This window comes from Chenopodium quinoa, unplaced genomic scaffold, assembly GCF_001683475.1.
Source record: "Chenopodium quinoa cultivar QQ74 unplaced genomic scaffold, ASM168347v1, whole genome shotgun sequence".
In the NCBI taxonomy this organism is placed as follows: domain Eukaryota; kingdom Viridiplantae; phylum Streptophyta; class Magnoliopsida; order Caryophyllales; family Amaranthaceae; genus Chenopodium; species Chenopodium quinoa.
The window spans coordinates 924871-996959 of NW_018743863.1; the positions used below are offsets into that span (position 1 = coordinate 924871).

The 72089-nt window shown below is 36.1% G+C and overlaps 2 protein-coding genes across 3 annotated transcripts; both read left to right on the forward strand.

The window, feature by feature from the left end:
- The first annotated feature begins 18825 nt into the window (after positions 1 to 18825).
- Positions 18826 to 55805, forward strand: LOC110686505 (methyltransferase-like protein 25). Of its 2 annotated transcripts, XM_021863126.1 has the most exons (13): positions 18827 to 19056; positions 19141 to 19236; positions 19616 to 19699; positions 24475 to 24549; positions 25955 to 26035; positions 26105 to 26244; positions 27857 to 28117; positions 46627 to 46801; positions 47735 to 47818; positions 50040 to 50157; positions 52082 to 52281; positions 54735 to 54927; positions 55352 to 55805. In XM_021863126.1, exons 1-12 carry the CDS (start codon positions 18931 to 18933, stop codon positions 54918 to 54920), a joined length of 1626 nt encoding a protein of 541 aa, XP_021718818.1. In that variant the 5' UTR covers positions 18827 to 18930; the 3' UTR covers positions 54921 to 54927; positions 55352 to 55805. The 2 variants fall into 2 exon arrangements, with proteins under 2 accessions (XP_021718819.1, XP_021718818.1); XM_021863127.1 differs by lacking the exons at positions 54735 to 54927; positions 55352 to 55805 and having other exon boundaries at positions 18826 to 19056; positions 50040 to 50257; positions 52082 to 52158.
- A 6242-nt stretch (positions 55806 to 62047) lies between these two features.
- LOC110686527 lies at positions 62048 to 63349 on the forward strand. The gene is made up of 3 exons (XM_021863147.1): positions 62048 to 62085; positions 62267 to 62478; positions 62691 to 63349. The coding sequence occupies exons 1-3, from the start codon at positions 62048 to 62050 to the stop codon at positions 63347 to 63349; spliced, it is 909 nt and encodes a 302-aa protein (XP_021718839.1).
- Positions 63350 to 72089: the final 8740 nt, after the last annotated feature.

Here is a 72089-nt window from a genome sequence, read left to right on the forward strand (position 1 = left end):
TGAATCGGCTTGGCAAGATATCAAAACGTCTAGATTAGATCGAGCGATGTTTGCTTGAGCCAAGAGTGATCATATCAAAGTTATAAAATTGAAATTTCATAATGAGCTCCACAAAGAATATAGTATGTCTTAACGGAGACCTCGACGCCATTCAGAAATGACTCGAATGATGATGGATCACATCCCTTCCTATAAAGTTCTTAAAGATTTGCACAAATGACTAGTGTTACACTAAACAAAAATTGTCGAAGCTAAGAAAGGACACCATATTCAGTTATGGATAGAAATAGTTTCGGGCGTCTTTTCAAGTATATGTTTAGGGCTCTTAGCTCAATGGGAGTTCATTGGCTCATGGGAGCTAAGTGGCTTAATAAGGGCTAAGGTAGCTCGAGAAGGAGCTAATTGTTTGTTTCACAACGAACTTTTACCTTAAGACAATATACATGTCTCTTTGTAAGTATTCAAGTGAGACTATGGGCATCACTTCCGCAACCTAATTGAGAACATAGTATTTTTTGCTCTAAGTGGTGTCTTTCTGCACATTTCCAAAACGACAAATGGGAGGAAAATGAACTCGATAACCATCGAGATTAGCAACAAACTTAAACTGAAAATCTCCGAAGACTTTAGAAGAGCTTCATGAGAATAATTGATCAATAATACACAAAGGACTTCACAAGTGCCTTAAATGAGAATTCAATCCTCACAAAACTTTAGAAGTGGTGGAGTAAGATCAATATAATCAAAGGGCTTTAAAAGCACCTTGAAACTCAGTGTTTGATGCAATTACCCCATATAGGTATAAAATTCACCAAAGTCTTGGATTGAATCCTATAAATTTCTATTAATTTAGAAATAAACTTAAGACTTACAAGCATACTATTTACCATTGGATGGTGAGGGAGTAGTGTCTTGTAAATTAGCTACGACAAATCCAAATTCCAAATAATGGTTAGAGGCCATCAAATCCGAAATAGACTCCATGTTTGTAAATCATGTTTGGAACTTGATTCATTTGCTTGAAGGGTGAAAGATCCATCAAATCGCAAATAAGTTTTCAAGGAAAAACTGACAAATGTGGAAATGCATAAGAATACATAGCTAGATTGGTTGAAAAGGATACAATTAATTCACGACGTTGATTTTAATAAAAACCTATTCACCAATCGGAACACTTAAGTCTTTTCATGATTATTCTAGCAAAATTACGCATATGAAATATGGCAAAATAGATAACGAAACCGCCTTCCTAAAATTGGATTTTGGAGGAGGCTATGGAAATAGTCTAAGGGTTTTGTAATTCTAAATAATGCTGGATTTTAAAGCAAGCTTAAGAAATCCATTATGGGAATAAGTGAAGCATTATATGTAGGAATTGGAACATGTATTCTCATAAAGTTAATAAAAGGTTTGTCTTATGGAGAATCATAGAAATTCTTATGAACAAGAAGTTTAGTGGGAGCAAGAGTCAATCTTGTATGGTCCGACAAGATGTTTACGAACACTATTGTGAAATAACTAACAAATGCTAAATTCTTAGATTTGAAAGGATTTTCGACAATGGACCAAGCGAAAGGTGATACTTAGTACATAGTGGGAATTAAGATCTATTGGATAGACTTAATGAAATGTTTAAACGAGTAGATGAATTTACCGTGTTAAACATGAAGGACTTTGAAAGGCTTTTGACCCATATGTATAAAGCTAAGTAAATGTTTGAACTAAGTATAAGTTGGGCAAATACTAAGTCAAACAAGAAAGACTCTAGTAGAGACTTTCAACCGTATCACATAGCAAACATTTTAGCAAGACTCGGTGAAATTGGATGCACTAAAAGGTCACATGAATGGAACAATATTGGGAATATTTCTGCAATAGAAACCATCATGTATGCTATGATATGGAATCGTCACTCAACTTACATGCTTAGAGCATGAGAAGTATAAAATACCAATCAATTTAAATCTAAGTGATGAATCGTTAGATATGATCAAGAAAATCCAAAGTACTTTGATAAGTAAAAGAGGATAAGTTCTTGACGCATGGAAACAAAAGTAATTTGAAAATTGATGTTGCAAGCACATCCTTAGCAAGGATTAGATCCTTAATAAGGAAGTTGTTTATAAGCACGAGCTAGAATGTGTCGTGGCTTGAGAGTGGTAACATGGACGCGCATCCATGTATAATGTGCGGAAATTTAAGGTAAATATCCATAATCACAAGTGATTAGGGTCTCCCAAATCATTATGAGTCGTTTGAAATGAAATCCTAGCAAAGCACCATCAGAAAGTCTACTGAAATATATGTTGAGAATATTGTTGCCTGAAAGGCAATGATAAGAAAGTTGTTCAATGGAAAGTTCGTTGTCGAACGTTGATGATTGTAGGTTGTCAAGTTGAAAGATCTCAAGTCAAGAAAATGAGTAGGAGCCATCACTTGGACAATAAATCCTAAATCACATATGATCCATAACATTCTCAAAATTTTATCATCTTATTATGAAAGTGTTCAATAATGAAGATGCTAAGATTTGCAAAGTAATAATAACTAAACCTATGCAATAAGTGAACGACAACATTCACAATTGCATGAAAGAAATCAAGCATATTAAGTATGGGTGTGAATTCTATAAATGTTTTTGTGAAGAGTGTTACTCTTGAAACATTTGGGGAAAACCATTTATTATTAGATGAAACGTTGAAAAAGTTTCATAGTAGAATAATAATTTTTACAAATAAATTCCACAAACTATTTAATTGTGGTTTAGAATTAAATAATGAGTCCATTCGATTTCTAAGAATATTTAAAACAGGGTATCAATACAATGTCTTGGATAAAAAAACACCTGTTAAGTGAACATTGAATATTTCAATCGAAAATTATCCCTAATCAAGGTCATTTAAATGATGGACGATTAATGACCACTTGAGATTAGTGTTTAGTATGATTTATAGCACCGTTTCTGTAACACCCCAATAATTCTCTCTAAAAGAAAACTTGTTATAACCTGTAATAACCTGTAAAACCTGTAAGAGAATTATTGGAGTGCTACAGCCACGTGTTCAAACGTTAAGGCTAGTTTCAGAAATTAGCAGCGGAAAACTAACTTAGTTTTAAAAAGGAATATAAGTTTCAAAACTAAAAGTCAAAACTCAATTTAGTCTTACAAGTTGGAACCATAACGGCCCTTATTCAAAATCCAGTATAATAGGAAGTAAATGGAATTAGAACCAAATTAAAATTCAATCTATGATATAAAATAAGCTAAGTGATTAACCAACGCTCCACTCAAATCCCATCACCCTGATGCAAATCAGTTTATGCAAAAACCTGTGATTAATCTGCTCCCCAATATTACAAGTGCAAGAATTGGATCATTACAGGGTCGTTGAAGGCGAAGGCCATGACCAAGAGAAACACACAAAAGCACGCAATCAGCAAAGCTGAGTACATACAAGCTACGAATATAATAAAGAGCCTTAGCATGATACTAACAAGCATTTCATACATTCACAATATAATCATCGACTCGAACACATGAATTAATAGTTACTTATTACTAAGTTTTCTCTAGATAGCATTGATCACTTCATTAATTTAATTTGGATTAAGCAATAGTCCGGGTTGTCCCCCTGTGCTCCATTCCGGAACATTAAATAAGAAAACCCTATGCCTCATTTCGAAAGACATTAATAAACATCCAATGGCAGACGGGCGCGACTCCGTGGCCATAGCTAGTATGAGATCTCATCTAACTCATTATAATTTTTAAAAGAATTTAAACAAGAGACTCGTAGATCATACGGCCTCTGAAAAGTACACGGCTAATACCCCTTGAACCCCAACCCATGTTTGTCATTACTCTAGATGTGCACAAATCCAGAGTTTTATTGCTCATCCTTCTTGCACTTTACGTGATTTACCAGTTTAGATTAGGTGATGACACGCATGCAATCAACTAACCAATCATACATCAATCATACAAATCATTCAAGTTTCCAATTCAATTCTTAATTTATTAGTGACAAATGATGAGTGACATTTATGTTACCCTTAGGGGTAGTGTATTGGTCTCTTTTCTCCTGTTTTTCTTAGGGTTTCTACCTCTTTTCTCCTCTTATGGCTTCCTTTTCTTTTATGGATGAAAAGTATGCTTATTTGCGCTTGTTTTGATAATCTTTATGCATAATTTCATCATCCCCATGCTCTCGTGATCCTTGCTATCTTTTGCAGGTTCCATGACGGTCCTAAGCACGGTAGGAGGCCCCTTGGCAAAGTATGGAGGCATGGACAAAGACAAGAGGAGCAAAAGGGAAGAAGAGGAAGCAAGAAGAGGAAGTTCAAGAGGAGGTTTGGCCGAACCTCTAAGAGGTTCGGTCGAACCTAGGTGTGGTCAAACTTTTGAAAAGTTCGACCGAACCTCCAAGGCAGTTTCAACCAAGTTTTCAGCATGTTTACAGGAGGGGTCGAACCAGGAAAGTTCGACCAAACAAGGATCAGGGAGGTTCGACCGAACCTACCCTGAGTTCGGCCGAACCTACCCTGAGTCCGACCGAACCTATCCAGAGTTCGGTCGGACCTTTTCCCGTTTCAGCTGACTTTTTGCGGAGCTTCCTAAGCAATTTTGTAAGGGGTATAAATAGTTTTTTTTGCTCATTAAAGAAAAAAAGATTTTTCAGTTTAGAATAGTTTTTAGGTTAGTTTTAGGTTTTTAGAGAGAGAAACTCTCAAATTTTGGAGAGAGAAAGTGAGGAGCACAATGGTTTTCATGGATTTTGGATAATCAAAGGAGGAATTTGATGATTTGAAGATCTCCATTTTATATCAATGAGCATTTCTTACTCTCTTCTCTCTTTATGCTTTATTAATTGCTTTGTTAATCATGTTTGAGTAGATTTCCTTCTACTAGGTGTTGAGTGAAGCTTTGTTATGGTTAATTGAGTTATTTGAGATAAATTTGATGATAATTGTGTGATTAAATTGATTGAATTGATGATGGCATGTTGTTTGTTTTAGATTGGATTGATCTCCCAAGATAGCAAACTTAATTGCATGTTAGTTCTAGTTTGACAAGGGATTGTGAATTAGAATTTATATATTTGATTTCATTTTGGGTAAATTTCTTCTATGCACCTAGTCAATGAGGGATCTAGGCTAGGAATTTGAGAGATTGCTCTTGATGGTAATTAATTCCCATTTTAATTCTTTCTTTGCATGATTGATTATCAAATCGATTCCCATTAACTTGTTAATTGTTCAAAGTGGATCTTTTCCCCTAGTAGACTTTATCATACCCTGTTCTTTATATGTGTTTTAGTGTAGTTGTAGTGTCCTTTATCCGTAAATCGACTTCGGCATAGCTTAGGCATTAGATTAAGAACAATCTAGCATTACCGTTCCTTGTGGTTCGACTCCGAACTTACCACTAGACTTGTTTAGGGGTTAGTTTTAGGATTTATAAATTTATTTGATTGAGTGTGGAATGTGCGACCGTTCTAACGCCCGTCAAAATTTAGGGTTTCTACCTCTTTTCTCCTCTTCTTGCTTCCTCTTCTTCCCTTTTGCTCCTCTTGTCTTTGTCCATGCCTCCATACTTTGCCAAGGGGCCTCCTACCGTGCTTAGGACCGTTATGGAACCTGCAAAAGATAGCAAGGATCACGAGAGCATGGGGATGATGAAATTATGCATAAAGATTATCAAAACAAGCGCAAATAAGCATACTTTTCATCCATAAAAGAAAAGGAAGCCATAAGAGGAGAAAAGAGGTAGAAACCCTAAGAAAAACAGGAGAAAAGAGACCAATACACTACCCCTAAGGGTAACATAAATGTCACTCATCAACAAACAACATTTATTATTGAATCCTTTAACTACCTCGGTGTATAAACACCTCAAGTGCATAAGGCACCTCAAATCCACAATCCTGTCTTATCGGACTTTAACTCTTTCTTTACTCATTCCATTTCAATACAGATGAATAAGTAATTAAAATAATTCATTCCATATATATATACTTGTAGCTTGCTTCTAAGCTCTCTTTGCAAAATATTGCATAAATATAATAATGCTCAATAGGAAACATCAATGCAATTTCTCATACATGAATTAAAGCAATCATCACATTTATCAACAATCAACTTATTACCAAACAATTTCAACCAATCCACAAGTCTCCTAACATGATTCTAGGTCTTTCCAAGTCCTTAAACATGCTTCTAAAGTCAAGGTTCTTCGTATACTTGTACGTACCTTGAGTACGCAAATTGATTGGCCACTTTAAGGCTAGAAGTCACCCTCTACGAAGTACTCTCCTAGACAGAACAACAATAGCTCAATTAATACCCAAGCAACATATATTACAGCAATACTAAACTATTTTAAAATCCTTTAAATCATTGAAATAATGTTCTTAAATTATTCCCAATAGCCAAAGTTAATAATTTAGTACTTGAACTATGAGTTTATATGCTAAAAATCATATAAGTATAGCTTATAGTATAAAATTTCAGCACTTTAAAGTAAAATTATAAATCTGAAAATTTAGTTTAAAATTATAAAACAACCGCATAAACGTTTTCATTTGATATAATCGTTATATAGCACGTTAGTATGCTGAAAACTCGAAAATCCATCATAAAACCATGATTCAAAGCTATTTAAACTAAGATTAAAATCTGAAAAATTTAATTTAATAGTAAAGTGTATGAATACAACAATCTAAACTTGAAATATATAATTATAATTTAATTAGTTTCATAAAAACTCAATTAAATCTTCGATAAAAATAAAAAAACTGCACAAAAACCATACTTAGAAGCTGAATTTGGCCACGAGAGAAAATCATGCTCAAATTAAATAACTTTAGCAACACGTTATTAAACCCTAAAATCATGAAAATCAACATTTAAACCTTCAATTTTCGCATAAACCAAATCTGAAATTTTATTTCATAAATCAAGTGAAGTATACTCATAAATTTGCAATCTTTCATAACTCATAAACATAATCAAACTATAATAATTATTAAACATTGAAAAATTCATGTAAAGATTGAAACTTTAAAGAGGATTAAACAAGAAAGAGAGAAAGATAAAAGAGAAGGGGAAGGAAACCGGTTGGGCGGCGGCAGGGCTGAGGGCAGCGGCGAGGGTCGCCGGTGGCACTGCGGTGGTGGGTTCCGGCTGAGGCAGCAGTAGCGCAACAGAGGAAGCAGAATTTTTTATTTTTTTTTTTATTATGCTTGTGAGTCGTGAAAGGAGAATGAGGGAGGTAGTGAAGGAGTAATAAGGGGAAGCAGGAAATGCAATATGTGAGGGTTTTGAGAAGGGGAAATAAGGAGCAAGTTTCCTTAAAAAAATGTGAATGAGGGAAATATGGAGTCAATTACTTAATTAAAATGGAATTATGGGTTTTAAAAAGATTCTTGTTTTTATTTTTTGAAATCTTCCCAAAAATATTTTGTATAAATAAAAAAAATCATTGTATAAATATAAAATTATTAAAATAGTCGTATAATAAAAATATATATAATTATTATATACTAAGAAAATACGGGGGATTACAGTTTCTTGTGCTACAAGGACATGATTGTCATAAATCATTTGCACAGGTATTTGTTTAGAACTATTCTGGATTGACTTATGAGAATACTTTAAGAGATTTAAAATCGTCATAAGTATATTTCTCATTATAGCTATCGAAACCTTTTTCCTATACCATGAGTATTGTAAGTTCTCTTGTTTGAGTACTGGTCCGTTTTGATGTTGTCAAACGTATGCCGTAAATGGGGATTATAACGGCAACACTCGGGCGGCTAGGTCCTCTTAGTAAGGGAAGCTAACAATGCAAGACTGGGAATGTCCCCCGATTAACAATACAGACCATGTCTTTGTTGTTTACAAGGCCTCTCGAAAAGCGAGACTGTGAAAATGCATGGTCGTGCTCAGATGGATTTTGGGAATCATCTGCTTATTAACAGTCGAACTCGGGAATCAAGAAACACTTCTGGAAGTAATAAAGATGACGAATAATCTTACCTTATAATTCATGAAGAGACATTAAGTGACATAGGAAATGGGCTATACACTAATTGCACACTTTTCCGGAACAACAAGTGGGAGATTGAAAGGAATGGTGTCCTTACAACAAGTGTGTTATTCTGATATAGGGTTCGGAATCATTAGAAAGCTAATTCTTCAGTGAGGTTAAGAGATCGGAATGCCTAGGTGGAGGACGCTTCCGATCAGTATTATTAATGTATAATATAGCTCAATCTTGACTGAACCCTTCGGGTCACACCCCAATCGAGTCATTAGAGTATTACGAACAAAGATGTTGGATATCGAGCTTAGAGCATCGAAACCGGGCGTCGCAAATCAAGTCGAATTTAGAATTCGATGAGACGAGAAATCAAGCAAGCGACAAGTTTGAGCTAGGTCGTAGCCTCGCATTGGCCTAGCCATGCAAGTGCTAGGCTAGGTTAAGCTACCATGCGCATTGCAAGGCATGCCGCATGCCTAACATGCTTTACGTGCTAGACCGAGCATGCTAGCAAGGCTGGTGCAAATGGCTGCAAGCATGCTGGCAACTAGCGCATGCTAGCGTGCTAGTGTGCTAGGCCACGCACCCAACCGCAAGCAATGCAGCGCATAACACTCGCACAGCAGCACGCTATGCATGCTTGTGCTATGGGCTATGAGTGCTAGGCATCGCATAGCACTCGCAGCCCGCAATGCATAAGCAGCAGCAACTAGCAGCCCACAATGCATGCGTGGCGTGCTTGCTGCGTGTGTGCATAGGTAGACTGGCCAGCAAGCCCAGCCTTGGTGCTAGGCGCCAACTAGGCAGGCTGCCAAGCAAGCCCAGCCTTGATGCTAGGCGTCAGGTGGGCAGCCTTGGCAGCCAAGGCAAGCTGCAAGCCATCCATGCTCAAGGGGACAGCTCACAGTTTTTTGGGGACTGATGCTTGGTGGTTTTGCTTGGGGAGAAACGAGATTTTGGTCCCCCCCCCCCTTGGTGGTTCTCACCTACCCATGCTCTCCAAATTCCACTTGGAGCTTGTTGATTGCTTTGCATTTTAATTTGTTTGTTATTAAATTAGTGGAAAAATGCAATTCTCCCACATTGATGGGAGAAGGGAGATCAAGTCTTGTTTCCCTATAAGTTTTGGGTTTGGGAAAAATCACTTGAGTTGAACTCAATCAGGCATCTCCCTATAGGTAGAAAACCTTTAAGTTCGTAATGCTCTAGTCTTTTCTTGGTCTAGCCCCGATTAACCTTCGGGGTAGAGGTCGTTCAGGTCGGGTCTCGAGGGTGGACTCCGTCGGAGGCTCTCACGCTTGCGGAGCTAAGGCTTTGAAGTTCGAGCTCTATAGGAGCGAAGCACGCGTCAAGGGTAAGAATGTCATTTCCTTTTCTCTTTCTTTTGTTGTTTAATTATGTGGTTGCATGTTTAGTTGCTTTAATTAGTGGGCGGGTCTTGGGCGAGTTTCTCTTCCGCGTAGTGTTGGACGCTACGAAACCCAACCCCACCCCAATTGTTTCCCACCCCGAAACGCACAGCCCAGCCTTAAGTCGTTCATTCTCAAATCAATTCAACCCCACGACATTTAACCTAAACTTTTTTTTGTAAAAGAAAATCAAATGAAAACTTGTATTGCAAAGCTTACTACTACTTTGATTTTGTATGTATATTTATTGTATTATTAATTAAAAAATTAGAATTTCATATTCACCAATTATTTATAAAAATTTCCAATTTTCTGCCATTATTTCTCCTAATTTATGGTTCATGCATTTTCAGTCGACTAATTCATAGTGATTAGTGAAGAATAGGGTGAAAAGATTTGGTTTTTATTTTTGATTTTTTCCCACAAATTTTAAAATACATCTCTTAGGTTATGTTGAACTCAAAAACCCTCCTCAAATATTCAATTTGGCTGGGTTAATGGTGTCCATGGATGGCTTGGGGTTTGTGGTGGGGTGGTAAGTGGGTGGATAGTTTTTTTTTTAGCGGTGTAGGCCGTAGGGGTTTAGGTGAGGGTGGAGCTTCGTGGTGGTGTTTGTGGATCATGGTGAAGTGAAGTGGTAATGGTTATAGAGAGGAGAGAGAAAGAAGAAAGATGGGTGGAGTTTCATGTTAGCTAGGAAGGAGGAGAAGAAAATATGAGAAAAAAAAATTACTTGATATTCTAGTAACCGGTCACATAGGCTCGGTAGGAGAAAATATATATAAATTAAGTAGGCATTTTTCGAGAGCATTCGGCGCGCCACATAAGCAAAGGTATTATTTCGACCAATTAAAAATTAGATTTGTATTTTATTTTAGAATTAATAAATTCACTCGCCACCTAAGAAAAAGTGACGAATGAGATTTAAGAATTTTTCCACGTAGTTAAAACAACGAATAGTGATTTATTCGGATTTAATTTATTTAAAAAACTAAATATTATTTTTAAAAAATCATCTTAGATATAGGATTTATATATCTAAGATAAATCTTGATAGTGTTTATGATAAGAAATAAATTATTCCTTAATAATAAATAAATTAAAATTTGTGATGCATACCATATAAATTGACGCATCCTAAAACACTAACAAAATTTCGTATCAATATAAAACCAAATCAAGCAAATTTTGTGTCAATTTTAGTCATCAATGGCTAAGTAATTCTTAGCTTAATTTTTAAAATCCATGTTTAAATGTATATTTGTGATTATTGCTTACATTGTGTTTAATTGGAATACTTAACGATTATGTGTTGATGTTTTGTTTACTAAATTTTGTTTTTACACGCAAATCTGATTTAATCAGATAATTAGATTCGAGCAATAATGATTGAAAAATCAAAGTACGAGTTTCTCGCCTGATGGTCCTATTGGATGAGAAGGTATTATATCTTTATAAATTGTTTACATTTATTAAAAAAAATTTATAAACCTTTGTAGTTTATATTAATTAATTTTATGATTAGAACAAATTTTTTGTGATTTAGGTAGCTTAATCAAGTCATCAAATAACTTAATTTTGATTACGTTCATACCTCAATTAAAGCCAACTTTGTACAATTCGTCCAAAATTAATTGAAAGAAAAGTTTACTCAATTAAATACTTTTCATTCGTTACAAATAAGAAGCAATATTGCACGCATTGTCAGTGACAACAAAATAATGATTCAATTTTCCAAAATACTATTGTTCAGGCGATTAGGGACGATGAAAAAATTCCAATGCATAGATTTGATTTTGTACAATTACAAGTTTTAGATCAATTTCACAACAATTTTTCACTTCCTGGTAAATATATTGATTTATTTTATAAGACTATAACAGTTAATTTTATATAGTTTTTTTTTTTTTTTTGCTAACATGTTTTATTTATCCACTTTTATTAGATGGAAGAGATATGGGTGTGAACGAAATAGGTGATTCTATTGAAACAGAAGATAAATAGTATACATGTTTTTATATTGTTTATTATTTCTATTTTTTTAAAAACAACTAATAATGAATTAGGATTTAAATTATTCAAAAAATGAAAAAAAAAATTATCTTTTCACATTAAAGATTTTAACCTAATATGTAATCGATAAAATATCATATTTACATTTTTTTTTAGATATCATATTTACGATTTATTTATATTATTAAATTCAGTTGTCATATAACTAACAATAACGAATAAAATACAAAACAACAATAAATGAAATCGCATAATAAACTACATTAAAAAAATTATACTTTTGTAATAGGAAATAACACTTTAATAAAATTATTATGTGTTTTTTTCGTCTAAAATTATTAAATAGTTAAATAAATCAAATAATTATATATATAAACTTAGAGTCTATAGGAAAATATCTTTTCTTGAGATTTATGTATGAAAAAAACACCATGCATCGCCACCTAGATAAAAGTAACGAATTAGATTTTATATATCTAAAATTTTAATGCCACGTAGATTATAATCCACAAAATTAAATTATTTCAATGAAAAAAATAAAGTAAAAATATAGGAAAAGATAAATTTATTAATTCAATACTACGAGTATAAGAAATCCAAACACTTTAAAATTAAATACAAACTAAAAAATAGATGATCTTTTGATATTAGGATTTAAATTAAAAAAAATATAAATTATATAATTATTATACAAACACTTTAAAATTAAATATTTGAAAAAGGAAAATATGTTCATTTTGTTTTTAAGAAGATGTTCAATCAATTTTTTTTTATTTAAAGAAAAAACATTTTAAAAGAAATATAAATTATTAATAATTAACTAATATTCTTCAATTTTTTAAGAAAAAATCAATATTCTTCCAAAAAAAAAAACCAATATCGTTCAATTTTTATCTTATCTAGCAACCCATTTCATGATTAGATAAATTTTTTTATAAGAGATTTATTTGCTACTCCACAAATATATAAGATAGGATGATATTAAAGATTTGTATACATCCTCTCAAAAATATAATTTTGATTTTTTTTCCATTGTAAATAGACAGTGTATGTGTATATATATATATATATATATATATATATAAATATATATATATATATATATATATACAAAAAACACAAACATGTGAATATTATTTATCTACACTTTTTCATGGTGTGAATTTTTTTCAGGTCTAATTTGTTGATTAACAAAAAAAATTAGAAATAATGTAAGTATATCAAGGCTTTCTGATGGTAAACAAAATAAATTGATTGTTATTCATCATTTTATAAGATGTATGTTTTTTTTTTATTTTACCTATAATCCCCCGTATTTTTAAATATTTTATAAATGAAATTTTATTTTATTTATAATATTTATTTGTATTTTTCCATAATTTAATTTTCAAATTATTAATTTGGGTCAAAAATTATTTTAGGCTAAATTATTTTATGTACCTATATCCTACAATCCATTACTATAAGAACAAAGCCTAACCCGTTTGTTTATTTAATTGGCCCATTATTTTCATGAGGCCCAATTCTACCCTACAATTCTCTCCTATAAATACCCCATGAATCCCCAAATTTTCCCCCACACAAAAAGGTTAGTCTTATTTTCTTCCTCCATCTTGTTTTCTCTTCTTTTGTTAATTCAACCCAAGTTTAAATCTTTATCAATTTTTGTTATTTAATTTTTATTATTATAGTTTGATTATGTATATGAATTATAAAAGATTATAAATTTATAAGTTTTATTATGTTTAAATTATGCATCAAAATTTCAGATTTATTTAATTAAGAAATTAGGGTTTAAAACTTGATTTTCATGGTTTTAGGGCTTAAAAACGTGTTGCTAAAGTTATTCAATTTAAGCATGATTATATTGTGATTCTACTATGATTATGATGATGTTTAATTCAAAAGCAAGTTTTCAGTTTTTCGTAATCAATTTATGATTTACGTTCTTCATTTCTATTAATTACATTTTAATCACATTCAAATTCTAACTCGCCAATTTTTTCAAAAAAATAGTGTTTTTCGTGTGTAAACGACGTTTTAATCAAAATTCACTACCTTTGGTAGTATGCACCACCCTCTCGTGGCCAAATTCAGCCTCTAAATATGGTTTTCGGGCAGTTTTTTATTTTTAACGAAGGTTTAATGTTTAAAATAAATTTTCAGATTTTTATAAAGCTTTAAACCTGCTGTAATTTTATGAATAAGTATCTATTTTAATGTTTTTATGTAGGAAATTTTAAGAATAATATATAAGCTTTTGATTCTAGCAAAAAAGAAGGTTTTAAAGTGTTGTTTAATTGAATTTTGAAGGTTTAATTGAGTTTTTATGAAACTAGTTGAATTCTAATTATATATTTTAAGTTTAGATTGTTGTATTCATACATTCTACTATTAAATTAAATTTATAGATTTTTAATCTTGGTTTTAAAGGTTTTAAATCATGGTTTTATGATGGATTTTTAGGTTTTTTAACATACTAACCTACTATATAATGATAATTTTAAGTAGAGATGTTTATGAGGTTGTTTTATAGTCCTAAACTAAATTTCCAGATTATAATCCTTACTTTAAAGTTGCTGAAATTTTATGTTATAAGCTATATTTTCATGATTTTAACATATAAACTTATACTTGAACTATTGAATTATTAACTTTGACTATTGTGAGTAATTTAAAAGCATTATTTCAATGGTTTAAGGGGTTTTAAAGTAAGTTAATATTGCTGTAAATTATATTGCTTGGGTTTTGATTGAACCATTATTGTTTGGTTTAGGAGAGGGCTTTGTAGAAGGCAATTTCTAGTTTCTAAAGTGGCCAACCAACTCGTGTACTCAAGGTACGTACAAGGATACGAAAACCTTGACTTTAGAAGCATGTTTAAGGACTTGGAAAACCTTAGAATCATGTTAGGAAACTTGTAGATTGGTTGGAATTGTATGGTAGTAAGTTTGATTGGTGATTAATGTGGTGATTGGTTTTGTTTCATGTATGAGAATTGCTTATTAATTTATCTTGTAAGTATTATTTATGCATTAACATGCAAGATGAGCTTAGAGGCAAAGGTACGTGAATATGTGGAATGAATTATTGTATTACTCGTTCATGATTAATGAAATGGAATGAGTAAAGGGAGATTTATAGTCTTATAAGGCGAGGTTGAGGATTGAGGTGCCTTATGCACTTAAGGTGTTTATACACCGAGGTAGTTAAAGGATTCAATACTAAATATTGTTTGTCACTAATAAATCAAGAATTGAATTGGAAATTTGAATTGTTTGAATGATAGATGTATGGTTGATTGTATTATTTTGCATTAGAGTCATCACCAAGTTTAAACTGGTAAATCACGTAAAGTGCAAGAAGGATGAGCAATAAAACTCTGGATTTGTGCACATCTAGAGTAATGACAAATAGGGGTTGGGGTACACGGGGTATTAGCTGTGTACTTTTCAGAGGTCGTCTGATCTATGAGTCTCTTGTTTTCAAATACTTTTAAAATTATAATGAGTTAGATGAGATCTCATACTAGCTATGGCCACGGAGTCGCACCCGTCTGCCATTGGATGTTTATTAATGTTTTCGAAAGGAGGCATAGGGTTTTCTTTTATTAATGTTCCGAAATGGAGCATAGGGGGACAACCTGGTCTATTGCTTAATCCAATCAATGAATGAAATGAATTATTTATTATTAATTAGTGAAGTCTTAGTAATGTTAACAATTGAGTCATGTGTTCTAGTCAATGATTATATTGTGTGTGTGCAGATTGATTTTTAGTAACATGCTAGGGTTCTTTGCTATATTTCGTAGCTTGTATGTACTCAGCGTTGCTGATTGAGTGCTCTTGTGTGTCTTTTCGTGGTCATGACCTTCGCCTATCAATGACCCTATAATGATCCAATTTTTACACTTGTAATATTGAGGAGCAGACTAATCACAGGTCTTACCTAATCAGAACTTGCATCAAGGTGATGGGATTTTGAGTGGAGTGTTGGTTAATCTCATAGTTTATTACATTTCATAAGTTTGGATTAAATTAAACTTTGGTTTGATTTATTTACTACTTTTATTGGGTTTTGAATAAGGGCCTTAATGGTTCCAACTTGTAAGACTAAATTTGGTTTTGATTTTTGGTTTTGAAATTTATTGATAGCTGAGTTAGTTTTTTTCGCTGCTAAATTCTAAACTAGCCTTAACGTTTGAGCACGTGGCGGTAGCACGTCAGTGATTCTCTTGCAAATTGTTAAAGGTATTTACAGGTTTTTAAAGAGAGAATTATTGGGGTGTTACATTACCTAATCTAATTATGTTACTTATCGTATTAAATTTTATGTATTATAGTTTCTGGTATAATATCTATATTATTATTTTAAAAATCATTGTAGTAGTGTATACATATAACTCTATTATTAAGGACATATGATAATGAAATTTCATTATAAAGATTTAATTTTATTCAATTAGATTAATTTTAGTAATGCAACACTCTTGGTAGTATATATATATTTTTCATTTAACTATTTAAAAATTTATAAAGTCATTTCTTTTACTATTTCTCCCATCGTCTTTATTTTAACCCTGTAGTTTTGGGTTTATTTTAACCCCTAATCCTTGCATGTAGGGGCATTAAATTAATCCAACTATCTTTAAATCTCTTGTACCTTTTATGCCATAAATTCTTTTATCAATGCATGTATCAAGCAAAGTAAAATGATTCTTATAAAACTCATATTCGTTCCTCTTGCCCAATTATATGAATCTTTATACTAAAAATTCTCAATTTAATATTCTAAAATAAGATTCACTAAACCAAATAACTTAAATTAATAAATGACTGATAATGATAATAATGAAAAATCCGAAAACATAAAAATATCCAAAAACATAAAATTGTCCAAAAACAAATGTCCCATAAAGCATAAAATCATAGTACTACGATAAAAATCTATAATATATGCAAGCTAATTTATAGAGTTTATTCGCCAATGGATCATAATTTATTCAATTATTTTCTTCAGGATTAGGAAAGAAATCAACTGTTTCAAGGTGAGTTGTATCACCGTAATCAAAATCACCTTCGCCATCCTCATACACCAAATTTGTTTCCACTTTCTTTCCTTTCTGTTTGATTGATTGTCGAGGAAAAAGATTCCAAATTCGGATATTGATAAAACAACTCTTAGTGATAGAGGTCTACTAGATGTTTTGGTGTGCGACACACACGAGACCAATGGCCTTTTCCTCCATAAAGGTAGCATATATTTTTATTTTTATCATTCTCATTCTTATTTCCATCTTTATTGTCCCACTTTTGTTGAGAGTATGAATTCCTAAAATGACCACCTCGACCACGATCATTTCCACGTCCGCGGCTGCGACCACGACCTCGACCACGACCACGACCACGACTGCTGGCGTGATCTCTAGCCTTTTTCTCTTTCCCACTATGGGATGTCGCATTCGCTTCAGGGAATGGAGTAGAGCCAGTTGGGCGTGATTCATGATTTTTCATTAATAGTTCATTATTTTGTTCAGCCACAAGAAGACAAGATATCAATTCAGAATATTTTGTAAAACCCTTTTCACGGTATTGTGTCTGCAGGACAACATTGTTTGCATGAAAAGTAGAGTATGTTTTTTTTCTAACATTTTTGCATCCGTGATTTTCTCTCCACATAATTTCAATTGTGATGTAATTCTAAACATCACTATGCAATACTTTAGAGGTGTAACCATCACCCGGAATTGATCTGCCGAAACACAGTGCATTACTTATGCAATGAGTTACATATATATATATATATATATATATATATATATATATATATACACCAAGCTTCAAATGAGACGACTAATTTCAAGTAATTAATTATAACAAGATTTGCAATAGTATATCTGCCAACTAGGGCCATATATAGACATATAGACGATATATTAGTATATAGCACAAATTGTATGATTTTCGAAACTAACTATAAACTTTATATTATTTTTTTATTTTTAGAAAGGAGAAATGCAAATTACAGTAGTAGAATGCAAATTCAATCATTTTACGAAGTATTATTTTGATTCCACTACGAAAACTGCTTCTTGATACACACCCACATGTGCATATCAAGGTTATCAATTTGGAGTTTCCCCAAAAATATATTCATTAGATTTCAATATTCATTTAAGCTAACAAATAATTCATCTAAATATAATACTATTCTCTTATCAAACAAATTACTAATCACACACCTATTTCTGCTTGGGAAGAGTGAAGTCTAGAAAAAAAACAACAGACCAAACGCCACCCACTAGAGAGAAATACTCTAAAAGAGGTTTTAGAGAGAGAACGACTCTGTAAAAGGGAGTTTTTCATGGAAGTAGAGATTGAGAAAATTTATGTCTGCAAAGTCAGATTTGGTAGTGTTTGGGGCTCCTTCATTGAAGCTCTGTTATCAATTTTACTCACTCTTACCAAATATTCTCAATTGTATTTATTCTATATATTCGAAAGCTTCTGCAAAGTCAGATTTGGTAAGTAATACTCGAATTTCATTAGTTTCATTGATTATCAAATTTTATTTCTAATTTCTGCATTATTTTTCCTGAATTACAGCAAATCCAGAAACTAAGATCTTGATTTCTGGCTACTAAAGTATCTAATTCGACTTAATCAATCAATATGAATTCAATACATTATAATTTATTATCAAGAATTCAAGATATAAATCTACAAACAAATTAACAAAACAAATAGTATGTAAAATATAAGAAATTAAGAGGTAAAAATTCAGTAATGCACCTATAAAGCCACGGAATATTTTATGGGTGGATGATGGAGCAGTGGAGCACCGAGCACGGGAGGCCGGAGCCGTGAACGACAGCAGCAGACAGCTTACGGGCTTGAGTCCTCTCCGACGTATGGCTGACCGACGGTGGCAGCAGGGATCGGTGGTATCGGTGGTATCGGTAGAGGAGTTTGGGAAATATTTATTTTTTATTTATTTATTTATTTTTCTGGTTGATGTTCGTGAAATCAATTTATGATGCTTCAATTGATATTGAAATCAATCTAGAGCAATGGTGCTGATAACGTGTTATAAAATAAGGAGAAAATATGAGAGATGGAGAAAGAATAGATCAGTTTATTATTCCATAGAGTGGGGATATATATACATACAATATAATTAGGGTTTGCTTAGATAACAATAAATCCTAGATCTATAATATTCCGGATTGATACAAGGAGGATAATGGATATCCACAAATATTTCATGATATGATATTATATGTCTTAATATCCTACATCATCAAAAGTAATTATATGCCTAACTGCCTATATTTAACGTGCCAAAATGTTTATTCTTAAATTTTATGAATAGTATAAACATCGCCCGAACACCAAGGTAATTATCATACCGTCGAGGACTACTCTTCCGCCTAATTACTCGTGTTCCAAAATTTGAGTCTACTGAATAATGGAATTCAAAAGCAACTACTCGTGCAACACTGCTTCTGAAACCCTTGAGTGGATTAACGCCATTGTTAAATTCCTCAAACCTTACAAATTCTTCTTCCAAGCTAATGTCGTCAATTTCCTCAAGGTTCCAACTTCTCTGAATTCTGCATTTCAATTTCAGTTTCACTGTCATCTTGGTTTTATTGACGCTTTTTCTCTTTTATCCCAGGATCGATTGTGGGAAGCAGTTGATGAAGATTGGATTGATTGCTTGAAGCATGAACATGTTGAGCATCTTCTTCAGATTCCTTCTGGAATTGTGCAGGTTTAATTCTAAAACTCATGATTGTAATTCCTGCACTAATCATCAATAGAATAGTAAAATACATTAATTTTTCACAGTATCTGTTATTTGATGAATAGGCTTATGTGTTTTTGAGGTAACTGTCAATTAATGGCCTCTATTGTATATTTGTTTATAGTTCATAGGATTTAATGCATAGTGTTTTTAATTTATTTGAATATCTGTTTCAAATTATGAGGATTTAAAATTATACAAGTATATTGATATGTTATTAGGAGAATAATAACATATTTGTTATTAGTGTGATTAATGAGAAATGGGTGAGCAATACTATATTGATGTTGGTTTCCATGAGAAAACTTGAGGTGTGAATTTAACAGAAATTCATGAAATATTGTAGGACCATTGGCCTGCTTCGCTCAAGGAATATGTACTCACTGCCAAATTGCTTGCATTTCCACGAGAACGAGCAAAGCTTGAAAAGGTATAAAGCTCATAAATCCTTTTTTTTTGAATGGATGGTTAATCATCAAATATTATTTTTGTTATTTTCTACTAATGATGTTGTGAATGTGTATAAGAAAAGCTGTATTGTACCAGAAAAACAATTGTATGAGATTTTGGAATTGCATTTTGTTAGATGTTGACGGAGTTATTGTCCAACACCACTGTTATCTTGGAGTTGTATTAGCCAATTTAAGCCCATTAGTGTATAAAATTTTGGCTGGATTCAAGATTTTTAGACCTTATCTTATGCAAGCAAGCTACAACCTATTAAAGTTATTCTTCTTATTCTTCTCGATTCGTAGACAATCTAGTTTCAAGATGTTGATGATGCCAAAAAGATTATGAAGAATCATGAAATGTTGTTGGATCTTTGTCTTTGACATATTGTTCTTACATAAGGTGAATCAATCAATCAATCAAAGCCTTAATCCCATAAGTGGGGTCGGCTATATGAAACAAAAGTGATTATTCCGTGTAGTTATCGATAAAAATCTTCCTCCTCCATCCCTAACGATCAAATGCGTCATTCTCATGCAAATTCATATACTTCATATCCTTCCTAATTGTTTCCAACCAAGTCATTTTTGGTCTCTCTCCCCCTCGTTTAACCCTTCCACGGTCCCACTCTTCCACTCTTTCACTCTTCGTACCGGTGCACCCTCGGGTCTCCGTCTTACATGCCCAAACCAACGCAGACAAATTAACGCTGCAAAGCCTGCCACACTCACTTTCTTGCAAATAACCATATTTCTGATTCTATCTCTTAGACTGTTCCCGCACATCCACCTTAACATGCGCATTTCCGTAGCCTCCATCTTTATAATGTGCTCTTTGTTGCTGGTGAGTTAAATGTCATAAAAATGCATGTTTCGAATATTTTTGCCATTTCAAAGCTTTTGTGAGTTCAATCAATTAAGGAGAATACCCTGTTTAATAAGAAAAAGTTTGTGGGCTTACACTTTTTTGGATACTCTTTTCTGGATGGTTGGGAAGATTTGAGCTTTACGAAATACGTTGATCAATTTGAAGAATGATGCTCAAGTGCTCAACCCTCAAAGCTTGTAATTTTTCTGTTTAACAGTTTTACAAGTTGTTGAGTGGCTGTCACCAGAAATTGGGGTTGTGAAGGGAATTAGTTGCAGGGCTTGCAACAATGTGGCAACTTCCAACTGTCTTTCTATTACTTGGTTGATGCTCTATCATAGAATGCTAGCATTTGCCAATATGGAATGTACCATGTGATGTGCTTTACGGTCTGGCAATGCTAACAGTGACAGGCTTCAGCATTCGTTATACTGTGATTATAGTGCAGCTTCAGCCCTGCCGAGGTTGCTGGATTGCAATAGACCTGTTTTTGACATGGAAGATGAAGCTCATACTGCAGTGAACAAAAAAATCAATCACATTTTTACTGTATTATTTTTGCTGAAGTAGTCTATAGTATTTGGTCATAGAGAAATAGTATGAAATATGCTATCACGGTAAATCCTGGGAACTGCTCAATATTTGAGAAATGTTTTGCTACTGGAATCTTAAAACTGTTTTCTGTGGCTGCTTTTGTTTGGCTGGGTTTATTTTTGGGCAAGTCTAAAGGTTTTGTTGGATTCTCAGCCACCCTTTTTTTTTTTTTTTTTTTTTTTTTTTTTTTTGTCTCTTTTAGTGTGCTGTTTAAGCTGGTTTGTTAGTCAGTTTTGAAATCAACTGGATCTTTGCTGTGGTTTGTGCAAATTCTGTTGTGTTTTATGGGTTATCCTACAATGCAGAATTGTGTTTTTCTGTGCTGCGGGTTTCTCTGAATGGTCTCATGCAATTGAAAAGCTCTTACTTTTCAAACCTTTCCAGAAAATGGGTGGAGGTTAGATTACTGATGTCATCACTGAGATCAATTTTTGGTCAGACTGGTTTACCAGTTGCAGTCTGCTGTGCTGTTCTGCTGCAGTTCATGAGCTGATAGTATTATTAATAGGCATTAAATTGATTCTATTTTTTTGTGCTCCTTGTGTAAACTCTCAATTTATCAAAAACCTTTATGGTATTAAAGCCAGTAATTTTAATTGTCAAAAAAAAAAAAAAAAAAAATCAGCTGTAAGATGTGGGATAACAGCAAATCATTAATTAATCTTATCCATAATAAACTGAACTAGTATTGTTAGGTGACTAGGTTTTTTTTCAAGTTGCTTGGGAATGGTTTCCTACCCATTCTAGACCTTTTTACATAAATAAACTCACAGTTTATAATGTAGCAGGATCATGACCTGTAATAAAGGCTTAATACTTATAATTTGTTCTTGTTTGGCTAGACAATATTTAATTTACAGCCGTTGTTTTTCGTTTTTGAAATAAGGTAAAATTTTATTAATCACCAAAAACGAGGAACACAATACAACAGCCCCGATAATAACAGGGCACAAAAAAACCATCTTACAATCCCTTAGAACAAAACAAAAACAACAGCACAGCCTAGCACCAAGACAAACAAAACGAAACTGAGATCATGCAATGAGGCACTTGATCCAATCTCTATTCTTCCTGCTTGTTTTCTGAGGCATAATGTGGGTCAATCTCTGGTAAATATCACATAAGAGATTCTTTACCACCCTCTGAGGACTCTGTAAGCAAGGATCCTAAATAGCCTTGTTCCTCTGCTGCTAAATAACATAAAGAATTTCAGTGAAGCAACTCTGAGCTACCTTCCTCTTAAATCTGCCTGAAATACTCAGAAGCTTAGTGTTAGAGTCATCCAAAGAGCTTGGACACTGAATACCCAAAATAGAGCTCAAAGCAATGCAACAAGCTTGACTACTATACTGATAGTCAAAGAACAAATGATCCACAGTTTCATCATGCAGATTGCATAAAGGGCAAGCAACATGCCAAACTGAGCTAGTCTAGTTTTCACCTTGATTCTCCTCCACAGAATCATCCACCCTACAAAACTATGCTTCGGGATATTAAATCTGTTCCAAATCCAGTCACACCAAGGAACATCAGGCATGTCAGGTTTCAACCATTTATATATTATACCCAGCAACAGTATACCCTTTCTCATTTGCAAGCCATCTTTGCCCAGTATAGCCTACTTTGAATCTCTCCTTCAGCTGCCAAATTTGCTTCCAATTCTAGCTAGCTAAATTAACACAAGGAACTCTCTTCCAATTCCTATTCTTCATATACAAATGATTAATCCATCTAATTTACAACCATTGTTAGTATTAAATCTTATTGTTTTTAGGGATTTGATCCTTTCATTCATCTTCTTAGGCTATGTTCACTTCACTTTGTTTTAGTAACTTGTTCCTTTTTCTGATTAAAATTGGACCGTAACAAATCATACCTGAAACTATTCTTTGCATATTCTTATTGGAAAATATTTGGAATTTCATATTAATATATTCAATGAATATTAGATATTTCAAAAATACACATTAGCACAAATCTATTAAGACCCCACTTGACAATGTATTTTTCTACTAGAGTACAATTTGGTCAAGGTTCAGTAAAACAAGAAAACTTTAGATTAGATAAGTTGAGATCAGATCTTAATATATCTAGAGAAGAATAACATATTCCAAGTGAAGAGAACATGTACTTAGTGAATTTGATTAAAGATACTTAACTTCCTAGTGATATAAACTAGATTATGTTAAAATTAAATTCAATTTGCAAAATAATCTTCAACATTTCCGACAAATGCTTAATGAACCTATAATTGTTTGTGGGAGATCAACATATTATTTTAGTAGAAAAAAATGGATAGAAAGGGATGGAAGGGAAAAGAAGGGGAGCAAATCCCTTTGTTTGGATAAGAATTTGTAGGAAGGAGGGGGGGGGGGGGGGAGGGGAGGGACCTCTTCAACTAGCATTGAGGGAAATGGAGCTCCATCTCCTCCCTCCCTTTCTTTCAATCTTTCCCCTCCCCTTCTTTTCTCTTCCATGTTGTTATCCAAATATAGTGTAAATTGCCAACAAACACCCTATTTATCTTCTTTTTAATTTGCAACTTTATAAAGCTTCACCGGCTAATAAGAATGATAACATATTTGGATAACTAATCAACATATTTGTAGCATGTATTATGCTCTCATTTTCTATTTTATGTTTAATTTAAAGATAGTATTTATTTCCAATAATTCTGTTTGCGCAGTACGGAGTATTATACTATTATTTCTGCTTAAGCTGGACCAAATATCAGTAATAATGGAATTTGCTGGCCATCTGGATCTTGCCTTCCTAGAGCTTCTGTCAGTTATACGTTTGCTTGTTATATTTTTTTGTTTCAGTCTACAAATCCCCTACTTAACAAACAATAGTCATAAGCTAGTTTCTCAATCGCTGAGATGGCTGCTAGTTGAATGCTCGGTGTTTCATGCTTAGCATAGGTTTCATCTGCATAATAGATCTACTGGACATACTAGCTTGCAAGATGAACAATAAGACAGACCTGAATGTGAAATGGGTAGATTATAAACTCATTCCACCCACCCATTGAGAATCAGGCTGCAATTTCGTTATAGTATCGGTATACTAACTGTCTGCCTTTGATTGTCACATACTCACATTGTTAAATCAAAGTACACTATCCCAGTAACCATTGTTTTTTACTTGGGGGAGTCTATATTTAGTTAACTTTCTACTTTCTTGCATGCTAGGAATATGTTATGTATATGGTTAAAATTAGAAAGTGGGCACTGGATGAGCTTTCTCCATATAACTTGTATAACATATGCTATTGTTTTATAAATGGTCTTGCAGGAATTACCTGGAATAAGCATGACATCATTAAATTGTGTCCTTTCACAAGGCATGAATCCCAAGAAAAAGCATGAAGTAAGTATTCCCCTTTCATCTTTTCGCCATGCACCTTCTTTACTCACAATATTTTATGTTTTTATGGATTTACAACCCATGTTAGATACATAAAGTCGATTAAAAACTGTTTGATTAACAAATAAGATAGGGTGTAGTTTATATTAAAAGCTTAACATATTCCAGGTTTGCTTGGTTGTTAGGGTTGGATCTGAATATATTTAAACCTTAACACTGCTTAAATGGATGTGCGTTGTTTATTGTGTCGTGAATGTAATTATGGTGGTTGTTGTCGATTGATGTTTCTCAAGAAGTTTTTGTGTACACCAAGTTAGAACTTTATGGTTGTGATTGTTAAATTCTATAATCCGATCATTGATCGTAAACATGAACCTTATTTATTAATTATACTTATTCCACCTCTGTTCTGATTTCTAAATGATTGTAGCACCACGTGTTTTGGCTTGTTTCTACTAACAAATATTCTTAGCACTTTCAAATTACTCCATTTTTGGCAAACTCCTACTACCTTACCCCTCTTATGCCACAATATTTACACCTTTCTACTCACTATCCACCTTTTTTTCCTAAACCCACTCACTTTCTTACACCTCTCTTACTTTACCACCTATTTCTTACACCCACCCACTCGCCTAATTTCTTTATAATTGTGCAAGTAGTAAATGCTAAGATCAATTAGAGAATGCTAAGATCAATTAGAAAATGCTAAGATCAATTAAAGACAGGGGTACTATTTTTGTTGTCTTTTCCTGTTTCTCTCATTAATTTATGAACAACCAGTTACACACTCTGATTCTAGTTGTGCACTTTGAACTTGTTTATGCTTTGAAATATCCTCTGAAGACACTAAAATGGAGGGTTTCATTTCCAGAAAATATTGTTTTGGGTTATTTACCTAAATGAAGTTATAAACTGTGTGCATATTTTTAGTATGCTAGAATTGTCTATAGTAGCCTCTCTACCAGGGAGTTGCTGGCACTTCATTGGTTGCGGGTTTTTGTGTAGTTACTTGGTCTCTTTTGACTGATCAATTTCTGTAATTTATAACTTGGCCTGGGTTTAGCCAGGTCTCTTTTTATTAGCTTTAACAGAGTGATATTCATTGGCTGGTCCAATCTTTTATAATGTTCCATTCATCTAAGTGACCTTAGGATTTGAACAAATTTTTTTTTTTTTTTAAAAAAAAAAAATAATATGCTAGGGAACTATATTGCAGCATTATCATGCATTCATTTAGGAACCCTGACTATGTGAGTATATGATCCAGGGAAAGGAATCCCATTGATGCATAGGGTTAACAATTATTCCTCATTCCATCTTACCATTTGCCTATCAAATATTCCCTTTGTATTTTGCAAACCATTTTGTTATGTAAGCCACTGAACTAAATTCCTTTGTTGTGAAGGTTGAGGTTTTGTCTTCTCTTGTAAGCTGTATCACGAGAAATATGGGAGCTCATACAGTGATTGATGTTGGTGCTGGTCAGGTAAATAATCTTGTTCCACTTTTGTTTCGGATTCAAGATTAATTTATCTAGCTAATCAACCAATTACAGGGCTACCTGAGTCTGGTACTTGCCTTTCAACACCAGTTACCTGTAGTTGCCATTGACGCCTCTTCTCATCATGGAGCTATTACAAATATACGTGCAGAGAGAATCAAGAAGCATTATGCAGCTAAGCTACATAACTCTGGGTATGTGAAAAGCTGAACTTATGTTCCTTTGCTATTATGTCTAGTTTGTAGATACCAATCTCCCATTAAAATGCATTAGCTTATAAGCTATGAGTACCCAATCTCCAGCAACATTCTTGACGAGCTGTTGAAGTTAATTCTAGCCTGTAGATTACTTATAAATTTTTTATCAACAAAATTAATATGAAGATTTCAGAAAGGATATAGGAACAAATTCTACATGAAAAATATTGTGGTGATTAAAAAGTTTGAAGTCTAGTTCTCGAAGAGGGGAAGCTTTTGGAAGGTGAAGCTTTTCGTGAACATAAGCAACTACTTACACAAGTCTGTTTTCCGTAGGAATACACGTCAAATAAATGAAATATTCTACTCCTTCATTTTCTTTTTAGTTTACCAACTTATCTTTTCACATTTACCAAGAAAAACATTTAAACTTAGGATGTAGAAAATAGTAAAAGGTGAAAGTGACATGTAAATAGTTTTTGTGAGAGTAAGGGCAATTCTCCATTTAGAAAGGAGGATAGAAGAATGGTAGAACCTCAATAGGGGCGAAAGAGTGGTGGCTCCTTTTTTAAAAACGCAAAGTAAAATTTAAAAAGGAAAGTGAGTATATTAAAAGAAAACTAAGGGAGTACAACTTATATGTGATGTGGAAGTGATATTTCCAATCCCTCACCACCCCCCTCTTGAAATGTTTAGTACAATTCTCTTTGTTTGTTAAATAGAAACTCTATATCAAGTCAGGAACTGAAGATAAGAAAATGTCAGACCATATTTTAAAGGTAAATACGCCCTTAATATTTGGAAGTTTGGGGAATTGTTTGATCATTTCAATGTATGGTGTCATGGTGTCCTGGTGGTGGAGTGGTGACATAGTGGCCATCATGGTGGCAAGGTTGGGGACGGGGAGTTGATAAAAAATTTTAGTTTTAGCGCAGATGCTGTATACAATTAGTATTTATTATATCTGAAATAATGTAAATTTTTCAACAATTTGGGAATCTGGGAAAATTTAAAGAGCTTTTTCAATTTGGCTTATTTTGGATATAGATTTTACGTTAAGGTTCTTATTTGAATTTCAGGCACTTGCATTGGGTTGATGTCTCTATCAATGAAACACAAGCTGATCTATATAAAATTTTAAAATTCAGAATATTAGTCATATGGAAAATTTTCATAAAATCAGTTTTTTCCACATGACGGCTTTTTGAGATATATAGTTGGGGTGTACTCTAGGGTTTTATTAGGTTCTTTATGTTATAAAAGGACCCTTTAGGTGATCAGTTAGATCACATCTTAGAGCCCATTAAGAATAAAGACTCCTTGTATTATTCTCTCCTTCGTTCTCCATTATAGTGAAAAAGCTCTCGAATCCCCACCTCTGGATGTAGATCTAATTTGACCGAACCACGTAAATCCTTGTGTTTTTTGTTTATCTTTATATTATTTTCTCGTTATTATATTTCATTGACTTGTTCCGTATAAATCAAACACAACACCACCCGGTTTCCTAACAATTACGTTCCTTTATGGACCTTCATACCAACAATTTTTAGCTGCTGTTTTCTTGTTCTGTAGCAAACTGATATACCATTATACTGTGCTAGATTAGCAAAGGGCTGCAAAATATGCCTATCACAATGACATGCCGCGTACTGTCTTCATCTATGTTGAGAAACCTTAGCAACTACTGCTGTCAGCAAGATGGATTTGATAAAAATCACAAAATAAAAGGGTCCAACCAAATTTCTCCTGCAAGATTTGAGGCTGCAGACCTGGAACTTCCATCCAGTGGTAATGATTCTGATTGTGAATCATCACTGGTTCTTGCTGGTCTTCATGCTTGTGGTGATTTATCAGTGACTATGCTGAGGTATGTCTGTCTTTATCACGCCTTTAGATTTCTATATTGAGTGTGTTCATTTTATTTTTTCCTCTTGTTTTTATTATACCACAGTACCATAATTTTGTGTGAGAGATGTTTTAAGGAGGTAGAGGTAAGGTTGGTGATTATTGATAAGCATAGAGAAGTTTTGTAGATGGTTTGATTGATTGATTGATAGAGAAGTTTTGTAGATGGTTTTATGTTTTATTTTATATTTTTTATACTATTAAATTATTTGTTGGGAAAATCAGTAACATAGTACCATATTTTTGTATCTAGGTCTATAGGCTACCACAATCCCTTTCAAACATTGTTGGCCCCTTTGTTTTATCTCTACTAGAGAGGATTTTAATCACTCTGTAAAACTCAGCCGACCATTCTTTAATTTTGCATCAGTGGTGGATGTGAGCTCATTTCCTAGGAAAGGCTGTCGTAAAGTCACCTCATCATGTGCACAAAGTGATTACATATCAAATTAATTATCTAATTAAGACATTGATTGTACAGTATAATAAAATAGGGTTAAATAGTCTGAGAATGCATGTAGATTCAATACTTTGCAACTTTAGGTCTCTGAAAACCATTTGGATTTTGGCTTTCATTGCATGAAAATTTGATCAATTCTAACCCCTCCATAGCAGATAGACTAAGTTATTACCCTTAAGCATATGGGCAAAAATGGGGAAACAGAGCACATAATGCTATTCTCTACTTAAAAGAGCTTCAGCATTGCCGTGGAAGTTTCCTTGAGTTGCCTTAAAGAAAGGGGAAGAAGGGAAAGCTGCTTGCTGCTGCTGCTGAAGACTCGCATCGTTTCTTGAGCTAAGGAAGAGTAAGGGGCTTACAAAAGTAATAAGATCCACATTAATATGCTTTTGTTCTGTCCATGAGATGCTCTTAATAATGTTGCTGGGCACAAAAATAACATAAGAAGTGGAGCTCTGATGCAAGCACCATATGTGGGGCACAGCCAATCCGCAGGCTGCATGCGGCAATGATCAAACTTTAGCAATCTGAAGGGTCCTTTTTTTTTTTTTTTTTTTTTTGTTAGACAAAAAACTTGTAATGACAAGAATGAAATGGCCATATTATTTACAGAAATGATACATCAATGGTAATTTAATTATTTGCTGTATACAAAGAGTCCAATTATCATCTCAATTCCACTACATTTCATTTGATGGCTATTTTGTCCCCTCTTGAAAGTCATTTTCTTTTATATCCACCCCACTTTCAACATTTTTTTATCACTGTCTTCAAGGCTTCCCCATCACTCTCATTCCTACTTTATATATACGTCATATTCTCGTATCTACTTGTACATTAACTAATAATCTCCTAAGTAATTTTGTTAGTATCTACTGAATAGTAGGGGCTACAACTACTGAATATAAGATGCGGGAGAATCTCCTAAGGTGGTTTAAGGAAGAAGATGTGAGACAATCCCCTAAGGTGGTTTGGCGACGTAAAATGGAGACCAAGTGAGGCTCCGATATGGAGGCTTGAAGAGTGGCAAAATGTTGGCAAAATTTAATTTGGTTTTAAATGATTTGTTTGTATATAAGTCTTACAAGGGGTCTTTAACTTTTTATTCCGATCTGACACCAAATTAATCTTTGGTTTTTTGTCATTTGGTTTTTTTTTTCTTCTTCTTTCTTTTGATTTTAGATTTTGAAATCTGTGTATTATTAAATTATGAAATTTGTAGGATTATTAGACTCAAAATATATGAATAATTGTAGCTTGTTATTATGAGTCTGATATTTATTAATTTACCTTTAAAAACAAATTAATTTTGCCAATAAATTAGTATTCTAACATTATTATTCGTGTAAGAAAAACCAAATTATTAGAAAGGTCGGATATTGGATATTCGAACTATCTAATCCGAAATTTTTGAATATCGGATATCCGAAAAATTTCGGGTCGGATACGGATATCAAATATTTGCATTTTTAGATACGGTTATTCGATCCAAAATTTTCAGATATCCGATCCGTGCTCACCCCTACCGATGGAAGTGGGTTAGGAGATGGCGTTGGTTTTTACGCCGGCAAGACTGGTGGTGGTCTAGGTTGTTGGAGCGGTGAGCGTGAACAAGGGGCTGCTAGTGGGCTAACAATTTTGAACGTTGATCTAAGAAGTACTTGGGGAGGAATGGTGATTTCTCGGGTGGGTTTTTTCGGCGGCGGTGGTCAGGATGGAGGTGGCTTGGTCAGTAGAGGGCCCTTTGTGAGCGGCGGAATCGATGGTGGGAAACTTCAATGGTTATATAAAGAGAGGAGTATTAGAGAAGCTTTGGTGGGTCTCTTGTTGGCTTTGAGAGGAACTTAGAAATGGAATATGCTAATAAGGGTATTATGGTCATATCACTTGAAGCTATTACAAGTGAATTCAATCAGCTAGGTCACGTGCCACTAAAACAGTTAAATTGCGAGCAAACCAATCCAAATCAAAACAATGGGTTTGGAAGTTTTGTTGGCTGCTTACCTAAAAAACCTTTTTCTTAAAAGAAGGAAAGGCTCAAATATGGACCTACTGACCTAAGGCCCAAATTTCCTTCTCCAACACTCATTGCTCAATCTATCAATTATCATTTTTTTCCGACCTTTCAACAAACCACTTCATCTCTTATACGGTCCAATTCTTCAACTCTTAAAGCCATTCTTGTATTTCATCAATTTTTAGGAATCTACCCATTCTCAATTTTAGCTAATTCAAGAGTCAGCTTAGCAATCATTGTTGTCGGGAATCCAGTTCCGATTATAATCCACCTTGAGGACAAGGTGAAAGTTTGGGCGGCGAGTAATGCAAGGAATCAATATTTGAGGGAAGGGCATATTAGTCATAGTCTATTAGTAGTAACTTGGGGAATAAGCTAGAGAGTTGTTAGGAGGGATTTTCTATAAATAGGTCTCATTAAGAGGAATAAGGACATGCCAAATATTGTGAGGTTTGTTAGGGTGCTAAGCCTTGTAGGCAAAGGCAAAGGAAACTTAATCCTTCCATGTAAGAGGTTGTAAGGAAAGAAGTTTCCGGGGATCATTTACCCAATAGCTCATAGTGATTGGGTATCCCCGGTTCAAGTAGTGCCAAAAAAAAGGAGGGATGACGGTAGTGGAAAATGATAAGAATTAATTAATCCCAAGGTTTTCATTAGCCGGAGAATGTGCATTGACTATCGTCAATTGAACACAAGCACTTCCAAAGATCATTTTCCACTACCTTACATCGATCAAATGCTTGAGAGGCTTACAAGATATGCCTTCTTTTGCTTTCTCGATGGTTATTCGAGATTTTTCCATATCCCCATAGACCCGAACAATCAAGAGTAGACGACCTTCTCATATCCCTACGGTACTTTTGCTTACAGTAGGATGCCATTCGGTCTTTGTAATGCTCTCACAACGTTTTAACGTTGCATGATGTCCATTTTTAGTGATATGATTGACGAAGAAATGGAAGACTTCATGGATGATTTCTCTGTTGGGAGAGTCACCTATGAAGATTGTCTTTCCAACTTATCTCGTTGTTTAAAAAGATGTGAGAGGGCCAATCTTATGTTGAATTGGGAAAAATGCCACTTTATGGTGGAAAGTGGCATAGTCTTTGGCCACAAGATTTCCCAAGCCGACAACGGAACGATGGAAAGCTCCATGTCATACACTATTTGTTTAAAACTCGATGCTCAACAAAATTACATTACCACCGAGAAAGAGTTCTTAGTGGCCATTCATTCCTTTGAGAAGTTTAGGGCCTATCTTATTGGCTCTAAGACAATAGTGTATACTGACCACTCGGCTCTCAAGTATTCGGTAAGAAGGAAGCCAAGCCTCGATTGTTGAGATAGGTGTTGGTTCTTCAAGATTTTGATTATGAAATGAGAGATAAGAAGGGGGCCGAAAACGTGGTTGCGGACCACTTTTCGAGATTAGGAGGTGCTAGGATTCATGAGGATGATTTGCCAATAGAGGATGCTCTGATGGATGACGTCTTATATGCCCTTGAGGATAAATCAGAGCCATGGTTTGCCGACATCGTGAATTATTTGGCTTGTAGCGCCATTCCTCCGAATTTCACTCCTCAACAATGTCGACGACTTAAGCATGAAGCTAAGAGGTGTATATGGGATGATCCCATGTTGCTAAAAAAGGGAGTCGATGGTCTCCTAAGGAAGTGTGTCCACAATCATGAGATTCAAGATGTTCTCTCCATGTGCCACTCTTCACCATGTGGTGGTCACATGAGTGCTCAAAAGACCGCTTCAAAGGTTCCACAATGTATGTTCTTTTGGCATACCTTATTCAAGGACTCATGGTCCTTTGTCAAGAGTTGTGATAGGTGGCAAAGAACGGGGAATATTTTAAAACGAGATGAAATGCCTTAAACCCTTATTCTTGAGCCTGAGGTCTTCGATGGGTGGGCTATTGATTTCATGGGTCCTTTTGCTTCTTGTGGGAATCGATATATTTTAGTGGCGGTGGATTATGTTTCAAAGTGGACGTAAGCTGTTGCACCGCCCACCAATGACTCTAAGGTGGTGATGAATTCGTTCAAGAAGGTGATCTTCCTAGATTTGACATTCCCAAGGCCATTATTAGTGATGGAGGATTTCATTTCAAGCATCATGCCTTCAACAAGCTTCTTGCAAAATATGGTGTTCTCACGAGAGGAAATTTAAAAAAACAGAAGCCATGCAGGATGTCTGCGCGGGCGCGTAGTGACATGTACTCGGGCGTGCACCGAAAAACTCATTAAAGGCAGTTCCAAATCAGAAGCTCTGCGCGGGGAGTGCACGACCTCCTCGTGGGCACGCTGTATCTTTGTGCGCGGGCGCTAACTTGCGTGCGCGGGCGCGCACGTCTGAAATCGGGTTTTGACCCTCTTCTTTCTCCTCGATTTTCATTTCAATCTCACCTTTACCAACTTCACTCTTTCTCTCTCCTAAAAAAAGTCAAACCCCAACTCTCAAAATCTCCTGAATCCTCACACAAATCCATCAATTCCTCTTCAATCCTACACAAATTCATCACATCATCCACCTATTTCCAAAAATTTCACAATTTCTCACCCCAACAACCCCATAGATTTCAAGATTGGTTGAAGAAGTTAGTTTTTGGGCAATTTTGGAGTGTTTAAGCTTCACTGTGGTATAATATTTTCCTTTGCTATTTTCTCATAGTATTTCAATTGATTATGCAAAGTTATTGGATTATATTATATATTGTGGTCATGGTGATGTTAGTGGGAGAAACTTGTTGTCTTGGATGAATTTTTTGTGTTGTTGAGACTATTGTTTGTGGTTAGTTGTTGTTACTAACTTGTTTGTGCAGAAAATTGGTGTTATTCATTGTGTTGATTGTTGTAGTTCTGTGGCTTGGTTGATTTAGAATAGTTATGTTTGTAGTTCGGTTGGTATTGTGGTGGTATTTATTGGTGGTGATATTTGGAGTAGTTGTTTTGTGATTTGGTAAGATGTTTAAGAAATGGAAGAGTAGTAAGGAACCCCGTGTTCAAATAAACGAACCACAAGAGCAAGAACAATCCCAAACACCCACAATCCCTCAATTGAAATTCTATAACAAACACCACACACCCGTGTATAACACTCTCAAATCTAGAATACTCCGGCCTTCTAGACACTATTATGCTCCGGATATGATTAAGTTGGGGATTGATGACGACCTTAGGTACCTCCTCCAAAACCTAAGGTTGGGGGACTTTATAAGTACCTCCTATCGAACTTACCTCGAATCAACTTTCGAGTTCCTTGCCTCATTATCACTTTCCAACTATTCAACAAGAGAAATTCAATGAACCTCCAGGAATTCAATGTCCACTTGGACTTTAATCCCGATGCCAACCTTCTTTCCCCTACTCCACAACTCTTTCCCGAATACAATGAGCTCCATTGTTGGCAAACTATCTTTGGGCTCCACAAGTTTAGCACCCGATTCTCCCTTGCAAGTGAGATAATCCACCCGGCCCTCCGCATTCGACACCGTCTCCTTGGGTATGCGGTATTTAGCAAGCAAGATTTAGGTAAGCTTTTGAGGGAAGTGGTCTTCACCTTATGGATTGCCACGAGAGAAGAGTTGAGTGGGCTACACAACATGGGTTATCTGTTCATGAGGTGTTGTGTGGCAATCACTAGTGGGAACAAGGGCGAGATCGCCTTTGGGGCTGTGATTACAAGGCTAGCCACCAAGCTCGGCCATAAGAACCTCATCCGCGCATGCATCCCGGTGGGTAATGAGAGCCATATTTTTCTTGATATTGCCTAACTCAAGACGTTGAATTTCATCGCTTGGACCAAGGATATGAACAACTACTATGATTGGCTAGTGAGCCATGACCACCGGTGCATTCTCCCAGCCCGCACATCCATATGGAGGAATGCTAGGAATGTTTGGTTTGTGCAAACGATGATGGGGTGTTGCTGATTGCAAACATGGGAGGAGGTTTATAAGGTGGTGAGGAGGAAGAAGAAGAAGAGGGCATAAACAAGCTATAAGTACGGGGAAAAATCACTAAAATGGGCTCTAAATCGTGGCATAAATGCCACTCATCAACTTCCCCCACACTTGCCTCTTGCTTGTCTGCAAAGAAAACAGAGCTACAAGACCCTAAAACTAACAAAGAAGCCGAATTTGCTTTTAGCATAAGCAACAAGCCATATAAACCCTAAAGTCGCCAATGAGGACGAGTATGCTCTCGTGAGAGTTTCCAAAGAGCTTGACCCACAACTCTTGCAAAAAAGTGTTCAAGACAAACCAAAGACAAGGAAAAGAGGGAAGAGAGAAGCAACGATCACTACACAAATCATAATCAAATCGAGCTTTGAAAGACAACAAGCATAAATGAATGACAAGCTTTCTAAGTAGTAGAAGTGAGCACGCAAGGGGATGCCAAAAGTTGATTGAAGGATAAACCATGCTAAGTGTAGAGAACTCTAATTACTCCACTCCCCTTGCATTTTTTTACTATCTTACCGCGTTCTCTCATCTAGATTCAAATCCACCCTTAGAGGTAGTATCTCATAACTCCACGAAGGAGCCAGAACAAAGATAAGTCAATGAAGACAAAGGGGAACCCGACATCTTACCAAATCATGCTCTCTCAATATGCTTGAAATCTAGCTCCCTCCACCAGCTAGTGACTCAACTAACCTAGGTCGAAAGGGTATTGGGGGTAAAGATTTGGAAAAATTTGGAAATTGGTGTTAAGCCTAATTGTGAAGCAAAGGGTGATCAAGCCTCTATTCCAAAGTCAAGCATTTTCAACTTTCAAACAACATTGCCACAAGCTTTAACCACATTGCCAAAACCACTTTAAACATTCATTCTCTTCCTCTTTTCATCTTTAATTGTTTTTTCCCTTTTTCTTTTTTTTTTAGCTATTGAAACAATTTTTTTTTTCAACTTTTTTTTCCATTGTCCTTGCCTTTTTTAACCATGGATGACTTTTTCTTGGGTTTGCACTTGCTTTCATTGAACACAAATATTCACAAAACACATCCTCACTTTCCAATTCGAACCATCACCTTCCAACTTTTCAAACCAAAATCACATCATACTTTCATGACTCAAGCTTCACAATTCTATGGATGAAAAATGAAACAAAAGGGCCATGGGGTTTGTAATATGCTATAAACAAGGATAGATAAGCTCAACATGGTTAGTAAGGGGTAAATGCAAACAAAAATACAAAAAGTAAAAGAAATAAAAGCTAATCCTTGAAAACAAAATAGTCACCGAAGGAAAAATGCCTTTGTCATCCCTAGATTTAGTTCAGTTGTGATCTCGGGTAGCTAGACGTCAAGTTCTCGATCTAAGCATGCCTTGGTAAGGATCCTATGCCACTCATACAAGAAATGTTCAAAGCTCACATCGGGTTACAAAAACTACCTTTAGTTCAAATCCCCTAATGAGAACAACACTTTCTTACCACAAACAAGTGAAATCAGGTTCGATGGGCCATACGAGTTCTAACACAACTACCTTAGCATAGACATATTTTAACACAATCCCGAAGCGTGCAAACTTATAATACTCAAGAAGAAAAGCATTCAAACACACAAGTCAACTTTTATTATGCTCAAATTGAAAATGAAACAAATAAATTTACATGGTTTGTCTTGACCAAAAAGGAAAATCATTTTCATTTTTCAAATTTTTCGGTTTGTATTTTTTTATTTTTTTATTTTTTTTAAAGGAAGGAGTAGAAGAAAGCAAAGAGGCAAGTAAACATATAATTCCCATTCGACAAACAAAGATCGTTCGACATTAATACCAACGATGTCCAGATTCCGGGGAATCAAATGCATACAACTTCGAACAATCAACTCTAACCTAAACTAAACTATTCTATGCACACAAAAGGAAATAAAAAGAAAGAAAGGAATGCCTCACCAAATGTGGCTTGAGTTGGAATACAAAGCATATTTTCAACCTCACTAAGATTTTTAGGCTTAAATTGCTCTTTAGCCTAACTCTTTGTGCATCCATTCTTCAAGCTACAAGATGAGGTAAACAAAAGGAAAACATTACAACTATACACAAGAAAGGTTAGTAAACCAAAAATGAAGAATACTAAAGCTATAAACAAAGAGAAAAGGAACTAACAGAAAGTTATATACAAATTTGGATAAAAGGGGCTTGGATTGAAGGAATTTGGATTTTTCAATGGGAGCATCTCAACCGATCAAGAACCTCAAAAATTATCATGGAGATCATCATCAAAATCATCATCAAAATATCGTCACAAACATCACCAAACTCATCATCACTATCATCAAATCATGAAAAACAACAAACCAAACTAACCAACATCATCATAATGCAACAAATTGAAATCAACCAACTAAGCATGTCATTTCCCACACTAGCATGATACTACCCTCTCCCACACCACATATAGACATCTCTTTACCTCAAAACCCCCCCACATTAGAGAAAAGCTCTGACCTTGGTGCAACATGATAAAAACAAGGGAGGGGTTGGACAAAGGGAAAACAAAGAAAGCACGGGGGGCTAGTGGCCATTAGGCCGACACCACTATCATCCTCATCCTCATAAGAAAGCCGGGCGGAGGAATGTCATGAGGATCCCATCCCCTACACCGGGAGGCCAACCATAATAACCTTTGTATAGGTCTTGTTGCCATTCGGGCAACGGGTTGAAAAAAGGAGGCATTTGGAGAGGGGCGAGGTGAGTGAGATCCACGTAGGGGTAATTAGGATCACCCCTATAATCACACCCACTGGTAGTTATATGGTGGGTACTCGTGAAATTCTTTATTTGGCGCGAGAATCCCGTGCCAATAAAGGTAAATTTGCTCACTACCCCGGAGGTACCGGGCCTTGTTGTGGTGGCCAATATGGGTAATTGACCGTGAGGGTGATCTCACCCCTACTCATGGCCGCATCATAGAGAGCTTGAGTTTAGAGGAACATACCTTGTTGGTTTTCGAATAAGCCTTGCATGCCCAATTGCATGCTCCTCATTTGTTCTCAATTCCTCCTTACCACCTTCTAAACCTCCTCCCATGTTTGCATTTGGCAACACCCCATCATCGGTTACCACAAACCAAACATTCCTAGCATTCCTCCATATAGATGTGCGGGCGGAGTTTTGTAGAATTCTCCGGTGGTCATGGCTCACTAGCCAATCACAGTAGCTAGCTGTTCATATCCTCGATCCAAGCGATGAAATCCAACTTCTTGAGTTGGGCAATATCAAGAAAAATATCGCTCTCATTACCCACTTGGGTGCATGCGGGGAGGAGGTTCTTATGGCCGAGCTTGGTGGCTAGCCTTGTAATAATCTCCCATTCGCCCCAAAGGCGACCTCACCCGTCTTGTTCCTACTAGTGATTGCCACACAAAACCTCATGAATAAATAATCCAAGTTGAGCAACCCACTTACTCTTCTCTCGTGGCAATCCATAGGGTGAAGACCTCTTCCCTTGAAAGCGTACCCAAATCTTGCTTGGTAAATACCACATACCCAAGGAGACGGTGTAGGATGCGGAGGGCCGGGTGGATTATCTTACTTGCAAGGGAGAATCGGGTGCTAAACTTGCGGAGCCTAAAGATAGTTTGCCACCGACAGAGCTAATTGTATTCAGGAAAGAGTTGTAGAGTAGGGGAAAGAAGGTTGACATTGGGATTAAAGTCCAAGTGGACATTGAATTCTCGGAGGTTCATTGAATATCTCTTGTTGAATAGTTGGAAAGTGATTAGAAAATCATCGGCTATAACCGGTAAATGAGGCAAGGAACTCGAAAGTTGATTCGAGGTAAGTTCTGTAGGAGGTATTTATAAAGTCCCCTAACCTTAGGTTTTTGAGGAGGTACGTTAGGTCGTCATCAATCCCCAATTTAATCATATTTGGACCATGGTAGTGTCTAGAAGGCCGGAGTATTCTAGATTTGAGAGTGTTATACACGGGGGTGTGGTGTTTGTTGTAGAATTTCAATTGAGGGAGTGTGGGTGTTTGTGCTTGTTCTTGGTCTTGTGGTTTGTTTATTTGAATACGGGGTTCCTTACCACTCTTCCTTTTCTTCAACATCTTACCCAACCACCACAATACCAACCGAGCTATGAACACAACTATTCCAAAATCAACCAAGCCACAAAACTACAACAATCAACACAATAAATAACACCAATTTTCTGCAACAAGTTAGTAATAACTAACTATAAACAATAGTCTCAACAACACAAAAAATTCATCCAAAGACAAGTTTCTCACACTAACATCACCATGACCACAATATATAATATAATCTAATAACATTACATAATCAATTGAATACTAAAAGAAAATAGCAAAGGAAGAGATTTTACCACACATTTGATGCTTAAACACTCCAAGATTGCTTAAAAACCCACTTCTTCAACTAAGCTTGAAATCTTTGAAAATGGTGGATTTTGAGGTTTTTGGGGTGAGAAATTGTGAAATTTGTGGAATAGGTGGATGATGTGATGAATTTGTGTAGGATTGAAGAGGAGTTGATGGATTTGTGTGAGGATTTAGGAGATTTTGAAAGTTAGGGTTTTAGTTTTTTTTAGGAGAGAGAAAGAGTGAAGTCGGTAAAGGTGAGATTGAAATGAAAATCGGTAATAGAGAAGAGGGTTAAAACTCGATTTCTAGACCTGAGCGTCCGCGCACGCAAGTTGCGCGCCTACAAGGAGGTCGCGCACTCCCTAGAGCTTCTGACTTGGAACTGCCTTTGCCGAGTTTTACTGTGTGCACCTGATTTTTCATTTCTTTGAGGTCTTCTTCTCACACCTTCACACATGAATTTCAAAGCACTTTTTCTCTTGAGATACATCTCCTCACATCATCAGAAGTAGCCAAACCAATTAATCAATCTAACACCTACCAAAACAAACAAAAATATGATCAAAGCATGTAATAAAATAGTGAATGAAATGAAAGAAAAGAGAAAGGAAAGCAAGAAAGGCGAGTTGCCTCCCGGAAGCGCTTTTAGTTTACGTCGTTAGATCGACGCTCCTTGAGTGGGTTCAAGGAGGATCATAGTCATAATTCACATTGATGAGAGAGTAAGAGACGGGCTTATAAATTGAATGCCCTTCATAATAATGCTTGAGCCGATGACCGTTCACCTTGAACGGAGGATTCCCATCATTCTTGATTTCAACGCACCATGGGGGTAAACTCTTTCTACCACAAATGGACCACTCCACCGGGACCTCAATTTACCGGGAAAAAGCTTCAAACGGGAGTCGTAGAGGACATTTTTACTTTTAACAAAGTCGTTCTTCACTATATGAGCATCATGCCAAGCCTTAGTTCTAGCTTTTAATAGCCTAGCACTATCATAAGCGTTCATTCACAATTCATCAAACTCGTGAAGCTCTAACAATCGTTGCTCACCCATACTATGGAGATCGAAGTTGATTTGCTTAATGGCCCAAAAGGTCTATACTCCATTTCTACAGGAAGGTGACAACTTTTCCCATAGACTAGCTTGTATGGAGTAGTCCCAATCGGAGTCTTAAAAGCGGTACGATAAGCTCACAAGGCATCAATAAGCTTATTGGACCAATCCTTTCGCTGGGCTACCGTTTTCTCTTAGATGAGCTTAATTTCACGATTACTGATCTCTGCTTGACCGCTCGATTGAGGGTGATAAGAAAGTCCCCTCTTGTGAGAAACACCATATTTTATAAGAAGCTTGTCGAAGGCGTGATGCTTGAAATGAGATCCCCCATCACTAATAATGGCTTGGGAACGCCAAATCTAGGAAAGATCACCTTCTTGAACGAATTCATCACAACCTTAGAGTCATTGGTGGGCGATGCAACGACTTCCGTCCACTTTGAAACATGATCCACCGCCACCAAAATATATCGATTCCCACGAGAAGTAAAAGGGCCCATGAAATCAATAGCCACCCATTGAAGACCTCAAGCTCAAGAATAGGGGTTTAAGGCATTTCATCTCGCTTTGAAATATTCCCCGCTCTTTGCCACCTATCATAACTCTTAACAAAGGACCATGCGTCCGTGAATAAGGTAGGCCAAAAGAACATACATTGTAGAACCTTTGAGGCGGTCTTTTGAGCACTCAAGTGACCACACATGGTAAAGAGTGGCACATGGTTAGAACATCTTGAATCTCATGATTGGGGACACACTTCCTTAGGAGACCATCAACTCCCCTTTTTAGCAACATGGGGTCATCCCATATATACCTCTTAGCTTCATGCTTGAGCTGTTGAGGTTGTTGAGGAGTGAAATACGGAGGAATGGCGCTATAAGCCAAATAATTCACGATGTCGGCAAACCATGGCTCTGATTTCTCCTCAAGGGCATATAAGACGTCATCCATCAGAGCATCCTAGCACCTCCCAACCTCGAATGGTGGTTCGCAACCACGTTTTAGGCCCCCTTCTTATTTCTCATTTCATAATCAAAATCTTGAAGAATCAACACCCATCTTAACAGTTGGGGCTTGGCTTCCTTCTTGCTTACCAAATACTTGAGAGCCGAGTGGTCGGTATACACTATTGTCTTGGAGCCAATAAGATAGGCCCTAAACTTCTCAAAGGAATGAATGACCGCTAAGAACTCTTTCTCGGTGGTAGTGTAATTTCGTTGAGAATTGTTGAGATTTTTAGACAAATAGTGTATGACATGAAGCTTTCCATCCTTCCGTTGCCCCAAGACCGATCTGATCGCCTCATCGCTCGTGTCACACATCAACTCAAATGGTAGGGACCTATCGGGGCCTTGAACCATGGGGGTGGTGCATAAAGCTTCCTTCAACCTACAAAATACATCATAACAACTTTCATTAAATGTAAACTCCTTATCTTGTTGTAAGAGAGATGTGAGGGGCTTAGAAATCAAAGAAAAATCTTTTATAAAACGGTGATAGAAGCCGGCTTGGCGAGGAAATGATCTCACCTCCTTCACATTGGTGGGAGGAGGGAGTTTCTCTATGACCTTCACCTTGGCCCTATCCACCTCAATGCCTGCTTGGGAAATCTTTTGGCCAAGGACTATGCCACTTTCCACCATGAAGTGGCATTTTTCCCAATTCAACACGAGATTGGCCCTCTCACATCTTTCTAAACAACGAGTTAAGTTGGAAAGAGAATCTTCATAGGTGACTCCCTAAACGGAGAAGTCATCCATGAAGACTTCAATTTCTTCTTCAATCATATCACTAAAAATGGACATCATGCACATGCAACGTTGAAACGTTGCGGGGCATTACAAAGACTGAATGGGATCCTATGGTGAGCAAAAGTACTATAGGGACATGTGAGGATCGTCTTCTCTTGATCTCTGGGATCTATGGGGATTTGGAAAAATCTCCAATCGCCATCGAGAAAGCAAAAGAAGGCATATCTTGTAAGCCTCTCAAGCATTTGATCGATGTAAGGTAGTGGAAAATTATCTTTGGAAGTGCTTGTGTTTAATTGACGATAGTCAATACACATTCTCCAATCCGTGACAAGCCGGGTTGGGATCAATTGATTCTTATCATATTCCAATACCGCCATCCCTCCTTTTTGGCACTAACTGAGGATACCCAATCACTATGAGCTATTGGGTAAATGATTCTCGTATCAAGTAGCTTGGAAACTTCTTTCCTTACAACCTCTTGCATGGAAGGATTAAGTTTCCTTTGCCTACATGGCTTAGCAGCCTCCTCTAAATCAATGTGTTGTTGAAGTCAAGAAATGCGTACCTCAAGACCCAAAGGTAGAGGTTTCAAGTCTACCGTCGGTGCTTTCTTACCTTGTAGAGCATCTTGCTTATCATCCTCATGATGGAGGTCAAGTGGGGATGTATTGCTTCCTTCTCATTGAGCATTGCTTCATACGCAAGCACTTCTTTTTATGGTCTTACCTTGGGCACATTCAACAAAACATTTTCAAAAGTATCATTAGGAACATGCATATGGAAATGAGAGAAATCATCAAGCACGGTATCAAGAACATCAATTCTTAAACATTCACCACTTGAGGAGGGTTGTTGCATGACACTATTCAATCAAATTCAATGGATTCATTATCAATTTTCAAAGTTAGCTTACCCTCCCTCACATCAATGATTGCTCTAGAGGTAGCTAGAAATGGTCTACCCAAAATAACAAGAATCCTCTCATCCTCATCCATCTCTAGCACAAAAAAGTCCACGGGAAATGTAAACTTTCCAACCTTAGGGGGGATGTCCTCGACCTTTCCCATGGGGAACTTTGTAGATCGGTCCGTTAGCTGAGAGTGACATTCGTGGGGAAAAGGGTTCCTACGTTAAGCTTTTGGTAGACGGAAAAGGGCATGAGGCTCACACTCGCCCCCAAATCACTTAAAGCCTTGTCAAACTTAACACCATTGATGGAACAAGGAATGGAGAAACTACTCGAATCTTTCAATTAGGTGGGAAGTTTGTTAAAAAGAATGGCACTACAATTTGCGGTTAGTTTCACGGTTTCACTCTCCCTTCTCCCACTCAAAAGATCTTTCAAGCATTTGGAGTAGTGGGGCATTTGTTTCATAGCATCAACAAAAGGAAGGGAACCATGCAAATTCTTAATGACATCTAAAAACTTCACAAATTGAAAATTAAGTTTGGATCTTACAAATCGTGAGGGGTAAGGAAATTTCTCCTCTCTTGGTTGTTTATTCAAAGGTAGGGGTGTTGCATCTTTTGAAGAGATTTTCTCTTCAACTCTCTTATCATCCTCAACCTCCTTATCCTCACTTAAATGCTCATTTACCAAAGGAGTTTCATCATCACCACTCATCCCAACTCCCTCATGAGTCGTCTTATCTACTACGGGGTCACTCCCCACCACCTTCACACTCCTAGTTGTCACGGCATACATGGGTTTAGGGCTAATCCCTTGACTAGGAAGGGAAAAAGAAGAAGGAGATGAACTAGATGCAAGTTGAGCAATTTAAGTTTCAAGCATTTTCATGTGAGCATTTGTTCGCTTCCTCTCCTCATTACTAAATTTTCTATCCTCCTCTTGACTTTTGATTATGGCATCAAGCTTAGCCATCAATGGGTCATTTGAAGGAGCCTCAAGTTGAAGAGGTTGTTAAGGTGGAAGAAGTTGGGGTTTATGGAAACCCGAAGGCCTATTGGTTTGGGCATAGTGAGAAGCATTTTGAGCCCTATTGCCCCCGGTGCCTTGGTTGGAAACATTCCTTTGTTGATTATTCCCCATGTTACTTTGATCATCAAAACCTTGGTTTTGATTGTCATAGTAGCAGGGGTTGTGTTGTTGGTTTTGATTACCATAGCCTCTTTGGTTAGGGTAGCCTCTTCAATTGTGATTGGAAGGGCCTCCCCTTGGTATTGGTTATCAAAACCACCACCACTTGGATTCTAACCATGGTTTTAATTTTGATTCCAATTCCCCATTAGATTGGGGTTAGGCCTCATCCCCATATTCCCTATGCGAGGATTGTAAGGCGTTCACATGTTCAACATCATTGTCATTCTCATTCTCAAGGGAAGGGGATTGGGAAGCATCAATAAACAAGCAATCTTGTGAATCATGATCATAACTACCACAAAAATCACAAAAAACACACTCGGGAGGCATTGAATTGTGGCTAGAGTTGGTAGAACTCATACCTTGGCCTCCCTTGGTTGAAGAGGAGGTTTTTACCCTGAGAAATTGATCTCTCTTTCATTAGGTCATCCATTTGCTTGGCCATTTTGGAGATTTGGGTAGTGAGATTGGTGATTGCATTGGCTTGCTCCAATGAGTAGACTGTGCCCTTGCTTGAGGTAGTCTCTCTATCACCCTTATACCAATCTTCATAGTGTTCGCGACCTCCTCTATGATATATTCCACTTCGTCCTCTCCCTTGTTCATGATAGGACCGCCGACTTTGGCATCTAGACTTGTTCTTCCTTGGGTGTAAGACCGCCATAAAAGGTATGTATAAGTTGATACTTAGGGATCCTATGATGTGGACATTGACGTTGAAGCTCTTTGTATCGTTCTCAAGCCGCATTACGGACTCCCCACTCTTTTGGTGAAAGCCTTGAATCAAGGATCCTCGACGGTTTTCCTATGGTTGTAGAACCGCCTTAAGAATGCCGAAGTGACTTGGTCCCATGTTGTGAGAGAATTGGGAGGCACCTCCTTCTTTAGCCACTCCAAACCTTTTCCTATTAAAGAGAACGGGAACATCTTGAGTCGAATGTATTCTTGAGTTGAATGTACTCTTGAGTCACTCCATTGACTAAAATGGGCTCTAAATCGTGGCATAAATGCCACTCATCAACTTCCCCCACACTTGCCTCTTGCTTGTCCTAAAGCAAAAAGAGCTACAAGACCCTAAAACTAACAAAGAAGCCGAATTTGCTTTTAGCATAAGCAACAAGCCATTTAAACCCCAAAGTCGCCAATGAGGACGAGTATGCTCTCATGAGGGTTTCCAAAGAGCTTGACCCACAACTCTTGCAAAAAAGAGTTCAAGACAAGCCAAAGACAAGGAAAAGAGGGAAGAGAAAAGCAACGATCACGACACAAATCATAATCAAATCGAGCTTTTAAAGACAACAAGCATAAATGAATGACAAGTTTTCTAAGTATTAGAAGTGAGCACGCAAGGGGATGCCAAAGGTTGATTGAAGGATAAACCATGATAAGTGTAAAGAACTCTAACATGCTCCACTCCCCCTGCATTCCATACAATCTTACCACGTTCTCTCATCTAGATTCAAATCCACCCTTAGAGGTAGCATCTCATGACTCTGCAAAGGAGCCGGAACAAAGATAAGTCAATGAAGACAAAGGGGAACCCGACATCTTACCAAGTCATGCTCTCTAAATATGATTGAAATCTAGCTCCCTCCACCGACTAGTGACTCAACTAACCTAAGTCGAAATGATATTAAGAGGGTTGTAATGTTGGTTAGGGGGTAAAGGTGTGGAAAATTTTTGACTAGGCTGTTTTCTTGCATTACCCCTGATTACATCTTCCACCTTGAAGATATCAGGAAATTTTTTATCATTTGCACCCAAGTTTCCCATATGGCGTCATAGTGTGGCAGACGTGGCGGTCCCACGCAATTCTACAGGTCAACTGCACAACTTCTGTAGTTTTGTTTTTGTCGCATTCTTAACTCCCAAAACACCCCGTGGTAGAAGCCAGGCATCAAGTTTCGCATCAAATACTAAGTCACCAGTGATCTGTGTAGGAATAGTCACTGAAGCAAGCATTTCCTATAGTAGCTTTGAGCTGGGGTACATGGAATACAGGGTGAAGCCTTGTCGTATGAGGTAGGTACAACCTATAAGAAACCTTTCTTGCTCTCGAGTACCTCAAAAGCCCATAAATTAAACAGCTAAGTTTTGATAAATTTATTTAGCAAAGGGTTACATGGAATACAGGGTGAAGCCTTGTCGTATGAGGCAGGTACAACCTATAAGAAACCTTTCTTACTCTTGAGTACCTCAAAAGCCCATAAATCAAACAGCTAAGTTTTGATAAATTCATTTAGCAAAGGACTTTTTCCTGTAAGGCTGAATCTTTAGATAAACATAGTCCCCAACCTAATACTCACCTCTGTTCTGTTTAAAGTTCCGAGTCAGATTCATGTTCTTCTGTGCCTTGAACAAAGTTTCCTTTTGATCATCCTAAATTGCATCCCTCTCCAGTAGCTGATTTTTGAAGGAGCTCACAGCTGTACAACCTTTCTCAAATCTGACTAAACTGATGCTACATCTCCTCTCAGTTCCTTGAAGTTTAATTAGACATGTTTGGCATAAGAAAGAGGATTTTCCCTTGTACCTCTCGAATTCCTATGTGCACAGTTTCAAATCACCATGATATGCCTTCTAAAATATGATGTTCTAATAACCTTTTGCACAGTCATATATTCTCTCAGATGCATTTAGCTTGCTAGTTTATATTGAAGACTTTGTATGTTGATCTGTTGGCAGAGCACCAGTATGTTTATGGAATTCACTTACTGCGTACTGTTTCTGTAGGGCATTTGCAGAATGCAAGGAAGTGAAGGCAGTTGTTAGTATAGGTTGTTGCTACAACTTACTAACTGAAAGTAGATGTGAAAACAGTGATTTGAACTGTGGTTTTCCTGTGAGCAAGGGGCTTAGATTAATGAATTTTACACTTGGTAAAAATGCACGTGACCTCGCTTGCCAGGTATAATTTCTGTTTATTTCCAAAATATTTCTTTTGAAATGGTACATTAGAGCATGAACATCTTGAAGTTCTCTCCAATTCAAGCCCCTCCTCTTTCTTTAGTATTCTCTTTTTCATATTTATTCCTCTGGTCTTAAAAGAGTAAAAATAATATGGAAATTTGTTAAAAATAAGAAAACCTTTGATCGGTCTTCCCAAAATAAGCAAACCTAATTATTAACTCAAAATAAGTCGACTTTTAAGGGATGTCTTCTTTAAATAAGTCAAATGACCTACAACCTACCAAACCAATCACTTTTTTTTTATAATATAATTTAAAATTATTTAATGTAACTAATCAATTATTTATTGTAATTAATCATTATTAAACATTCTTTGACATAAAAATCAACCCACCCCCACTACATACCAGCCCTCCAGGGGGAAAGGGGTCGGGGTCGGGGTGGGAGTGGGGGAGGGAGTGTGGTTGACCAACGTTCAGGGAGTGGGAGAGAATGGGGTCGGCGTTGGAGGAGGTTTATTTTTGTTAATTAATTTAGAATAATTAACATTATTAAAATTATATAAAAAACTAATTCTATTATGACACATGACATATTAACCTAAACAACTGTTACCCCTAAAAAACCAATCCTATTATGACACATGGCCTATTATGACTCATTTAAAGAAAACATCCTTTAAATGTCGACTTGTTTTGATTTGCTTATTTTGGGAAGACCGAGCAAAGGTTTGCTTATTTTTGACAAATTTTCCTAATATTGGGTTTGGTCGGAGATTGCAAACAATTGGATGCTTTAGTGTGTGTGTGTATGTATTGTTTTGTAGTCCTAACCATTCAAGGATAGGAAAATTATTGTTGCATTCTACAATATTAGCTTTGTAGATCATTGAGTAGTCTTCAAGCCTTGATTCCTAGTCTTACCAATCCAGAGTGCTGAAAGATGGCGAAGTTTGGAGAAGGATGCTGGTATTCAAAATTTTGATTTGCATGGATTTCGTGCTGTCTTTCAGATGGTATGTCCACTATTGAGCTTCTTGATAATTTTTGTAATTGTCACTGTTCTGAATGCTCCCCATGCTCAACTGTTAGAATTTTGTGCTCGAATGTGCATTGTGCTTATTTTAAAGAATTCATAGTAGCAAATATATTTATCTAAGTGTAACAACCCCAAAATTTGTGTTTTTATTTTTTATTTATTTATTTTTTTTTGACAAAGGAAAAACCCTTTTTCACAATTTTTTATGTGGTTGGCCACACCATGTGGCCAGGGTTCTTTGTAGGGGGTCACTCGTTTGGTCAGGGGTTACTCGTTTGGTCAAGGGTTACTCGTCGGGGTTACTCGTTTGGTCAAGGGTTACTTATTCACGAGTTACTCATTTGGCAGGGTAAATTATAAGAGTTACTTATTCAGGGATTACTTATTCAAGGGTTACTTGGTGAAGGGTTATTCTCAGAATACGCGCTAACTGACTAAGTAAGTAACCCTTGAATAAGTAACTCATACAAGTAACCCCTACAAGTAACTGAACCTTTGTAGCTTTGAAAACTCAACTATCAAATCTTGAGAGTGTAACTCATAGGGATGACAATATAATTAGATTCGATCCAAGTCCAACCCAATTCGAAGAAAAAAGTTCGACTCGAATCCAAAAATAAAAAAAAACCGAATCCGAGTCCGATTTGGACACGGGTTGGATCTTGAGGCACTGTAAGGTCCGACCCGAATTAAATAAAAACCGAATCGAAGTCTGAATAGTAAGGAGCTTGGTCATTTATTTTAATTATCATATAAAAGCTAAACCCACTAACCTTACATTCTGCACTTCTGCCTCCTTTATCATTTCCTAACCCTTTTTCTCTCCCTAAATCCGTGCAATACCTCTATTATCTTAATCAATTACACTATCGTCATAATCAAGCATGAAATGAGGTAAATAGGAACATATCATCCAATAAGCATCACTTAATTACACTATTATCTTAATCAAGTTCAAACTCACCCAACTACAACTATTGATTGACCATTCATGAGAAATAGTTGGAAAATCATGAAAGACAAAGACTTTTATCACTAAACAACCCTTAATCCCAATCCCTTAACATGCTCAACATCAAGCTAAGCTATTACCATCCCCTTAGTTGAGGAACTACCCACTAATCATATTGAAAATCAAGCTAATCATACAATCAACAAGGGAATAAGGAAAATAAAGCAAGTTAATAAAGAGATAAGAGATAGAAATTACTAATGGAGCTTCATTAATCTTCAAGTTGTTGATTATAAATCATCCAAAATCATAAGACTAAGTTTTTCTCCTCTCTAATATTACTGAAATTAATCTAAGTTAAAATCGTAATTAGTTTCCAAGGGGGAAGATTAAAGCTATTTATACAAGAGGCCTAAAATAGGAGAAACCGACTTATTGAGTGTGCCCTGGCAGTAAATTGCGAGCCCGCTTTTTTCTGGGTACGGGAAAGGTAGACCTAGAAACATCGCGCCTGCGCTGGGATCGTGCGCACCGGCGGTGTGGTCGTGACACAAGTGCACTAACTTCATGCCTCAAACTTGCTATAACAATGAATCAGAGGTGCGTGCCCGCGCAGATTTGGAGCACGCCCTCTTAGTGGTCGTGGCACAGTCGCGCTGAGCTATTGCCTCCAAGCTCTAAAATTATTGCTTTAGGGTGCATGCCCATATGGTGCGCCCTCTTTGTGGTCTATTGCCTCAAACTTGATCTCTCTCAGAACTGCGCGCCAGCGCTGCCTTCACTTACGTGCTCTCTCCATGGGCTCTTCGCAATCCATGTAATTAACTCCTAAGCTCCACCTTTGTAGAAATCACCAAGGTTAACCTACACAAAACATGGAAGAAGTAAACAAAGGTAAAAAGGGACTAAAAAGGGGGTGGGAATCTAAGAGAAGAGTGAAAACAAAGAGTAGGAAAAAAGCCTAAAAGAGAGAACAAAGAAGTGACAAATATGGGAAAAGACCGTTAAAAGGAACTCCAAATCGTGGCATAAATGCCACTCATCATAGTTGAGGTATAAAAGTGAGTCATTTTCTTTACTATAAAAGGAATAAAGCAAAAGTAGGAAGATTAAAAAAATTACATATCAAATGTAGAGTAGGAAGATACAAAAAAAAAAAAAAAAAAAAAAAAAAAAAAGAAAAGAACGGAGTACTTTGAAATATCCGTTATTGGTTGACCAAGCCTTAAACTCCTTTTCTATGCAGGTCCTTGATCGTTATTATCCAGAAGTTCTTTTCACGAGTCCTTCAATAGGTCGTCAAGGGAAAGCCTTGTGTCGCCAGCAGAAAAAGAGCTTTACTAATCCTTCAGACTCTGCAGAAAGTAAATTTTGCTATTGTGTCTGTTCTTTTAATTATTCTATCAATTTTAGAAAGGATATTACAAGCTGCATGGGCTTAGGCTGGAGTCTAATCCAGCCCAGGTAGGGTCCTCAGACTTCTTACACCACCCATTGCAATCTTACTATTTGCATAATATTGTGTCTTTCTGTCTGGTATCTTTGTTGCCATAGTTAGCACTTGTAATTTAGGATGCGCTGAATCTGATAAAAAAATCTTTTTTCTGAAGGAATGTGATAAAATATTTATGTTTCTCTACTATCATACCTGTGAGGCTTTGACCTAAACTATCTGTAATTTTATCATTGCAAGTTATAATTTAAAGGTAAAATTCATGGGAATAATCCCACCTTTGGGCCATTCGTTTTTTATAATCCCACCGTTGAGATATTTTTTAATAATCTGACCTTTAGCCCCCATTCTTTTTTAATGGTCCCAACCGGTCATGTAATCTGTTATAACAGGTTACATGACACGTGGCGGCCTGTGATTGGTCAAAAAAAAAAAAAAAAAAACAATAAAAAATTAACAAAAAAAAAAAAAAAAAAAAAAAAAACAGCCACCCTTCCCCTCCTGCTTCTCTCTCTCCTCTCTCTTCCTCCATGATCACTCCATCACAACCACCACCAGGGAAACGGCCGAACTGAACTCCCCACCCACGTCCATTTCCGTCCCGGCAGCCACTCCCTTACCCTGCCCCGACAACCACCCCTCCCCTGCCCCACCGCCGAAACCACCCGCCTCCCACAGCCACTTGACCAGAACAGACCCCCCTCCCCAGCCCCACCCCCGAAATCGCTCCTAACTCGAACCCCCCACTCCAAAACCACCCTAAACCCTCACCCTAGAAATCCACCCCCCTCTCTTTCCCCCACCCCTCGAAACCGGTGTTTTAGTGGTGAAGGACCACTAGATTTGGCAGTGGGGAAGGGAGAGAGAAAGAGAGGGTGCTCGAATACTGGGGTGGGCTGGTTTTGGAAGTGTAGAAGGGAGGGGGTTCGATTTCCGTTACCCTCAAAGGTGAACAAGGGTTTCGGGGATGGGGGTTGAGGGGCAAGGTGGCTACGGGGAAGGGGAGGGGCAGCAAGGTGGCTGTGGAAAAGGGGGGCGGCAGGTCTTTCGGGGGGAAGGGGCGTGGTTGAGGGAGGAGGAGGAAAGAAGGGGGTGAGCTTTGGGTGGTGGTAATGGAGGAAGATGGTAGGAGGGAGGAGAGATCAGAAAGTAGGAGGAAGATGGTAGGAGGGAGGTAGGAGGAAGATGGTAGGAGAAAGGAAGTTTTCTGATTTTTTGTTTTTTTTTATTTTTTTATTTTTAATTTTTAGAAGATTCTGTTTAAAAGCAGCTCTTCTCAATATAGTACATATTTAGAAGATTCTGTTTAAAAGCAGCTCTTCTCAATATACATAATTAATGTCCTTTTGCTCAACGTTTAAATTTGGACACTAGTTGATTACATCCTATATCCTTGTCTAAGAACTTTTCGTGTTAGAATCTGGAACCCATACCTTATATCATATGAGTCCAAGCATCACAAATCTAGTAGCTGTTTAATTACCTATTTATTTATTTAATGCTTAATGTCATTTAAGAGATTCTGATCCTCAATTGGTAATGATGGAGAAAGTAATTTGTAGCCCTGTAGGTGTAGGTGATGCAACCTTGAGCTCATTAATCTAGACTTAAGATCATGTGATGAAGAGTGAAGCTATATATGAATATTGGTCAATTATGCAAGTAACGTACTTCCTCTGTCCCTATATAGCTGTTACGCTTTTCACTTTTAGCACAAGTTTGACAATGCTTTTTTGTTAATATATTTAAATAAATGTCAGTAAGTAAGATATTGGATTTATCACAATGTATATTATCACAATATTAACTATTTGTATTTTTTATGCTTGGTGCAGATGAGATACCCCGGACAGCTGTGGAGATGGACTCTTCAACTGTTGGATTTAAGTGCAATCTCTCTGACAGAATTGGGAATTTGACTGATAAATGTACCCTATTCGAAAAATTTAGTCACTCAGGTCTCCGTCATCTTCACATTGAGCCTCTGCAGGATATGGATTTGAATGGACTATGGAGAGAATGTCAGACATCTGTTGTATGTCTCTTGCATCTTTTTTTCCTTAGAAACTTTTGTTTTGTGCTTTAATTTAATATGATTCATGCTAAGTTGCCAAACTGGTGAATGTATGATGTAGGCACCAAAATGCAGTGAACAACTGCAATGAAGGAATTCTTTTCTAAATTCCCACTTTCATTTTCGCTCATAAAAGGAAAAGCCACGAGTAATGTTGACCTTGCAGTATGTGGAATTAATAGTCAGTTAGAATGGAACTTAATCAATGAAGGGTAATTGTAATTTGAACAATATTATTTAAATATAATATCTAATAAAATGTGGCCTTTTATGTTAACAGAGAGGGGGTACTCTAGTACTAAACACTATTAAATAACAATGTTCATCCTGCTTCTAATCTTCATGCAATTTGTAAGATTTCATTAGGGATAGTGCCTGACCATCTAGCATGCTTAGTATCTTAAATTTTAAGTTGTATATTTCCTCCGTTTTAAATTCATCTAGCATGCTTTTCACTTTTTTTATGGCAATAACATGATCATTTCTCACTCCTTTTTTTTTTTTTTTCTTTTTAAATTCCCACTTTCACTTTTTCTCTTTGAAAGAAGAGCCACAAGGTAATGGTGACCTATGAAGGGTGATTGTAATTTTAATAACTCTGTTAAATGTGGGCTTTTATGTTAACACAAAGAGGGTACTCTAATCCTGAACACAATTAATTAGCAATGTTATCCTGCTTCTAATCTTTATGCAACAGTTTCTTAAATTTCAAGTTGTATACTTCTGTTTTTTTTTTTTTTTTTTTTTTTTTTTTTTTTGTTGTTGTCATACTGTAGATACGTAATTTAAACTTTGAAAAAGATTAGTGGGTGTTAGAAAAAAACGAGAGATTTTAAAAAGGTTGGTGGGTGTAAGAAAATTAAGAGTGTAAAAAGGTAAGTGGTTTAAGATAAGGCGGGTGTGGAAAAGTGTAAAATTTTTTGGGTAAGAGGGGTTATGATGGTAAGGGGAGTATGCTTAAAATGGAATAAAGTGACAAGTAGAACAAAATAAAAAAAACAAAAACGAAGCATAAATGAAAATTTAGTAAAAAAAACAAGAAGGGATTTTTTTTTTTGGTTTAAAGATTTCTAAATGAACTACTACCACCATTCTTTAAAAAAAAAAAAATAAAAAATAAAAAACAGGTTTTGTGTGTGATTGGTGGCCAGCTAATACACAAGTAACCCCTGACGGATCTAATAACCCCTGACTGACCTAGTAACCTTTAATAACCCCTAACCGACCTAGTAACCCCTGCTAAGTAACCCCTAACTGGCCTAGTAACTCCTGACCGACCTATTAACCCCTCACGAAGTAACCCCAATACAAAATTCTCTACAACCTTCAACCCTAAAACCCTACTTCAAATCAAAACAACCAACAAAAAAAAAAAAAAAAAAAAAAAAACCCAATCAAAACAACAACAAAAAACAAAGACTTACCTCTTAACTGTGTAAAACTCTATACATTTCTCAAATGAACCTATAGATGAAAAATGTAAGTGGAGGTCGGGCCGGTGATGACCCTGATGATGAAGTTGATGAACATAACGATTCGCTGTGCCTAAATCTAAGCCAGCCATTCCAACAACAGCATTGAATAACACACAATAACTTAATTGTACTAGGACTTGAATTATTTTTTTTAATAAATTAAAGTAAACTTAACTTATAAAAAAAATTATAATAGCCTAGACAAGAGGATGGAAGAAGAACAGTTCTACTACAAAAACCAACCAACACCAACTCACCGCCCATTCACCGCAAACAGCAATTCGGCACCCAATTACTACAATTCCAGACTTTAATTTGGCAGCGATTTGGCAAAGAGGAGAGAGAAAATGGGGTGGAGCAGGGATTGTTGGTGCTGTGTGGGCTGGCTTCAAGAAGAAGAAAAGAGGAGAGAGAGAAGACTTGTGGTTAAGGATTTTTTTTTTTAAAAAAAAAAAAATTGTGGTTGGCCACACCGTGTGGCCAGCCATATATAAAAGTTTGTGAAAAAAAAAATCTCTGTCACCAATTTGCCCATTTATTTTGGTAGTTCATGTGTTCCATATATGTAAAGAAATCCTGCTGAATCTTTTTCAGTATTTTTCATTCGATGGCTGTAAATACTGGTTGAATTGTGTGCTGTTAGATGGGCTTTGACGTGTTCAATCATTTTCTTGTATTCAAGTCAAACTAATTCATGAATAAGTAGTTACACCATTACAAGAACTCAAGTGGATAAAATATGGAATAAAATAATTTATGTTGATGGTTGTTAAGATTCTCTACATAGCTAAAATGCTCAATTTGGCTGCTTGGATTTTTGTTATACAGTGCCGTCGTGCATGTTTGAAGCTGTATGATGTGTCGCTAGGTTGCTGTATCATTCGATAGTGTCATTTATTGTATAATGTGTCTCAACTTTAATTTGTATTTCCATTACAGGGGCTTGTAGGTCCTTACTGGTCTTTGCGAGCTGCTCTGGGGCCAGTCTTCGAAACACTCTTACTGCTGGATAGATTGTTGTTTCTACAAGAGCAAGAAAATGTCAAAGTTTCCATGTTGCCTATTTTTGATCCTGTTTTGTCACCAAGAAATCTGGCAATTATTGCTCAGAAGACCTCAATCTAGCACCAAGGTTTTATACTTTCTTGTTCATCTGTTATAATGCGTATTGGTAATCCTGTACAAGTAAACAGCCCTTTCGTATCTTTACTTCCATGTAAAAGTGTTACCTTCAATAATCAGCTAAAAGAGAAGTATATGAACTATTTGAACTTGTGTACCATCTTTTTGAGCATTGAATTTCAAATATGCAAGAGTTTGAAGGAAAATGTCAAACAAAACTAAAGCTTTAGGTTTGGATGGATTTGACACTCTCTACGTTTAAAAAAATCTTGGCATGTTATCAACCATCAATGTTTATGAAGCCTATTGTCTTCCGTTTTATTTTTGTTTATTTTTGGATAAAGTCTTTCGTGATTTGTTTTAGTTTCATCCTAATAACTGTATTTCCATTGCTATTTTTTGACATGTGCTAAATTATTTGAATTTTTCTGCAGGGTATGCACTTGGGTGAACATTGTATCATTTGAAATGCTATGCTCTCTACCTGTGGCATTTGGACAAGAATACGAGAATTGATTACATTGGGCCAGGTGAAGAAGATTTTTCCATACCTAGCTACATCCGTAATGGACTCTGCAATCCTTATGTTGCTCGGTTGCTCCTCCTAGAGTTGATGAGATTGCCATGGGTGTCTTCTAAACACCAACCTATTCCTTCCTTTTGTTTTTCTTTTATTCAAGAATTCATCAATTGAATATTTTTCATTGATCTTTGTGATTCATTGTTGTGGAAAATGTTCCTAAAACACTTGGTGGATAAAGGGTCAACCTCTAGGAGATGGAAGCAGCGATAGATTTTGTTCCAATTTTTGAGGAAAATTAGAATGTAACCTTTAGCGATGATATTCTTGACTACATCCATGACATAATTGCATATGATATTCCAATATTTTTGGAAGAAAAAAGGAATTATTATGACCAAGAAGGTTTAAGTACAATCATGAGTAATGAGTAGAGCTTTAGCTAGGGAAAGGGTGAAGCATGCTTGATTGATTATTGAGTTTGATTTTGAGAAATTGATTAATGATTAGTTGATTACCTTGAGATTAGATTGATTGGATAAGGTTTGCTTTTTACTTGCATTGATTGGTCTAGCTAGCTTAGCCTTGATTTAAGTATAATTGCATTGTTGATCTTGATTGGAGCGAGACCCTCCGTTAAGATCAACTAAATTAGATGAATTTGATTGTGATTTTCTTGTTTTTCTTCCCAATGGATAGATCTAAGGTAATATAGCTTGAGGATAGTGATCAAATGACTTCTAATAATGGCTCCTTTATCTAGTCTTCACAAAGTTTTGATTGATTGATTCCCAATCTTGCTTGATAATCATGATTGCATGTGGATCCCAACTCCCTAGTACTTTTAGAATTTGGATTCCTCCTTTATTAGAGTTTTGATTTAGCATAGTTCAACCTTCAAACCCTTAGCTTGATTCTGGTTTAGCTTAATCATAAATCATCTACAGTCTTCATTTCCTCTCCTTAGTTGTTTGATCCTTGACTTGCCCTTAGTACTTTTATTAGGGTTATTAAGTGATTATAAATTTTGTTCAATGTTAGGAGGTTAGTTTTCGACCTAATTTTCCTTTGTCACATAAAAACACGTAACATATAGGCATATAAGCACGTAAACATGAGACAACATAACTTAAACACACATGTCATTCAACGTTTAGACTTGGTGTTCAAGAGGCCGAGTACCACATCCTAAGGACGATTCATTGAGGAAGTAGTAATGGATTAATGTTATGTATTTGATGGTACATAACATGACAATTTATAAATACTCTAAAAATTAACATTGGTATCACTGAGATGTGAAATGTATCATTTTTAATACAATAGTATTGTAAATGGTTAAAATTGTACTAAAGATTGTTACAATATTATACTTTTGAAACTAATATACGCACCACTAGGTTGTGTTATCATGCCATTAGAGTGTAATGGTATAATAATTAGTTGTAGTGGTATTAAAATGACTATAGTGGTATAATTAAAACCTGAAAATTAAAGCAATATTTGTGGTCCCATCACTTTTTGTTGTACTAAGTTATGAGGCATTTTAAAGGGAGGAAAGTTATGTAGCTATTGGTACATAACATGGACATAATGGTAACTTAGTACAATAAAAAGGTGATGAGACCACATATTAACACTTTAATTTTCAGGTTTTAATTGTACCATTATAGTCATTTTAATACCATTACAACTACTATTATACCATTATACTCCAATGGCATAATTTCACAACCTAGTGGTACATATATTAGCTTCAAAAGTATACCATTGTAACAATCTTTAGTGTAATTTTAACTATTTACAGTACTATTTTAATAAAAATGATACATTTCACATCTCAGTGGTACTAATGTTAATTTTTAAAATATTTACGAATTGTCATGTTATGTACCAACAAATACATAACATTCTTCCATTTCTACTTCCTCCTAAGTTATCAATATGCCCTTTTTATGTACCAATAGATACATAACAATACTCCCTTTAAAACTCCTCCGATTAATTGACCAAACACATTACATGTTGTCTAATGAGATGATCCTCCCAACATTTTGTTGGTGATGCGGGTAGGATAACTATCATTGATTACGTGAGAGAAGCCTAAGGGGAGTCAATTGGCCAGCCTCTAATGGTTTAAAGAGGTGCTTACAATTATGCATGATGCAATGTTACATTGCCTAAAAAGGAGTAGAAACATAGCAAGAACGGAGAGAGAAAGAGCGCGTGAGTCCTTTAAGCGCGTAAGCTCGAACGCCATGGCAGTGGGCATACAAGTTCATTCTTCTTCAGAAATTGAGAAAACCCAACAGAAAATCACACATAAATCAAGGAAGAGTAAGAAAACGAAGGAGATTTCGTAGAATTTGGAAGAGGAAATGGAAGACCCAAATGTTGATGGTTTTTCTCTGGGAGCAAATTTTAACTCCGGAAGCTTCATTGGAAGAATTGCAGAGGAAATCAGAAGTAAGGAGGAACATCTCTGATTGGATGAGTGCTATTAAGTCGGGATCAAAGATGAACCCAGGTACCCATGATTTCAATACCTCTGTTTTGACCCTAAAATCAGCTTGTTCAATACAATTTGATGATGTGCCTAGGAATTTGCATGTTGAACTACAATCTGATATTATGCCTGCAAATAATGCTATTTTTCTTAATAATGAGGATTGTGTTCATATTGATTTGTGTGACATTCAAGACGAAATTGACTATTGGAACTCGGCAATTATATGTTATGTTTGTGGGGTTAATCCACCTTTGACTATAATTGAGGGTTTCTTTAGGAGAATTTGGAAATCAATGGGGGTTGATAAAGTGTCACTGATGGATAAGGGAATATTCTTGGTCAGAATTCATACTATGGAAAACAGGGATAAAGTGTTGAATAGGAGAAGGTGTTTTTTTTTATTATTTTTTATTTTTTATAATAGACCTATTTTTGTGAAACCTTGGGAGGCTGATGTGAAAATCTAAAGAGAAGAATTCTAGTTTCTTCCTATTTGGATTCAAGTACGGGACTTAGATTTGAAGTATTGGGGTGAGAAGGCTTTGAGCAAAATTGTTAGCAAAATTGGGAAATTTGTAAAAGTTGACCAGACAACTGTTAAGAGGGAAAAGCTGCGATTTGCAAGAGTCTTGATTGAGGTGAATATTTCTCAGAATTTTCTTAATGAGGTGTTCTTCTTGAATGAAAAAGGGGTGTTAACACAAGTGAGATTGAAGTATGACTGGAAATCTGTAATTTACTCTAAGTGCAAGATTGTAGGACATGCTGCTGATGCTTGTAGGAAGAAGACACAAAAGAAAAGGGTAATTCAGACCAAAGCTTGGGTCCATAAAACAACCAAGCAAACCGAGCCTGTGTAGAAAGATGGAAGTGAAAAAAAGGTGGCAGTAAAGAAGCTGATGAGCAGGGGTTTCAAGTTACTGAGAAGCCTAAGAAGTGGACTCCACCAGTGGTTGCTAAGGTACCGGTGAGGAATTCTTTTGCAGTGCTTGAGGAAGTTGAGGTGGAGGCACAAGATGAGGTGGAGACATAAGCTGTCCATGTTGTAGGGGAAGGAACATCCCTTGGCCAACATGGATAGAATCTTAGCATGGAATGTGAGAGGGGCCAACAAAACCAGCAAGCATGTAAGGATAAAACAAGTCATTTAGGCTTATAATTGTGGTTTAGTTGGACTCCTGGTAAAGGTTAAGTCATCTAATATGGGGAGCTTATATCTTGGTATTTTTGAAGGTTTGTGTTTTTCATGTAATAATAGCATGCACCCTAATGGAAGAATTGTGTTACGATGGAAACTTGGAGTGTTTGATTTGGACATAGTGATGAGCACAAGCTAGATTATGCACTGCTAAGTTCACCTTAAGAATTCTGATACTAGGTTTGTTGTTACTTTTGTCTATGGTTTTAACACAACAGCTGAGAGATTGGTATTATGGGAGAATATTAAGAATTTGTATTCTATGGTTGATTGTACTAGGATTGTTCTGGGGGACTTCAATTGTGTTTTGGAGGTTGATGAAAGAATTGGAGCTCCTATGAGAGCTAGAGAAATGGAGGAGTTTAGAGAATGTGTGTTGGAGTGTCAACTGTAGGACATAAAATGTAGTGGGAATTTTTTCACTTGGAATAACAAGCAAGAAGCCACTAGGAGGGTGTTTTCAAAGATAGATAGAAGGCTGGTGAATGACAAATGGCTCACTAGTTTTCAGCACTCTGACATGGTTTATTTTAATGAGGGGGAGTTTGATCATTGTCTTGGAATTGCTTCAGTTTACCCCGAGGTTGGAAATAATAATAAAACTTTCAGATATTTCAACATGTGGAGTAAGGCTCCTGATTTTGAGTATGTGGTTGGATAAGCTTAGAATATTCTGGTCCAAGGTACTAGAATGTGCAGAGTTATACAGAATTTGAAGAGTGTGAAGAAAGCTTTGATTGACATGAATAGGAATGGTTTCCAGAATGTTGAGGTAAAGCTGTAACACCCCCAAAATTCGGGTCTTTGTAACTTGATAAGAGTAACCCTTTTTACCTTTCAAAACCAACCATCGAACCTTAGGAGTGTTACTGATACACTTATTTTCCGTAGAAAATAAATGCAAGTGAAACAAAATACCATTTTATAAACTAAGTGATCTGCGTGGCGGCAAGAATAAAATAGTCGTTACATCCAAATTGCAAAACATTTAAAAAAACATTAATTAAAAAGAAAAATAAATAAGTTCGGAATTAAACTAAATTGTCTTAGCTACGTGATTATTCTAACGTCTCCTCACACGTACCCGAGTACCCTTTTACCAACCTGCAAAATAAATCAGAAACAAGAAAAGAGAGAAAACTCCCAAAATAAGATAAACTGAGTAATTCCAACTCCATCCCGTAAAGTAAATAATTTTAGTTCGAAAAAAAACATTTTACACAACACAATTTCATCGACATTATAACAATAAGACAAAATCAAGTTGTCACATAAAATTTATTACTTTAGTTAAGAAAGGGAAAGAGAACGCCAGTAAGCCGGGACTAGTCCCTGTCACCACCTACTTTACAGAGGGTCGCGCGTAACCCCAAATGACCATAAATTAAACAGAATGTCCCTAGTGTGCACACCCCTCACTAATACCCCGTGATTAGGAGGAAGACTAAACAACAATATACATTAATTTAAACCCACTAGTAGCAACCATAACCACTAGTGGGCAACCTGTTCTTCACCCGTTCGGGTTTCATTTCCCTTCTTAATTTAATGTACATTTTAATTAGATTAAAAAGTCCGATCACATTGCACACGAGTATTGCACAAAATCAATTTAATCCCAAGTAACAATGTTTTAATTGCAGTATTATTAAAACATAGTCATTTTACAAGACATACTAGTCACAACTCGTTTCCCAATAGGGCTTGGAGACCATCAATCACATATAATCAATCATCCAAATTCCCAAGATTTTAATTATATATACAAAAAACTCATACGATACCAAATAATCAAATTTTCAATAATACTATACTAGTACACAATTATAGAAAACTAGTATATAATATGATTCCATAATATCATATGGTAACACATCCATCACATATAATTACGTAAGCACATAGTTGGCACACAATAATTTAAAACAATTTCCTTACGAGATTCTAAAGATGATGGACATTGAAAATTACCTTGAATTGCGCGTAAATCTCAAGGTAAGTAACCTCCGAGACATTCACCTAGTAGCCTCCATCTATAAATAATTAGATGATAAAACTAAATTAGTCTTACTCGTATAGCTAATAGTCTAATACGAAGTTAGTAGTAGTACGAGACGGAAATAAAAAAAACACTTATAAGTCAACTGCGTTAGAATTATAAAGTATTGATTTAATTAGTGGCCCACTACAACATCTTCTCCTCTTGAACTGCAATTCCCACGCACCAACTTCATAGCTTTCCTTCTTTAAAGCAAATTTCAATGGTGTCTATTTTTTTTTCTTGGAAGAAAACAACCCCTTTTCTTAATAAAATTCCAGTTCATCAACTACAACAATAGGCAAAAGTTTACAGAAATTGAGTGGGTAAGAAATCATGAAAAGGTTTAATGATCAGTGTATCAAAATAAGAAAACCATCGCTTACCGACGAAAGACCGGTTGGGGATGACGACTTGGTTAGTTGAAAGAGATGGGTATTGTATCAGCTTTAGGCTTTAGGTGTATATATAACTTAGAAAGCTTAGGTTGAATTTCTCTAGAGTATTCCGGAAATAAGTCTCAATTCAAATTGAGGTTGTTGCTAGTTTTTATTGAAAAGATAAGCTTAATTTTTTTTTTTTTTGGTTTTTTTTTTTGGTTTTCAAAATCAGTTTCTGTAAATATCTAAAACCAGTTTTTTTTTTTTTTTTTTTTTTTTTTTTTTTTTTTTTTAATAAATCCGAAAATGAAAATAAAAATAATAATTATTAAATTTTTTTTCTATAATATATAAATTTGAAAATAATTATAAATTTAAAACTTTATACTAGAAAAATCGTTGGTTCAAAAAAAAAATTGGAGTATTACAAAAGCTCAGTGAAACTACTGCTGATCTTGAATTGGCCCAAACATATGTACACTCACATGCTACAGACTTGGCTGCTCTTGAAGCTGAATCACAGGCAAGAAGGAGTTTGGTTTAGCTCAAGAGAATCACTTGTCTTATTTGAGACATAAAGCTAAATCAACCTGGATCTTACAAGGGGACCAGAACACTGCTATTTTTCATCAAGCTCTGAAGAAAAGACAGATTCAAAATAGAATTTATTTTATAAAAGACAATAATGGTGTCTGGATTGATAGTCCTCAGGAGATTCCTAATGCCTTTTTGAACTTTTATAAGATTTTACTAGGAACTGCAGCTAACAATAGATCTCATGTAAATGCAGCAATTGTTAGGAAGGGTCAGATTCTATCTCAAGATATGAGTGAGAGTTTGTCTCTTCCTTTTAATGTAGAAGAGGTCAAGAAAGCTTTGTTTGATATAGATGGGAATAAGGCTCCTAGACCTGATGGTTTTGGCGGCTCTTTTTTCAAGGATTCCTAGAGCATAGTTAAGGATGAATTGTGTGAAGTAGTTTAAGATTTCTTTCAAACTCACAAAATGTTGAGAGAAACCAATAATACTTCAATTACTCTAGTGCCTAAGGTAAGAGCAAATGCCCTACTACTGTTGCTGATTTTAGACCAATTTTCTGCTGTAATGTGGTGTATAAGTGCATTGCAGAGGTTTTATGTGAGAGATTGAGGATTGTCTTGCCTCATGTCATTGCTAAAAACCAAAGTGCTTTTGTTCACAACAGATTTATCATTCATAATATGATGGTCTGTCAGGATTTGGTGAGACACTACAATAGATCTAATGCAGCTCCTGGGTGTTTAATTACGCTAGATCTTAAAAAAGCGTATAATACTGTTGAGTGGGAGTTCATAGATGAAATGATGACTACTCTGAACTTTCTAAGGAAATTTATTGAGTTAGTCATGATTTGTGTGAGAACACCTAAGTTTTCCCTCATGATTAATGGCTCTCTTCATGGTTTCTTTGCTTTAAAAAGGGGGTTGAGGCAGGGTGACCCACTCTTTCCTCTCCTTTTTGTGTTATGCGTTAAATACCTCTCTAGGATACTAAAGGTGGTGAGTAGACCCAAAGAGTTTGATTTTCACCCTAGATGTAGAGCTGTGAGTTTGACCCATCTTTGTTTTGCTGATGATCTGATTCTTTGCTGCAAGGGTGAAGTGAGGTCCATTAGAAGACTTATGAAGGGTTTTGAGGCTTTCTCTAGGGCTACTAGTCTGAAGAAACTGTGCAGGAAGTTCTTGGCCTTACTGGTTTTGTCAGAGGAAGGACGCCTTTATGTATCTAGGATTGCCTATCTGCTCTAAGAGAATATGTACTGCAGAATGTGAACACCTAGTGGAGAGAATGTGCACCAGAATCAGAATATGGAGTAATAAGAATCTATCTTTTGCCGCAAGACTCACCCTAGTAAATTCTGTGCTCATGAGCATTCAAGTCTATTGGGCTCAGATAATGATTCTATTTAAAGTTGTGCTGGAAAGAATTAATACAATTTGCAGAGATTTCTTATGGTATGGGAAAGCTTGCAATAAGCCGGGGAGATTAGCTTGGCAAAAAGTTTGCTGTAAAAAGAAATTTGGTGGGTTGGCATTAGAAATGCTGAAATCTGGAATGTGGCTGCCCTAGGGGAGCATGTTTGGGCTTTAGCTCAAATTAGGAAAACATATGGGTGAAGTGGGTGAATGCAGTTTACCTAAAGGGACAGAATTGGATGAACTACCATCCAAAAGCTAACTGTAGTTGGTACTGGAAACAGATATATGCTATGAAGGAGAATTTGAAGAGTGTAATGAGTCCTGCTCTGATTGGGCAGGGATATTATTAAATTGGTAAGCAGTATGATCTTCAGATGGATGATCAGCATCGATGGAGATGGGATAAGCTCATTTGGGAGAGGAAAGGCATGCCTAAGCATCAATTTATTCTTTGGTTGGCCATTTAGAGAAGACTGAAGATTAGAGACAGACTGCATTCTCAAGTACAGGACAAGTCCTGTCTTTTGTGTGGAGAGACTGTGGAGAATCATAGGCACTTATGCTTTGAGTGTAGGTTCATCAAGACTCTATGGGATGAAATAAGGCAATGGATTGGTAATAGGCAGAATAAGGAGCAGCTTCCAGAGAAGTGTCCTGTACACTTGTGTTCTGGCAGTTGATTATCATACATGGAGGGCAATAAATGCATCTCTATGGGACAAAAAAGTTCTTTGGGTTCCTAGAGTAGCAAAGTGTAAAATCTGAGAGAAAGTGTAGGTTACAAGGGGTGGGCATAGTGAAGAATACTGTACAGCAGAATTCTTGGATAAATAGCTTGTAATAAGGGTGTATTTGTACTTTTATAGTCGTTTGTTTAGGCTTCCTGCCTATGTAGTTTCTTCTTAGGGAGATAGGTTGTATAACCTTTTTTAATGAGTAATAAAATTCATCTGCTTACTAATAAAAAAAAATGTTACTTTGCCTAGCTTTTACTTTTGTGAATAAAGAATAAATAAGGAGATAGTATTTGTTGGTAATGTTTCCACTCGATTATATTATTTGACATATGGATAATATGACTTTTAAATCAATATTGATTGAAATGGATACTACCTGATTTTCTGAGAATTAACTTATTTTATGTGATTGCATGCTTTTTTGTTTTGAATTAATAAGATAGTAGAGTAATAGTAGTAGTAGCAGTAGCAGCAGCAGCAATGGTAACAGGTAATGTTTAAAGCATAATAATCATATACAACTATTTAATGATACATTATAAGCAATTAAAACTGAATTGACTATCTACATTGAGAAAGCGATAAACTTAAATAGAATTAGATAAGAAGAAGAATTTTGTTTTCAATAAATAATTAGATAGGAGGACACTAAATTGGCAAGAATGATTCCTGGACTGATTTAAAGTGACTTGAGAAAAGATTTTGTGGAGGGTTTTAGGCTTAAAATGTTATGCTTTAGGGCTTGATCTATGTACTTTTATTTTCGTGTGCCAAATTGAACGATCGAAGAGGATTATTTAAAGGCAAGGGACCAAAAAATTGAAGTTTTGTTGGGTCATTGATTCTAAGATGGTGCATGGTACCAGTAAGACATGTTCCCTGGTCACTAACACTACACTCTTGCTGCTAGTGTTGTACGTTACATTTGTTATAGGGTATGTATGTGCTAGTTTTTCAGCATGACCTTGCAATAGCTTCACATTTGAATTTTATGTGTGCATTATTTAAGTGTGCTGCGTTGGGTTTAACCATAACACGTTGAAATTTATGTCACTTCAAGTTTGTGATGCGTAGCTTAAGGCTCCGTCATTGTAGGGTTTTTAGTTGGATTTTATGTCATTGGACAAGAATAGGAGTGTGTTGGGCTTAGTAAGGCTATTTTAGTTGCTTAAAATCAAATTTGGATCAGATTTGAGTTTATTGTAGGTTAGGTTAATTTAAATTTGGTGATTTAGAAGGTATGTTAACTAATTTTTAATTTGTTTTTAGATTTTATCCAAAATTGATCAAGTCGTACTTTCCAATTATTATATATTTTTGGGTTGACACAGGTTGGTGTCTATAGTTACTAGTGGTAGGCACTGTATCACATATGTTTTTTTAATTGATGGGTAATCTATTTGGTCATTTTTACGCCTTGTCTCAATGAAATTAAAGATATAGGCTTATGCACCAATGCTTTCAAAACCAAAAATGTTAAAATAGGTCTAATAGAAGGATATAATTTATTACAACCTTTCAAGATATAAGTTATTAATTCCATAATTAGGTGATTTATGTCATTTCACTCCATGATCTCCCCACTTACATATACATTATAGCTCCACACATCTTCTCCTTCAAAACCACAATTTACTCCAATTATACTGTTATACACAACTTAGTTAGGCTAGCCAAGCCTAGTGGTTGTTAGTAGAAGTAAATTTACAAAAAATGCCAACTCTCAAATTAAAGAGACTAAAGTTTTACAAAAACATTAAAAGCTTGACAATATCACACTAATTAACAAATATTTATAATCAAGAATTCTTATTGGAGATGGCAAAAACTCTGAATTTAAGTTCACAAGTTTGAGTCCCACCATCAATATTTGCACGTAAATATATAAGAGAAAAATATGAGAGCATGAAAAATTATACCTGCGTAAAGTACTGCTTCTGTTCCCAAAAACTTCACACGTTTGACTTTTTTCACTATTCATGTATTAGCTTTGATAATCGTTTTTTTGTAACATATAAAAGACAAATTTTATCATGATATAATTTGTTAAATAGGTATTAGTGTTGTAGACACTCGATTATGTCTCCCCAAAAACAAAACCTAGTGATAAGTACCTTTCGCGTCTTTGATTAACGAGTTCGATAAAGAGTTGAACAGTCATGTGAAGTTTCCTTAAGCCAAGAACATCTTTCTAAACCCACCCAAAATATTTTAGCTCAAATCATTCATTTCGTGTCCTTAAAATAATCCATTTTGTATCTAAATTACAAAAATGTCCAAACCTGATTATTTTGGTCCATGTTCTCAGTACAATTATTGTTTAGTTGGATGGGGCTCGAAAAGAGCTTTCCATTGATATATTTATAAGCCCGAATCCGACTTAAAACGATTAAGTTATGGCCAAAATACTAAACCGAGCCTAAACCGAGCCTTACCTAATCCTTAATCATGCCATAACTTAATCGTTTAGGACCTAGTGACATGCTAGGAGTTGCTATTAATTTGTTTAGTATCATGCCTTGGATCTTACTACTAACGATATGTTGATGATTATTGTGACATTAATCATATGTTGCTCGATTACTTATGATTTATTGTTATTGTTTGATCACGCCCTTTTTGCAGGTTTAAAGGAAATTTGTATTGAAATCACACCTAATAAGATAACTAATAATTTGATTTAGGCTTAATATGATATTAATTCAAGTGATCACCAATATTGGATTTAATTGTGCATTAATAATCAACCAACATATATAAAACAGGTTTAGGATTAATTTGATGTTTGGATGTTTATCAAAAGCGCGCATGAATATTAATAAGAATTAAGCAGAGGCCTATTTTAGGGCAGGGCTAGCTTTTCTTAGCCTAAATTCGTACCATTATCCTCGAACATCCAGTCATGGTTCCGAGCTACTATAGAGTTAGCAATCTCTGTGATTGTGAATGGGGTGTAACCTTTACAATCGTGAACGATTTACAAGTTTCTAAAACTTGTTGGCAACCCTTTTTCTCTAGCTTCTTTTCCTTGGAGTGCCGCCATGCTTAAAAACATAACCCACATGTAGGGCGAAGGAGTTAGAAAAATTCCCTACAGTTTTTGGCGTCTCCACTGGGGAGGATTTCTAAATTAATTCCTAATTTGTTTAGCAATTAGTTAAAATGAGTGGATGAGACTTGAAAGATTCTTGATATTCATGTGCGTAATTTTGATTAATATTATGGCATAAGCAAAAAAAGGTATGCATTGGAAAGACCATCTGTCATGTGTCAAAACATAGGAAATACAAGAAGGAAAGACCTGAATTTTCACAACCAAAATCAGAAGGACGCTGCGAAAAATCAGAAAAAAATATTAAAAACTGAATCTGCTGCAGAGCGTTAGAATTGTCGCCTGGCGACAGTGACCAACGCCGAACGACAGCCCTGTCGTTTCACGACAAGGTTGTGTTGGGTTCTGCGATGTCCGACACCGTGTGGAAACAAAACCCACAAGGATCGCAAGCATAATTAGTACAACTAAACAAATTTAACATATAATTATTAAAAAAAACAAACACATAAAGAGGGAGAGAGAGAAACTAAGGAAAATACTACCTTACCCTTGTAGCATGCTTCTCACGAACACGAACACGGACCTTGGAAAGCTTGAGACCCGTAAGTGTAAATCCTCCTTCTTTGCACACTCACGCGCTCAAACGAGTCCTTACCTCGTAGCTTAGAGGAGGCTAGACCAAAAGAAACTAGAGTATTACAAACTTAAAGGCTTCCTTACGTTTTAGGGAGATACCTTATTGAGTTCAACTCAAGTGAATAATCCCAACTCCTAAGGTTGGTATTTATTGGCAAAGGCATCCAAATACCTCAATCATCTTTCCATGTGGGAGAAGTGATAAAGTGAGAAAAATAAATAATTAATTTAATTCCAAATTAAATTAAATACACAAATCAATTAGCAGAAAACAAGTGGCAAGAGGAGAAGGAGGGTAGGTGAGGACCAGAAGAGGAGGACCACACCTCCCTTGGTCCCCAAGGTAAACACACCTCACACAACCGGCACCAACCAGCTCGCGCTCGGCCTTGGGCACCAAGGTTGCATCACCGAAAACAAGGTCCCTTGGCTAGGCCTACCAATGACACATGGCTGGCTGGCTGCACACGCAGGCTTTGCATGGCTATGCAGGCTACTGCGCGTGGCCTTGCAATGCTGCGGACTAGCTAGCACTAGCAACAGCTAACGAGGCCCAGTGCGCTAGCATGTGCCTGGCCTTGCTATTACTGTTAGCATGCTGGCTTGGCTAGAAAGTACTAGCCAACACCCACATAGGGCTGTTGTGCTCGCGGCCTAACTAGCGCTTAAGCTAGCAGCCTTTGGCAGCCTAGCCCTCGCATGGCTAGGCCAATGCGAGGCTACGGCTAAGTGTTGACTTATTGTTTGACTAATTTCTTGTCTCGTCAATTGCTTTTATTGTCTCAACGTTTGACGCTCGGCTTTGACACTCTAAGCTCGGAATGCGACGTCTGAGTTCCTAAATTCTCTATCAACTTATTTAATCCTTCAAATTAATTTGTCGCCTTTATTCGGTTACACGATTGGGTGTGACCCGAATGATTCAGTTAAGAGCAAGCTGTAATATTAATTATACATTATTATTGCTGATCGGAAGCGACCTCTAGCTAGGCATTCTGATCACTGGACTTCACTGAATAATTAGCTTTCCTAATTAATTCCGAACCCTCTATCTGAATAATACATTTGTTCAAAGGACACATTCCTTTTAATCTCCCACTTGTCCTTCCAGACTAGTGTGTTGTAAGTGTTTAAATGAGGGACGATTACCGCCTTTGCTGATGTTAGAGTCGGACGACCGATGATAACATTGTAGCCCGTAAGCTCCTTAACAACTAGGAAGCGGACAACCATGTCCCTTCCTTCCCCTCTTGGCCCAAATTGGACGGGCAAATCAATTCGTCCTACCAGGAGGATAATACTTCCCCTAAACCCAACCAACGACTGGGAGACATCCTTGAGGGCATCTTCTGGGAACTTTAAGTTCTTCAGACAAGCCAAAATGATGATATCGAACGAGCTACCCGTATCTATCAGCACCCGGCCGACTTTAAGTTGGTGACTTTGAGGATGAACACCTTTGGTCCGCTTCGCAGACCGTCACTTCTAGAAAGGACTCGGGCTTCACCCCTTCGGTGTGTATCACATTCTCAAATTTCCAAGCATCTTGCTTGATTCCTTTCATGGTTGGGCCACCTGCAGCAAAGCCGCCTGATATAATAACCACAATCCCTCATCATCCTTTTCTTTGTTTTTCTTCTTCTCGGTTGTTGTCTGTCTAAGAATATGTGAACTTGGACTTCAGAACGAATGAGTTGAGCATGCCCTTCTTGGCCAGCTTATCAAGCAATCTCTTCAGATTGTTGCAGTCATTCGTGTCATGCCCCACATCTTTGTGGTAATGACAGTACTTGTTCTTGTTTCTGTACTGAGCCGACCTTATCAAAGGCTGAGGCTTTTAAAACTCGAACTTGTCTTTAATTTCCTTTTTGAAGCATTGCTAGTAAAGTTGGTCTACAACATATATACCTGATCCAGAAGCAACAGTGCCATTCTTCTTATCTTCCTTGAACTTGAGGCAATTTGATTTCCAATGTCCCATCTTCTTGTAGTAGAAGCATTCAAAGTCGAATTGAGAAGATGCTACCTTCTTTTACTTGTCGCCCTTGGTAGCTTTTGGCTTAGACAGAAAGGTCTTCTTACCCTTCCTCTTATAGCCCTTCTTCTTGCCCGATCGCTTAATCATTTAATGCTGATGAAGTTTGAGCATTCAGACAGAAAGATAGGTTCTAGTCAAGGAAACCAAAAAATGGCTAAGGAATGTAATCAACTGGCTGTGAAGCCAACATCACGCGAACAAGGGAAAGTGTCTGAGAAAAATTCCAAAGAAGGGTCTCTCCAAACATACCAGGTCGGCTAGAAGCGTAAGTCGATCAAGAAAGAGCAAGCATAGGAGCTAATGACCGTCGATCGGTCAGAAGAGCTAAGACTGCAGCTGACCGATGATCATAAAGACATAGTGCTTGATCCAGACCATCCTGATCAGACGGTCAAAGTAGGCATTATGGCTATAGGTTTGCTTGGAGATGACTTAGTAAATGAAACACCCCAATAATTTTCTCTTAAAAACCTGTAAATACCTTTATCAATTTGCAAGAGAATTACCGACGTGCTACCGCCACGTGCTCAAACGTTAAGGCTAGTTCATAATTTAGCAGCGGATAAACTAACTCAAATTTAGTCTTACAAGTTTCAAAACCAGAAATCAAAATCAAATTTAGTCTTACAAGTTGGAACCATTAAGGCCCTTATTCAAACCCAATTAAAAGTAGTAAATAAATCAACCAGTAATTAAATCCAAACTTATGAAATGTAATAAACTGTGGAAATATCCAACACTCCACTCAAAATCCCATCACCTTGATGCAAGTTCTAATTATGTATAAACCTGTGATTAATCTGCTCCCCAATATTACAAGTGTAAAAATTGGATCATTACAGGGTCATTGAAGGGCGAAGGCCATGACCAAGAAAAGACACACAAAAGCACGCAGTCAGCAACGCTGAGTACATACAAGCTATGAAATATAACAATGAATCCCTAACATATTACTAAAATCAATCAGCACACACAATTTAATTATTGACTCTAACACATGCCTCAACTATTAAAATTACTAAGACTTAACTAATTGCTAACAATAATTCATTTCATTTCATTCATTGGTTGGATTAAGCAATAGACCAGATTGTCCCTCTATGCTCCTTTTCGGAACATTAATAAAAGAAAACCCTATGCCTCCTTTCAGAAACATTAATAAACATCCAATGGCAGACGAACGTGACTCCGTGGCCATAGCTAGTATGAGATCTCATCTAACTCCTTGTAGTTTAGAAAAACATTTGTAAACAAGAGACTCGTAGATCAGACGACCTCTAGAAAGTACACGGTAATACCCTGTGTACCCCAACCCTTGTTTGTCATTACTCTAAATGTGCACAAATCCAGAGTTTTATTGCTCATCCATCTTGCACTTTACGTGATTTACAAGTTTAAACTTGGTGATGACTCAAATGCAAAACAATATAACCAATCATACATCCATCATTCAAACAATTCAAATTTCCAATTCAATTCTTGATTTATTAGTGACAAACAATATTTAGTATTGAATCCTTTAACTACCTTGGTGTATAAACACCTTAAGTACATAGGACGCTTCAATCCTCAACCTTGTCTTATAAGACTTTAAATCTCCCTTTACTTATTCCATTTCATTAATCATGAACGAGTAATACAATAATTCATTCCACATATTCACATACCTTTGCCTCTAAGCTCATCTTGCATGTTAATGCATAAATAATACTTACAAGATAAATTAATACGCATTTCTCATACATGAAACTAAACCAATCATCACATTATTCACCAATCAAACTTACTACCATACAATTCCAACCAATCCACAACTTTCCTAACATGATTCTAAGGTCTTCCAAGTCCTTAAACATGCTTCTAAAGTCAAGGTTTTCGTATCCTTGTACGTACCTTGAGTAAACGAGTTGGTTGGCCACTCTAGAAACTAGAAATCGTCTTTCTACAAAGTCCTCTCCTAAACCAAACAATAATAATCCAATCAATACCCAAGCAATTAAATTTACAGCAATACTAACTTACTTTAAAACCCCTTAAACCATTGAAGTAATTCTTTTAAATTACACACAAATATAGTCAAAGTTAATAATTCAATAGTTCAAC

Excerpts from the sequence above, each read along its gene's own strand:
- LOC110686527 (XM_021863147.1), top strand. The coding sequence starts at position 62,048 with ATGCTACAGACTTGGCTGCTCTTGAAGCTGAATCACAG. Across the intron at positions 62,086-62,266 it reads CTCTTGAAGCTGAATCACAG|TCCTCAGGAGATTCCTAATG; the intron begins GCAAGAAGGAGT and ends CTGGATTGATAG. Across the intron at positions 62,479-62,690 it reads TAAGGCTCCTAGACCTGATG|AGGTTTTATGTGAGAGATTG; the intron begins GTTTTGGCGGCT and ends AGTGCATTGCAG.
- LOC110686505 (XM_021863126.1), top strand. The coding sequence starts at position 18,931 with ATGGAATTCAAAAGCAACTACTCGTGCAACACTGCTTCTGAAACCCTT. Across the intron at positions 19,057-19,140 it reads ATGTCGTCAATTTCCTCAAG|GATCGATTGTGGGAAGCAGT; the intron begins GTTCCAACTTCT and ends CTTTTATCCCAG. Across the intron at positions 26,036-26,104 it reads TTGATGTTGGTGCTGGTCAG|GGCTACCTGAGTCTGGTACT; the intron begins GTAAATAATCTT and ends AACCAATTACAG.